Raw genomic sequence first — 72089 nt, forward strand, 5'->3', positions numbered from 1 at the left:
TCAAAGTTGTTGCTGCAAGAGGAAAAACTCAATGTTAGCTACTTCTAGTGCTTGTAAAGGGTTTCAAATGAAGTCAGTGAAAGCACAGAAATGTTACAAAATATTTGAAGCAAAACTGTAGCACTGTATTCAAGTTGTGAGAGAGAAGACTTTCAGGAGATAACAAGAAGGCTAAAAATAAAAGACTAGCTCTATTTCATCCTTTTGGGTTTTCAAATCCTGGATTTGGAAATGTGAGCAGTTTAAAAATTTTTTAAAAATCACAGCTTAGATATGAATATTCTTGTGAATATGTACCAGAAAACTGCTGTCCCTGTGATGCTGACTGTGCTGACAATGTTACCTTCTAATGCAAGATGCTAAAGGAAGTTTAACACTTGTTTGTTGTTGTTGGGATAAATTTAAAGAAAGAATTAATTATGATGTTTTATACTTTACAGAAGTTTAATGGTGATACCAAAGACACAGTAGAATATGCTACAGTTGATTTATTTTACCAGTCTTACTTTCTCAAGCCCTGCAAGGATCATGAAAATAAACAATTTACTTTTGTAAGATCGGTACAAAATCTGATCATTGTGAAAGCTTAAAAAATTTATATTTTGTTGTCATGTATTTTGTAAGTGTATCTACAACCTTTGTAGAGTCATGGGAATAAAGCACTGCTTTGGTGTGGAGTGCTGAAGACAACATCTTCACATATTCCCTTTCCTTTATGGTCTTTTCAACAAATTGCAACAAAAACAAACATATTAAAGATCTTCCTCTGCAGATAAGAGTGATGATTGCGTATAACTAACATATCTATCTGCTTGTTTTATGATTGTCTACCTTTACATCCCTACAGTTTAATTTTTAGGGTTAAGAATTCACTAAATAGAAGTTAGGTAGGACTCTACACATGTGCTTTGCAGCCAATATGATATCTTAAACTTCAGATCAAACTTTTCACTTTGTTTTTGTCTTCCACAAGATGAAAAAAATCTTTAGATTAAAGAGCTTCACAGAGACAAAGTGGACATGTAACAAGCAAAAGAAAGGCAAGACATAATTGCAACACATGGATGAAATTGCTGTTTTACTGGATGGGTGAGCAGCCAATTAAGGGCCTCTTGTGCTTTCAGTTTCCTTAGCAACACACTGTCAAACTGCTGAAAAGATCTAAAAAGCTGCAATTTCTGGGGCTCAGAAATTACAAGTGGAAATCTGTCAGGAGTCCTAAACAAGGGCTGACAACAAACTTTCACATGGTGCATGTTGTTTTGTTTTAAAAAATCAGTGTTTCACTCATTTATCTTTATCCATTAACAAAGCTAGGTAAACAAGGTAATCTTTTAAAAACACAAACCATCAACAGTATGTGAAGTTATTTCCTCAAGAGGAAACTTGAGTTTCAGGGCAGTTCTGCAAAACATTAACATTTCACCTCATGTTTCAGTCACTTAGACTAAATATTCTGTGCTACGCTGAGGATTATCCTCATCCATCATTCTGAGAAAAAAACACATTAGCTTATGTTTTTGACTTGTGATTCAGAATGAATTATTCAATGAGCAATTTATTACCGTGACGGGACCTGAGTCCCATCTGCAACTTCCTCTTCCCCATCTCTTAGGGCTTGGGAAAGCTCTCAGATTAATTGAATTGTGGTTTTAGAGGGTCCAAGTCTTCTATCTCCATCTCACTCCACTACAAATACAACCGCAACGATCTGCCGTGATTGGACTGGACATAAGCTGTGTTAGAGTGCTGCAGAGAAGAAATGCTCCAATTTGGCTAGAAGTTTGGTCACATGCAGCAGATGTGGACCAATGTAACATCATATCCAAGTAAATACGATTAATTTTAGTCAAGTTGAGTTAATAACAACACCTCAATGGAGGAAAAGGGTTGTTTTTACAGAGGTGAGCAGCCAGAATTGAGTCATTGACTAACAACCTTTAAGTCATATTTGATACATAAAACATTTTTAGAACAACTAAATGTAACACTATGCTATAAATTTCCACTATATGCCTGGAAAATACATAATACTGCCCCTTTCACTTTAGCTAGAATATCATAACCACCTTTATAGTAACTGTATCTCTTAAAGGTGTTGTAGGATTCTCTGAGCGAGCTAACACAAAGAAACCCCAGCTACGTCTTTTTCTAGTAATTTTAGTGGCATTGATTAAACTGGATGTGTTTAATGATATTAACACAGATCAACACACCATCCTAATATTTAAGCCTGTTAAGAATTGTAGAGGGCACAGCAAAACGTCCCGGCACACAAAGTAAAAAACGACTCTTCTTGCTGCCTGTCTCGGTCCCACTGTGGTAATGTCAGTCAGGTAAAATGGAAAATCTTTGAGAGTCAAATTTGATTTGGACTGACGAAGGTCACTGGAAAGACAAGCCAACTAATTCACAAAATAAAGATTGATTTTGATTGCTTAAAGTCATTTTCCAGCTCCAATTTCTTGCAATATTTCACAGCTGCCTGGGGATGATGCTGTGTTTGACTGAGCTTACAAACAATATTTGACAGCTCATTCCATGAGTGCAGATGACTGTCACCTTGAGGTTCACTAATGAAGCCAAAGCCTCAGATCCTGTAACTGTGAAACAGCAAGACGTTAAAGTCACATTAATGGGGTAATTCAACTTCTAAGCTAGTGCTATAACACAAAAAAACTACAAAGATGGAGTACTGCTTTTTCAGTGCCTCCTGTGTATATCTTTTAAGAAACAAACACTTTCTTGATTTGATTTTTAGAGTAAGTGGATCAATTTCACCTTCACCTAGCTTATTCTATTAAACTGTGAATATTATTATGCAATAAAAAGCAGCCTTTACTACTAATGGTGTGCTTTTGTGGACTGCATATCACTATTGATATCTGTCAAAATGACTGTGCCTCTTGATCTTTCTGTCAGTGTAAACAGTGGCCTGTGGTCCAGTCCCCATATGTTGAGCTTTATGAAACAGATGACGGGTGTTGAGAACAGATTTCCAAGGAGACTCTGAGGTCACGCATTGTTTTTGTCCGATCTTTCTTTAAAACAGAAAGAAAGTAAAAACAGATCTGCTTTTGACAGAAGTAGAGACAGTAGAAACATTGTAAATATTGTATTTCCACAACTACAATTTGTCAGCTTCAGTTCAATAAATAGTTTTATAAGAATGGTAAAAATGAGAACGTAGCTGTAAAAATTACTCTATTACCATTAAACTTAAAAAATAAACCTATTTTCAAAATGGGCACAAGTTAACTTAAATAATAATAATAATGATAACTTTCTGTGTTGCATAGTCAAGTTGGTAAATTACAGTGATAATATTCTCATTTCAGCTAAGCTGCTAATGCATTTTATTCCCCTCTGGGTTGATATTGCTATGATCTAAAATCAGCCCTTTATCCTCCTGTTAAAATGTAATTTAACTGCAGTTATAAAGTACATTCAGCTAATGCAGGCTGCTCTTTTTATAAAAAGTCATTTTGTAATATTCACTTTGTCTTTCTCAAGGAGGTAAATTCACAAAAGAGAGTTTACAGAGTAAATGGTAAATTAATAATAATAGTAATAATGTTCTGGGCTTCATAGTAATTCTGTTAAAGGAAAAAGAGAAATTAAAAATCTAGTGGACAGAAGTGAAAAAATGGAGAACATGACAAGACAAAAGCTGTGTTTGAACATTTTGTATAAACTGATGGACAAGGACAATAATCATATTCAAATTAAGGATTAAATTTACAGAGTCTCAAATAGACTTTCTAAATTTATCTATGTTGCTATCATCCTGAAAATGTTGAAACTGTATTTAGCCTCAAGTATGGCCCTTTTAGAGACAAAGGTTGTCTTTTTAAAAGTGCCCTTTTCCTGTGGACGTTTCATGCTAATTAACCCAACAAATTAAGTTTAAATGTCAAGTTAGTTTGAGTGGGCTAGTGGTATTTTGGCCTCATTGAGGATATTTTTAATTGGTGTGGTTGTTCTGCAACTTTTAGCATGTGGTAATGGTCTAAAACACAGGTGTCAAACTCCAGTCCTCGAGGGCCGCTGTCCTGCAACTTTTAGATGTGCCTCTGCTGCACCACACCTGAATAGAATAATTAGTCATTAGCAAGGCTCTGGAGAACTGATCTACACAAGGAGGAGGTAATTAAGCCATTTCATTCCAGTGTTTTGTACCTGTGGCACATCTAAAAACTGCAGGACAGCGGCCCTCGAGGACTGGAGTTTGACACCCCTGGTCTAAAATAAGGGTCTGATAATTTAGCTTGAACATTTGCAGGTTGGAGTTTGCAGCTTTAGTAGCAGTTCTTCGAATGCTGTGTCTTATCTGAAAATGTTCTGCTTAAAATAATAAATGTATGGGGGTTTGGTCAACAAATCCAAATCCACCAGAAGGTTTCAAACACTTGTTGAAGTTCTGTGATTGTTCTCTTTTCTGTGTTGTTTCAAATTGGTGGCAGCTGACACAGCAGAAACATAAAACAGGTAAGCTGTTTGAGCAATTCAATTAAAAACATGGAATTATACTTTTTGACAGTGTTGTAAAAATGTTTTCTTTCTCCCTCACAGACAAAATTTTAATATTGAAAAAAGATAACTTGATTAAACACACAAAGAGGCATTCAAATGATTTATATCAAACCAACAAGTTCCTGTGTAAGACAGGAATGACGTTCTTGTTAAATTATGATTAATACATGATTAACTACATTTTTTAGTTCCATTTCACAACCCAATCTTGACTCTGAGTTAATTGCGCTTTGTTTCACCTGTTGGACCCAAAGAAAAAACCCTTTGTTCTCATTTCTTATAGTCATGGAAATAATAGTCACACAGGTTCTATCTGTTTAGTTATCAGGAAAATCTTGTTTTTCTACAGAATTCCTGCCTTTGATCAAACAGAAAAACAAAAAACAAGCAGTACATTTAAATGCGCTTTCCAATCTAGCACTACAATTCATTTTCTCCTCCATGGTGTTTTGTCCCCTGCCTCCTCATTTTCTCCCCTGAGATGAGATGCAATACTTGGCTTTTTATAAAAGTCCAGCTGAGCTTTTCATTGTCGCTGACTTCTCAATTTTCTCCCAAAACCTCATGAAACCTAATCTAATTTTCTGTTCTGCAGACAGAGCGGTGCTGTGTCACTCACAGCCCCAATTTGACTTTTCATTTATGTAGGATCTCTGCCTTAGAAAAAAAAAAAGTCATGAAGCTGTCAAGTACCATATAAAAGAATATTGAAGGATGATAGAGAACAAATGGAGAAAGAATGTGACCATGATATAGCAGTTAGTAAGAAAATATTTAACATTTGCCTCAGTGTATTGAAATTTTATGCATTTTGCATTTGCATTTTGGATATTTAAACATAAATTAAATTCTAGAATTACTTGGAGAAATGTTGGAGAAACATTTTCAGTAAATATAAAATTAAATCAAGTCAAATTTAATTAACTTTGTGTTTGCCACTTATTGGTATTTATAGAAAAATATTGTAAAATGTATGCATAGTAAGGGTTAACAAGAATGAGAGCTGACAATTTAACTGGTCAATCAATTGAACTTTTTAAGTGTTTCCTTCCAGTTTTCTGACAGTCGCTGACACTCACAGTATTTAACATGAATCTCACTGAGGCAGGAGGAGATTTTCTGAGGCAGGATGATAAACTCTTCTTTAACTCGCCAGTTTATTTTATTAACAGCAGTGAGAGAAGAAAAGACAGAGATATAAAGCTTGAAAAATGATCCACAGACAAAGTTTTTAGTAACAGCTGATGACTTTTTCTTTTAATGTCCTATTGAAGCTGGTTGTCAGCAGTGCAGACATTTCTAAAACTAAAAGCTAAATCTTTGATGTTTGAGAAGTAATTCTGTTTCTAAATGATTTCAAGGAGTTTAACTTTGAGGAAAGCAATAAAAAGAAAAACCCTGATCAATATTTAAATTTTTGTTGGACCCCTGGACACCTTTCATTGGCCACCTTTCATCAGAGCATATTCCAAGTGTAAAGTGTTAAAAAGCAGATGTTTCTGCTCTTCTGTTGTCACATTGTGTCATGTATTTAAAAAAAATGTGTTTCGTCTAAATTTGTGGAAATGAAAGAGACTGTTTTTGGAACTTCAAATCCTATCACAGCTTTAAATCGTGTGTGCAGAAATTGATTAACTGCACGCTGTTCATAATTGAACAGGTAATTTGGGGTCGAAGGAGCGAAATTCATTAGTTTTAGCATGATGTCACTGTTCATTTTCATATGAATTATTAATTTTCATTTTAAGGGATCAAATCACTGTCTGTGAATAAAATTCTATAAAATCTCCCAGGTGATCAGATATATCAATAACTAAATTTATTAGGAATGAAGTCATTGCATCAGCTTTGCTTCCAGTTTCAAGTATCCAGCATCCTGATGTGAGATTAACTGATAGTATTATACGGTCAGATTGGCATCAAACTGTAGAAGTGGCACACACATGCAGCAAACATTGTAGTGTTTAATGAAGTTGAACGTTTTTGATATGCCAACAAATTCTGCAGCAGCCAGGTGAAATGTGTAAGCAAAAAAACCCAAATTTTTTAAAAATTATTTCTACGCTTAAAAAACTCAACTCAACTGAGATTGAGATTTTATTAAACTTTTATTGGCATTCATTTTATCTGTTTTACTGCTTTGTTTACTATGTTGATTTTTTCATTTCTTTACATTGTTGTATGTTTAGCTTTCTCATTTTGTTTGATATTTTCATTTGTCTTCTTTATATCTGAGGTTCAGCATTTTATCAACTGGGGCTGATGCTAAAGCACTTTATAAATAAAGCTATTGATGATGATGATGATGATGATGATACAGTATCAAACTTTTGTTAAGGTGATGTGGGGACAGTACTTTACTATGTTATTCTGTCTTTCTTAACGCAAAAACCGGATATAAAATCTACATTTTCTCATTTGTGGATTATTACCATATTACCGATTTCCCAGTCCATGTGATGGATTATTAGATGGATATATTGATAAAATGTATAAATGAAATGGATGGATGCCCAGGGATCGCACTCCGCTGCCCTAACAGGATTCGGCAGCTATAGATGATGGAGGACTGAAATCCATCACATGATCCTGTTCTGGTTTTATTTTTTTGGAAGTTCCAAACTTATTGCGGATGCATGACTTGTCTAAAAATAATATTTTTAGAGTCTAATAAGTTTGGGTCTCACATTTAGTATTAATGTTTTTAAAATTAAACCAATGATGCCACTTTTCCCCTACAAATGTCGTTTTTTGACATGAGAGGGTAGAGAAGGTTGATAGGACAGGACTGCTCGATCAATGTAAATCCCCCCCACATTGCGAGGTTACAGGGGTGCATCCATAAATCATCTGGAAAGACGGTGAACAGATTGAATTGTCACAACTCCGGCTGGAACAGACAAGGTGAATGAGAAAGGAATGAGCTCCTGTCTTCCTCTCTGGCATTCAGAACAGGGATAGACTGCCTTTAGAGAAATGTGGGCACAACAGAGTAATATATGTTTGGCTCATGTTTGGGTGGCAGGGAGGATTGAGCCGAGGCGTCATGGCGCTATATTAGAATTCGGTCTGGTTAAATTAGCTTTTTTTTTCAGGTTGCTGTTTAAGATGCAGGTCCTGAGTTTTGTCCTGCATATAGAAGGGAGGTTAATACAAAACGGTTCATTTGCAGGAATGTTAATAATCCAGTTTATGAGACCTGTGCAAATCATAGTCTGCTCATAAGTGACTCATAAAATGAAAAAAAATATGTTGGATTTAAAACCAGATCAAATGTTCTGAAACAGATTTTTTTTCTAGCAAGAAAACAAGAAGTTTATTTTAATGAACACCATGTTCCGAAGGTAAAAACCAGATACGTTCAACTTTGATTTCACGACTGAAGCTGTATGCACCGAAAAAGATTCAAATGTGGCTGAGGTCAGGAAGTAAATATGTTTTTAGAGAAAATTATCTCTGAGCAATTTTCAGCGAAACTGCTTTAATTTCCCTGAAATTAAACCAATTTCAATGTCCAAGGTCAGCAGAAACATGACCTTTTCCCCAAACAATTATGTATCAGTGCAATTGCATTTTATGAAATTCTGTGTTATCATTGTATTCTGACAAAAACTGTGAATTCATTCATGGAGAATGTTTTTCTGTATTATCTACATCTTAGCCTAACCAGTGATTCGATGGATGGATGGATGGATGGATGGATGGATGGATGGATGGATGGATGGATGGATGGATGGATGGATGGATGGATGGATGGATGGATGGATGGATGGATGGATGGATGGATGGATGGATGGATGGATGGATGGATAAGAATTTATTAGAAATTATAATTGTGCAGTACTTTGTGTTGGTCTTTCATATAAAATCCCAATAAAATGCATTAGTTTGTATATGAATAGGAAAAAGTGAACATTTCAAGACGTAGGAATATTTTGCAAGGTCTTTTATCAAACAAAACACAAGCCAGAATTTAACTTATTACATTTTTATGTTGTCGCCTTCTGTAAAAATATTGGTTCTGATGTACCTCCTCTTCTCCCATGGAGACAGCTTTCAGGCAAATAGAAATTCAACAACTAACAAATAAAGCGAGTACAGCACACTCAACGAAGAGCATTATCATGGCTCAGAGCAAATTGTTTGAATTACTGAGACAGCCTTTTGCCGCCGCCTTCACCTAACATTATCAATTTGCATATGAGTATGCACCATCTGTCTGTGGAGTTGCCCTTTCCAAATGCCATGAAAGGTCAGAAAGCAATAAGTCAAAGTGCCACCCTGCTTGGCAAGGAGGCTCCATTTCACATGCTCAGTTATGCACCGAAAATTGTAAACAGTAAACATAACTCAGAAATTGATCATGAATGAATCGTTATTTCATTCTGTGTTTTCCAGCCAGATTTCAGATCCCTGACCTGTGCAGCTCAGTGTGACCTGATATTTTAGATTTCATTACAAACAGAGCAGTAAAGCCATTGGCGGTGGCCATACATATATTGATGCTTCTTTAATATATTTTTTTTCCCACTGTATTTTAATCAATACACATTGAGTGGTTTTTTTGATGACTGAGACAGTCATCAAGTAGGAATTGCTTCGAGTTTAATGCCTCTGTGCTGGAAAACTCTCTGGAGGACTTTAATTCTAAAAATCAATAAACAAGGGCTCCTGGTAAACTGGTCATAGAAATAGTTCATGTGTCCCTAATTCACAAACATGTTTTCTTGACTTTTTTTTAACGTGCCACTTGTCTTATATTGAAGTACAAAGATAAACTGTTTCCAAGCTGTAAAAAAATTTTCAAAACAATTACTAAGGCCCCAGAAAACGTTTTGGCAGCCAGCTGGCAACGTTTTTTGGAAAAAAAATCCAACATATTTTTTTTTTCATTTTATGAGTCACTTATGAGCAGACTATGATTTGCACAGTTTTGTAAAATGTCACAAAACTACATTTTACATTTTATGTATTTATGTAGATTTATAAATATATATGTTTTTATAATATGAAGTATTTGGCTTTATCTGTCCAAAACTGATTATTTCTAGTAGTCACACAAAAGTTTAGCAAAAACGACATACTTTTGGAAAAGTAGGAGAGAAAATTTCTCTCAATCCCAAGTTGAAATGTAGACAGCATCAAATTGTTGCTATGGAGACTTGGTATCTTAATTCTTCGCATGGTGGTATTGATAAACTTAGGCCATCTTCCAGGCTTATCCATCTCATTTCCCAATCAAATTTAAAAACTTTCAAAATGTTTCTCTGGCTGCAGATGCTAGGATCCTGGTGTGTGGCTGTGATTTTGTGCTTAAATGGTTACAAAATCATCAGTCATGATCAGCCATTCCTGACAGACTCAAGCCATCAGCATCTTTGAGTGTTACTCAGTCCAGTTGGTGATTGTTGTCATGCTTGCTTTTGGTCCATGATTTGTTCCTTTTATCTCCAAAGATGAACTTCCTGTAGTTTTGGAGAATTTTTAGAGCTAACACCAAGATCAAAATCACACCTACGAATTTGTTAGAAGTGATTTATGTAGATGTTTTCCCTCTAATAAATAAATGTACCCAAATTTAAGGTTAAAAGCTTTTTATGTACAATATTGTCTGAGGCCCTGCAATGGAATGGCGACCAGGTGTCCAGGGTGTACCCAGCCTCTCGTCTGTTGACCGCTGGAGATAGGCATCAGCACCAACCTCACTAGGGACAAGGGCATATGATAATGGATGGATGGATCTTGTGTGAGCTTCTGCTGCTGCAATAAGCTACACTTAGTTTGAGATTTTTTTTTTTTTTTTTTTTACTATTGGTTGGTTGTGAGCTCAAGGCTAACCACTGTCTAAGCTAGAAAAGAAAACAAAAAACTTAAATGCTTCATCTGCAATGTGTTCAAATATATTTTCATGTCATTGTGACATTCAGTTTTTTTTCTTAAATTACTCTAATGTTCGAAAGGAAAAATATTTTTCATATTGACAAAGAACTATAAAGTCAAAATCAGCTGGTTTGTCAGTTTACTAAAAACATCAATTTTACTGTGAAATCTTTTCCCTCACATATTTGCTTTGCAAAGCCACCAGCCGAGCAAAAAACGTGTATTCCAGACTGAACATCATCCGTCTCATTCTACTGACCCACAACTTGAGTAGGTTGTGTTCCAGCCCTTCAGTGAAAACTGTATCATTATGTTCAGACAGTTTCGTACTTGAAATATTCCTCCTGAGCGAAGCGGACCTCCGTGTCCTTTCCCATTCTATGGCGAGTCAAACGTGGAGACAGTAGAGGAAATGTTCTGGTCCTTTTTGTGACAGGCAGAATAATTGGCTCCAGTCACAGTCTGTCCACTGGAAAAGCATCTGCTTTTCATACACTCTTCAGACACACTGGCAGAAGAGCAAGAACAGGTATGAAGAAGCAGAGCCCTGTGTGTGGGAGACAATGTGCCTAAGTGTATTTCAGTGATATTAGGCCTGAAGGCTTTGTTACACATCAAAACATTGGTGGCTATCAGGTAGTCTGGTCTGTGAGCAAATTTGTTCGCTGAAGGACATTTTGTGAATAAAAAAAGATGTGAGAAGTGAAAACCATAACTCTAAAGTCCAGATATGGTGGTTTTTACAGTAATCAGTGCTTGTCCATGTACTGAAGAGAATTCTTCTCTTCTGTTGGAACAAACGCTCAATGTCTAATCATTTCGTGAAAGTTTTGGATTTAAAGGACTGTTATCAGAGGAACCAGCACAGTCTTGTTTTGTCTAAATCTTTAAAAAAAAAAAAAAAACTTTCATGCAGCTACTTTTTTCTAAATAGGATCCCAACAAAATTCTTTCTAGAGCTCCACCACAGTCATGTCTGTCTGGAAGAAAAATTATGAGTCTGCTTAGCAGTTTCTCCCAGGTCTGAACAATGAACAATAAAAAATTAATATTAGACAATCGTAAATGTTTAATTTAATACTGGAATTGACACTTTCTTGTAGCGTAGTTAAGTTTCACTTTCGTTTTCTACAGGATCTGCTGCTCTAGTATGACACCTGGTGGTTGTTTGAAGTCACAACATATATTTAAGAAAGCAATCCAGCCAAAACAAAAAAGACCTGTCCACCTCCACTTCTCATGCCCAGTTCCACAATAAACAAACTTCAGCATGGATGGATGGAAAGATAGATATTATTCATTTTAAAAGTAATTGCACTTGGGTCTTCATCTTTCCAACCTGGAACAAGAACGGTTCAATAAATCATTAAAGTACACAATTATAAAGACAGCCATGCCCATGATGAATGGCTATAAACACATTCATGACCTTGTCCTGAATTACAGATAGATTAATTCCTAGGTAGGACATTGTTTTACAAACTAATGCATGCCTGATTTGATTTAATAAAGACTTTAAATTCTCTGACAATGACAGGATCATCTGCATACTTTATGATAGCTCTTTATAATAATCTTCTTCTCTTTAAATAGACTCTTTGGGCACGTTCCCATCCCTTTTCACTTTAATCATCTCAGTGATTGAATGTGTTAAAACACTTTTTTTTTCAAAATGTTAATGTCATAATCATTTCTTCTACCCACACAGAAGCTGGCAGAGTTTTTAGGCAGCAGTGATTTACTCATCAGTGAACATAGCTTCTCAGCACAGGCCATTTCCCAGAGTCTCCAGGGATGTCATATCGCTCAGCTTGTCGCTCCCGCTCCCAGATTGAGGTGTGGGGACAACTTTGAATACACTGAGAGACCACTTCACATCTTATTGCCTCTTAGAGACATTTCCCTGATGATAGCAGTACGAGAATCCTGTTAATGTTATGCTGCTCCATCATCTGCCACTTTTAAAGTCAGTCAGTGAACAATCTGCATTTCTTTCCTCTCAAGGGGAGGCACCAGGTTATTACATTCCTGCACACTGCCACCATCAAAAATACCCTTTAAAAAGTGTTTACTGGGTTAAGAAACATTTCAGGAAAAGATAAGATATCCAAATGCCTTTTGCTTTTTCATTCGTTCTTTTATGGTGTGACCTCTTACATTGTTTCCCTACATTAAGCCATCAGTTCAGCAAGATGAGGCAGTGTGAATACAAGAGCAAATATCACGTTTGGAAAATGACAGCAAAATTACGCTAGTATTCTGAAGCTCGGTTTTAAAATTGCTGCCTTCTGAAATAAATTCAAGGAAACAATCTGCCACAACAACCTCTTCTCTGACAGAGAAGCTTTTGTAACAATTTGTTGCCATTTTTTCAGGGAGGGTGTTCAGGGTATTGGATGTGGCTGAATTCAGGGAACTGTTTCAAACCAAAAGCACAAAAGTACGTAGTGTTCGTTATGAACTTTACTCTGTGCAACCGGATCATTTTAAATGAGATTGTCATAATTGGACAATATGGTTAATATCAAGGGGTTCTTTGTTTCATGAGAGACATCTGACTGACAAAAACAACTGGTGTGCGTCACGTGAAGCTCACTGGTGACTTATCTCAAAAAAAGTGTGTTTGACTCCATCTGTGATAAATTATAGTGCGTTTTCACTTGTTAGTGGGTCTAATGATAACTTTAAATGTTGTAGGGAAGATGTTCTCCTCTCTAACAACATGATACAGAGGAGAACAGCTGCTTGACAAACACACCTAACTGGCAATGATCTGAACAACTTACTGAAACGTTTTCCTCACTACACTAACTTTACTAGAAATACTATGCCGCGCTCATTACACTTGCACATAATAAATAGGATAGGGATAGGATAGGACTCCTATCTAGGAAGATGAGCACACACTTCCAAATTGCACATACCTGCTGAAGGAATATGTATGCGTCCTAGAGTTTGAACACAGTGACATGCAAATTTGAATTGTTCCAGGAAAAATGTGGCTCAATGAAGAGTGAAGCACCTTTATATATTTTTTTCTTATCTTACTCTGGTGAATAGTAATTTCACAACCATACAAAATGAATGGGTTCGGCAGAAAACCAATGTTGTCGGTAAAACTACTTATCTCTCAAGCTCAGTATTGTAGGGATGATAATTTGGACTTATTTTCCAGCTACAGGAACTAGAGACCTTGCAGTCACTAGTGGTCCATTTTCAGACCATCATTTCACAATAAACAAAACACATCTGCTTCCAGAGAATGTAGCTGTTTTCATGTTATCATCTGAAATTTTGCTGTAATTTGTGTACAGTTCTGCTGTTTCTTTGCTTTCTGTCAAACCACTCTGGCAGCCATTCGGCGTCTCCATCTTAATCTTACAGCTTGTAGTTTTAAGAGGTTTGTAACTACTTCCAGAAGTAGCAAGAAGTAATGCTCAACTTTGACCCCATCATTCTGTGTCGGGACTTTTTTTAGTCGATCATAAGGCTTAAAGAACATGTGTAAATGGTTCCAAGAGACTCTAGGGAACAGAAGGTTAATGAGAAAACCTTTTGAGTTGACTGTGAACTCAATGGAAGTTTTCTAGGATTCAATGTAGTCATTTGTATGACAGCTGAATCTTGGACTAAACTCATCAATACTCACTAAACACAGCAGCAAGTCTACAACAGCGTCTGAAAAAGAAAGCCAACATGGTCCAATGGGCCAATTAAACTTCAGACCTCAAAATGATTCAAATGCTGCGGTGACACTTTCAAGAGCTGTTCAGGAACACAACTTCAGTAAACTGGAATAGTGATTTTAGAGTAATACATACACCCCTCCAGATTATTCGTTTTATACAAGTTAGAATTCCTGAGAATGCCAAAAATATTACACAATCTTTAACAAAGAACTGTGCTGCTGCCCTTCTTTTCAAATTTATTAGTGAGCTTTTGTCTCCACCTTGTGATGTGCAAGTGGATTGCATTATGATTTAGTCCAGAATAAATGCTGTTCAGTTCAGTAGCCATATTGCGGCTGGAATAATAGAAAGTAATTCACAAAATGTGTTTAATTAAGTCCACGTTTAAAAAAATAATAATAAAAAAAATCAAGACTTGTAATATTAACTATGGCATAATGAGGCAAAACTTGAGGAAACTCTATCTATCTATCTATCTATCTATCTATCTATCTATCTATCTATCTATCTATCTATCTATCTATCTATCTATCTATCAACCAACTATAATATTGAAGCTTGATAAATAACTTAACTGTGAAATTTACCTACCGTAAATATTTAATTTCCTATCTGTGCTGCTGCTAATTAAAATGCCATCTGATCTAACTGTTTACAACGCCATATTCAACGCCTTTTCATAGTAGAAAACGGTTGAAAACTGATGTTTGTTACAGCAAATAAAAATATAGATCTTGTAAATTAAGCCCGCCTTCAGGAAAAAAGTTGGCCAATCACCGTCCAGGGCAAGAACTTCCGCCACACGGACGGAGCATGTTCCATTGTACCGAGCAGTTCTAAAACAGTGTCGCAGTTTTGGAGGTGTCAACTGTTAGAATTCCGTTAAAGTTGCTTTGATTGTGGTGACCAGCCGTCGCTACTTAGTGAAGAAATCAGATGAGGTCGTTGACGACAGAGTAACGGGCGACTGCAGGGACAGAGTGCGGTGGTTCTCACCGAAGGAATTCCATCCAGCTTCAGCAGCGGCTCTTCCACCTTCTTCCGCCGGTTAGCACCGCAGCTAAACAGCGTTAGCCGCGGTTTGTTTTAACTCCCGTGAATCCGATGAGTGGAATGTTTTTAACCCGGAGGCATCTCAGTTCGAGTCGGTCAGAAACACAGACGACGAAGGCTGTTAGCTCCGGGGTTAGCCGCTAAGCCGAGTTAGCTACTTGGCTAGCCAACTGTCGGGTCGCCTTGTATAAAAACAAACAAACAAACAAAAAAACAGCACAACGTGTAGTCAGGTACAAACGTTGTTCTGGTTAATATTTGTTGCTTGGACTTGAATTTCACCGCAACCGCGCAGAATGAATGGGTTCAGCACAGAAGAGGACAGCCACGACGGCCCGCCGGCTCCACCGTTTTACGGCCAGAGCTGCTGTCTGATCGAGGACGGGGAGCGCTGCGGCCGCTCGGCTGGAAACGCCTCCTTCAGCAAGAGAATTCAGAAGAGCATATCGCAGAAGAAGCTGAAGCTGGACATCGACAAGAGTGTAAGATCACTTTTTTTCTGAACGTTTACTGAAATTTCCGTTAAAAAAAGAAGTTTGGGACTCGAACTCCTCAGCTGTTGTCGATCTGCTGGTGTTTACGGAGTCCCGCATGTTGACTGCGACTTTAACCGTCAGGCGTTATGTAGGACAGCACTGTCGGCCCGCTTCATCTTCCAGCCGTCGCACTCTTTTCTAACACACCCCCTATTTTCTTTTTGTTGCTTAATCTCATTTTTGTGGTTAGTAAGCTTTTCTAAAGCTACCAAGGCTAAATTTAGCTGTTTTTCGAACACTACCGGGGAGTTTGTTGAAGAAGATTCTTAGTGATACTGAACAACTAAGGAATCAAGTTGGATCACAACTGGCAGACAGTTGCAATATAGGGTAAAACAATAGCTCTTATAATGTTCAAAGCAGGAAACTGTTTACTTCTAGGAAACATTCAACACGTTTAATGACCGAATAAAACGCCGTGTTGGTACTACAAAACACAAACATGAGTAACTTTGAAAACAACTAAGGTAACTTTTTAACTTGGAAATTGTACCCTTCCACTCAAGGGTGTAAATCTCATCTCATTGGGGGGGGACCAGAAACAGGGACATTTCTTAAGAGCAATTTTGGGGGGGTCGGCAAGGTTCCATTGAAATGTAATGTAAAATGTGGTTTAAAAACTTTTTAAACCACATTTTACATTACATTTCAATGGAATCTTGAAAGTCATTTTTGGTCCTGCAGCTTGAATGTGGTTTAAAAAGTTTTTAAACTTTTTAAAGTTTCAAGCTGCATTCAAGCTGCAGGACCAAAAATGACTAGTAATGCACATCAAACATGTTTTATTCTCAGAAAGCAGCCTGCAGAGAAGTCAAATAAAAATTCAAATGTTGCTTAGATACGAGTTTTGTTCAGTCTGACTGATGTAATCTCTGCTACACCTTTACAAAAGGTTAAAGTTCTAAATACAAAAGTTTTAATGAGTAATTCCTCTTAATAAAATTCCTCATAAACATTGATTTATTGAAATGGCTCCCAATACAAGTTATGGGCTATTTAAATAATAACTTAAGTTGCTTTATTTTTAAGCCTTTTTTAGTTTTGGCATGTCCTGGGTAACTGAGAACAAATAAGTAGATAGAAATTCATATCTGGGGAGTATCATCATTTAAAGGTAGCACTTAGGTAGCATTCTAGACTTTTCCAAGATTGGGGGTTCCAGACCCCCCAAGCCCCCCAGGATTTACGCCTATGCTTCCACTAGGCGGGTGGGACATGGGATGGGATTCTTACAAAATGCTAACCTTCAACTAAAACGCCTTACTTTCACACTCACTGTATTTTCACAAACACTAGTGTAATATTGTTGGTTTTATGTGTTGATCAGGAAGAGCAATTTCTTCATGCTGGAATGATTCAATATAAATATTTCCTCTGGATTTTTAAACAGAGTAATAAGTTGATATAAGTGGGTTAATTAGGTGGTTTATTTGCTAGGATATTTTCCTGCTGTCAGCTACACAATAGGTGTCAACCCATTGTTTTAAAACAGCAATAGCCTAATATTAGAGTAATATTTTTTTTGTGAATAAAAGTACTTTCGAAAAGGTGAGTTTTTCTGGAACTTCAGTGTTCTCAAAATCACGACTTTTTAAAATCTTTGCTATAGCATGATACCATAATCGTGGCAGACATATGCTTTCATTTCCAGTGGTTGAACTGGAGTTGTTTTCCTACCTTCCAGGTGCGGCATCTCTACATATGTGACTTTCACAAGAACTTCATCCAGAGCGTCCGCAACAAGAGAAAGAGGAAGACGAGTGATGATGGAGGGGAATCCCCTGACCACGATGTGGAAGTGCCTGAGGTAAGCTGGGTTAAAGCGGACTAGTCAACGCTGTCGCACCACCTGACGTGTGTAAATGTTGCTTCAAAAGTAAACTAGTTAATATTCTAAGATTTGATTCAACGCATATCTGTGGGACACCAGGTAGTTACCATTATGCATGTGATCTGAAGTAATGGAAACATTTAGATGCTGTGAATAACAGTATGTTTATTATTTAGTGCTTTAAAAATAAACTAGTTTCAGAGAGAGAAACTGCAGAATTTAAGTCCACAAAACACAAGGAAAACCTACTCAATAAGTTGCAATAACAAAATATTTTTCAGTCAAAGCAGATTATAATATATATACTCACATACAATGTAAATAAAATACACCTTTTATTTCTAGAATTTTCCTTGAAAATTCAGCCCAAAGTCAGAGTGTGTGATGCTCAGGGAAATTCCAAAAAAATAAACCAAAGAGCTCCGGCCCAGAAACTACACGTCTCAACATGTAAAAGTTCAAAACGTGACAGGAAAAGGTTGAACAAGAATGACTTGTTTGGAAGGGTTGAATGAGATCCAGCAAGATTTAGATTTGCAGAGTTTTATCTGACACATTTCTTTGGACAGATGAGACCAGCACAGAGGTGTTCAGTAGCAATTCACAGCATCATGTCAGGTGGCAACCAAACACCTCAAACCACAAGGCGGTGGAAGGGTGATGATTCCAGTTTGTTTGACGGCTGCACGACCAAAACACCTGAAGTCATGGGGATTTTCTTCACACGGTTTTTCTACATGTTTGTATTGTAAAACCAATTGTTCACTTCCTCAAAGTTGCCGTTGGTCAAAGAACAGATCAGAAGGCCGTCTTCTGCCTCTCGACGTAAAACGTTCTAGTTCTCATCACTGTGTTGGTGTTTTCAGGTGGATCTGTTCCAGCTGCAGGTGAACACGCTGAGACGCTACAAGCGACACTACAAGCTTCAGACCAGACCCGGTCTCAACAAAGCCCAGCTGGCAGAGGTAAACACACACACACACAGCGTTCTATCAATAGCAAGTTACACATCATCTTCTGTATTCAGTTGCAAACTCTTTTACAGACTGGTCAGATCCTTCAGTTTGTCTTAAATGTGTCTTGTTATTGTGTTTTTGAGTTTTGTCATGCATGGTAAAAGTTTTGTTTTGCTGTTGATTTAAAAAAAGAAAATGTATGCTGTGCTCAAACTCAGTTGGAACTGCATTAACACCTCCAAGTACTTTAAATTAATTTTCCGCAGAGTTCAGAAACTTGGTGTCAGTTTCAGTTAGTTATTGTTAGAAAACAGGCCTTCATTTATTCTGGACAGGTGAGCCATTTGTAGTAGTTTCTCACACAATTCAGCAGGGGGTGCTCTATATGTTTCTTTGTCCTACTCTCTGTTAGTGATGTGGAAATTACCGTAGACAAGTAAAAACAAGCTGCTTTATTTACAGGGTGTTGATATTTACGAGATGCGTATAAAATGTGTTTGAAATGGTTGGAGCCAAATGGTCATGTTCTCAATTCTGCATATCATTTTAGTCGCGTCCAAATGAGGTTCTCACACAGTTGCATTCAGTTTATGGGAGACAAAAAAAACAAAAAAAAACATGCATTGAACATTTTTTTTGACCCAAACAGTCTAGCAGCACTATTGTAACTTGAAATATTTCACGAGGTTTTATTTCTTAGTAAACAGTTTAGAACTGTTGTTGTCATATGTGTTGTCACTACAGTGTTTGAGCATAGACATAGATCCATGCTAACATACCACAAACTCTTTTGGTTAATTAATATACAATAGAGATATTGAGATGATTTTTAGCTGGGTCATAATGGGGAGAAATGATTCATCAGCCTTTTACTAACTACTTCCCGTTTTGAGCGGTGAAAATTGTTTACTCAAAACTATTTGCTGGGTCCAGAAGAAGTCTCCAAAACATTCTAGAACTGTAATAATAAAGTCAAATAAGGTCTCTTTGTTTTGCATCCTTAGCAGAAATTTAATAAGGCAAAGGAGAGGATTAAGTATTTACCGGAACAGATGGACATTTGTCATTTATTGTGAAAAATCTCTTACCGTGATAAGAATTTTTACTTATCTTTTTCATGATAAATACGCTATTGATGTTAAATAAAAATAAAAAAATGTTCAAAACAACAAATGTTCTCACTATTTTCTCCACTTTGGTTCCGTTAGCGTACCAATAAAAACGTACATTTTAAAATATGATTAAATGCAGTTACTGTGCAGATGGTGATATTAATCACTTTTTTAAAGGGACAGTATCATGTATTTTCCTGGCATATAGTCTCATTTCATACCACAATCAAGTAACTGTCACCGTCACTTGTAATAAAATGCTGTATATATTAAATATGACATAAAAAAATTTTACTTTACAATTTAACACCTTGAAATTGGGCCTCTGTCTCTTGAAAAACTGCTCCTCTTTCTGCCTATAACAGCATAACAACCCCTCCATTAACCATTTAACAATGTTTTTACCAGCGTTGCAGTGAGAAGTAGCTGATCTAATGAGCTCAGTAGATTTGCAGTTCCACCTGGTGTTTGCTAGTTGCTGCTGGCTAGTCTGAAGGTAGTGAGTGGGGGAATTGAAGGGGAGTACTGCTCTGAGGGGTGGAAGCTGCTCAGAGGAGGAGCTGCACCTCAAAGGTGGGGCTAGGTCCACCCAGGCGTTTTGCTCATTTGAATGGTTGCCACAGGAGTTTAGAGGACTTCTCAAACATTCATGAAAGAATTAAGGCAACACCCCAGGTATGTTTTGATGAGGAAATAACATAACAAGTTTTATATCTTTAGTTTTTACAAGATGTAAAACTAAAGAAAGTCGATTGTACACAATACTGGCCCTTTAAGTAAACGGTGTCTCAAAGAAGCTAATTTCAGATCAGGTTGTTTTTCAAGACAGTATTTGATGGTGGCACCATGAATGCTGTGCTATGCAGTCACTGTCCTGCTAAATGGGTTATTACCTAAAATTATTTTTTTTAATCTTCATGTCCTAAGTTTGTATGGCCCAACCCTTGAGATGATGTGATGTGACCCAGCTTGTTATATTTCTCCATTTAAATCAGACTCCAGGTCCAGCAGCGGTTTAGCTCGGGAACTTCACCTCGTATTACCACCTTTTTATTCACTTTTAGCCTCTTTCCTGTTTCCCCTCAGACCGTGAGTCGTCACTTCAGGAATATACCTGTGAACGAGAAGGAGACGCTCACCTACTTCATCTACATGGTGAAGAGCAGCAAGAGCCGCCTGGACCAGAAGGCCGACGCAGGCAAACCGCTGGACTAAGCTTCCCTCTGCCGTAACCCCAGCAACAGCTCCACACCAAACCTGGACACCACTATCAGCAGCAGCTCCCCTTCCCACTGTCGGACCAGAACCTTTGCCGTCCTGTCAGGACGTTAAACAGAACTGGAGGAGACGTGGAGGAACGACGAGTTTGCTTTCTCGCCGTCACTGAACTCTCCATAAAGTCTGTGGAGAAACAGGGCTCACTGCGGAGATTTACGTCGTAATACTGTAAAAAAAAAAAAAAAAAAAAAAAAAAAACAGTACAGCATCTGATTTGAAATAACTCAGCTGACTGAAATGTACAATATTGCTGCCTTAAGAGTTTAAAAAAGGAGAAACAAAAAACACTTTGTTGGTTATTATTTTTTCTTTTTTAGCTGGTGAATAGACTGTTAACACATTCAGAAGCAGGAGGCTGGAAGGGAAGAGGTTGAAACAAATGACATGTTTGAAAAAGGACACAGTCCAGGCTCAGGTTCGCTTTCCAACTCAAATCTAATCACATCATCGGAAATAATGTGTAAAATGAAATTTAAATACCTGAAACCAGTTCTGTTGGCCTGTTTTCAGATGGAATGTGACTGGATGGTGAGGAATGGTGCAGCGCTTTGAGCCTCTCTTTCCTCAGTAGAGCGTTTGTTTTGTGGGTACACACTGATTTATTTCTGTTCGATTTTCTTTTTAGTTCTGCTTTTATTCTACGTGTTGTTTGAAGATGCCTGCATATTTAACAATGAACCGAAACCTCCACCGGTATAAAATCAGAAATCGAAGGTTTTTTTTTTTTTATACTTCAGAGCAGAAGAATAGCAGGAAGATGTTGTCCAACTTTTTCTCCCAGTTTGTAAGAATTGATTACTGAGGAATGTTTGTCTTGATATCAGACTTACAGAAATTCTTAAAGTCTTCACATTTCATTTCCATCTGAAATAATAATGTGAAACGAGCAGTTTCCTTCTGATCTGGTTTGCGTTGCAGAAAGGGAAAGCAGGCCGGCTGAAGCCGTCATATTCTTCAGAACCATCGTCCTCCAGCTGTTCTTGTGGACTGAACTCACTTTAGGATTTCTGTTGCATTTTTCTTTGCTTTATTTTGTTTTCCGGTCTGTGGTACCTCCTCTTTTTTTTTTTTTTGTGCTTGTAGGTTTCTTAGTGTCATGTAGATAACATCCGTCTTTATTAACACACAGGTCATGCCTCGTTATACTGACTGTTGTATTAGAAAGAAAAGAGAAGAAAACATATTTAAGTATGACTGCGTACTGCTCTTAATATTATTAATAAATGTATTGTACAGGCAAAAGAGATGTTAGGTTTTTTGTTCAGGAGAACCTAAGGTTTTAGGAGATGGTTGTTCCACAACTTAACAACTGAGATACCAAACAAAGAAAATGGCTGAACCTTCCTGCACCTATTGCTGCACTCTACCACTCAGCTGAAAGGCTTTTAGACTTTTATATAATTATGTTTAAAAAATACAATAAAACATGGCTTTGGCAATTTACAAATAATTTTCTGTCATGAAAAACACTAAATAACCTTGAGTGTTCTAAAATTACAGTTGAGAGGCTACAGACTAAACTAGTTACCTAACTAGTGTTACCTTTCATACCAGTCCATGCCTTATTTTATGCCAATGAACAACTCATTTCTTGTCTGCGTACTTCACAGTTGTGCATTTATGTTGTTTTTGTCAAACCTTATCCATTTTTAAAAGCACCGCTCATCACAACGTCGGTCAAATTCAGGGTCCGCATCCTTCGAGTGTCGCACATTGCGTCACATCGATGCTCTCCAGATCCGATGATGGCTTCACCGAATGCGGCCAACTTTAATTTGTTCTTTTCGCTTAATTTGAGAGACGAGTCTGATGTATCCTTCTTAAACCATCGAGTTTCATTGTGGGTCGAACAGGAGATCATAGTTCATATAACGATAGCGGATGAAGCAGAAGACAGAATAGTTTTAAATATATATATATTAAATGGCGGTACAAAAATTACAAGCAAGATTTGGAGCTCCAGTTTTACCAGTTTGTGTTTAGCACCGTCTCGGTTGCTAGGCGATAGGACATTGAAAGAGGGGAGGGTGGGAAATCAAAATGTAAAGGCTAAGTCATCCAATTTCATAGTTGGTCACTTCTGGTTTTCTGGGTCAGTGAAGGACCCGGCCTACATCAGCCAAGTAGATCCAGCTTCTGAATTCGGACTTCTTCTCCTTTTGGTTTTGCTCTTTAGGGGTCGCCACAGTTCTTTTTTTCCCCATATGAATTTGGATACATATTTATATATTATCTGTAGATCCATTGGCATGTGTAACATGTGATCAAACCAAAATAGGTTTGAATAATATAAGCATTATTCCTTACATTCAACTTTAACTTGATTATTGAAAATCACTTGTCTGCTTTTAAAAAAAATGACCTAAAGGTCTGTAGGGAAAACTAAAATGAATAATTTTAGAAGCACATGAAGAAGTTTGTTTTTGTACTCGAGAAACCGCCAAGTTCTGAAAATTGACATTTCAGATCCCATCAAAAGTTATCTCTCTAAAGTTTACAGTGAAACAGAAGTTTGAATTCAAACCCAACACCAATCAGTCAGACCAATAGAGTTCAATTTAATCCAAAAGAAAAGTGCAACTCCTAACGATGAGATTCACGTCAACGTAATCCCTTATCCTGAGAAAGCATGAGGTGAAATGACTTTGTTTCATAGATATAAACTTTCAGAATCGTCTCGGTGTTTGGCAGAAGCACCTGGCTTGAGAGGATGGGAAGAAGATGAATATCTTTTTGCCTTTAGAGAAAACGATCTCGTATTTTATTTAAAATAACGCAGCAGAGAGAGTTTCTCAGAGCTGGTAGGATAGAGACTGTTCACAACCTCTTGAAAAAATAAAAAAATAAAATATCTGGAACGTTTCAGAGACATAAAACCACCACCAGGGGTCCCTGTTGGTCCCTCTGAAATAACAGGATTTATTTGAGCTTTTTAGAGTGTTTGGAAACTTTCTCAGTAAATACATGAGTGTTTATTTTCTGTAAAATAAATACAAAACTAAACCGGAACATCCAAAACGCTTTAAAATACTTTCAATATTTTCAGTTATTTAAAAGTGCCTTCCGAGACAAACATCTGAGAGATATAGAAGCCAAAATTAAATTGATCAAAGTGCAGAATAAATTGCCAGTGTGGCAGCTTTTTTTTTTTTTTTTTTTTTTTTTTTTTTTTACAAAAACATGGATTAAAAATAACATTTTCATTTTTGCATCTTCTTAAGAAAAAAAAATGCTCGAATCATCATGCGAGTTCTGGTCATAAACTTTAGTTTTTAGCCTTTGAAAAATAATTTCAGAGCTTATGAGTCCACATAAATGATGTAGTTTTGTTGCAGTAAAATCTGACGCTTAATATGAACAAAACCACTGGAGTTCCAAATATACTGTCATGAAATAATCCATTTATTTATGGAAACAAATATACCTTCACATCTAACACACATTTCCATTAACATTGCGCACAATAATAAACATTTTATTCCACGTTTTTTTTTTTTTTTTTTTTTTTTTTTTTACATTGACCGTTTTTACATGTCGGGAGTGAAAAGCTGCGTTCATGTCAGTGTCTCACTCTCGGTTGGTTTTTCTCCTCTACAGTGACATTTAAAGTACTGAGGTAGATTCAATTCATTCAACAACAACAACAAGAGTCTGCAGAGTTTCCACCGCTTGGTTATGACCGCGGATTCAGAGTCAGCATAAAGCTAGAACATGATGTCCTTTTAGTGCCGTCAAGTCAAAACGGAACTCGGTACTTAAATTAAGTCCAGGTTAAATTAGAAATTAAATAATCCTGAACAGTGAGAAGTCGCTGCGAAGCCGCTTTCTGCTTGTGTAATTTACAGGTGCGAGTAAAGAAAAGCGACAGTAAAACGTTATAAGTCTCTTAAACGATGAAAACGGTTTGTGATTGGTTAAACATTTTTCAACGGTAAAGATTACGAATCAATGAAAAAAAAAAAGTCTCAAATGTACCGCATTTCTTACCTTGTTATTATTGCAATAATCAACAGACATTAAAAAAAAGAAAGCTTTGCGCACTCTTTGCTCTGAGGGACAAAAACCAGGGAAGGCCAGAGAACACGGACAGATGTTTCTGCCAACATCTGCTTTGAAGTGAAGACCTAAAGAGAAACAATTAAAAAGCAAAAATACCACAAATATCTCTACCTTATTATTATTATTATTATTATTATTATTATTATTATTATTATTATTATTATTGTTGTTGTTGTTGTTATTATAGTGGGGTACACAGTAATGAGCAGCGCATCTGCAGCTCCTTCTATCCGCGTTGCCCTTTGATTTTCTCCCTTTTAGCGCATCACTGCGCATGCACAGCGGTGTGTTCGGCCTAAGTCGGTGTGTGTGTGTGTGTGTGTGGGTGTGTGTGTGTATGTGTGTCTTTTCTGAGGAGGTCACTGGTTGAGCTCCAGGGCCCAGACCTGCTGCGGCCACCCGGTCCGGCCCTTCACCTTCTTTTCGCCTCCAAAAGTCTCCTGCAGGCCGTCGGTCTGTGGGGGGCAAAAACAGCGCCATCATCATCATCATCATCATCATCATCATCATCATCATCATCATCATCATCATCATCGTCATCACCATCAGCTGCAGCAGCAGCGGCTGACTCATTTTAGAGCAGGTCTTCCTCTCTGATCAGTGTCATTTGGACTCTGCCAGCTCTCTGTCTGAATGTTTCAGTTCGGCCCACTTCGTGCCACGGAACCCATAGACTTGAATTTTGAACATATATCTGGACTCTGCTCCCTGATCAAGTATTTGCTAAATTCACACTGAAAAATCGACGTCACTTTCTATCTACATAACTTAAAAAAAATAAAAATAAAAGTTCGTGGATGCGTAAAGTTATCGGAGTTTATCAAATGATCAAACCAAGCCCAGGCTTCAGCGTCTGTCTTTTCTTAAATTTAGATCAAACTTAGTCAAATTTCAACCATGTTTATTTTCACTACTATTAAGTGGATTAAATTCTTAACACCCGATTTTTTTTTATAAAGAAATGGATAAGATAAAGTCGTTTTCCGTCTAAATGTGCACTCATAAAGACGTAGACATTTTTATAGGACGAATGATTATAAAATACACTGGACTCTAACCGAGGGAAATTTTGGTTTTGGCATTAACAAGTTGAAAGATACCGAAATAAAAACGTCATTTGATCCCTTAATGTGGTTGGAAGATGGCTGGGGTTGATTAAATGGGCTAACCAGGCTGTACGTGCTTTGTTTTGGCTAAATCTGGATTCAACCAATGGGGTGAAAGCACAATGTCGCGACTAAAGATTATGGAGTTCTGAAAGTGCCACAATTGAATAAACCATTAACACTGACTTGTTTAGCTTTTCTTTTAAAGTTTTAACTGCAACACATTGATTAGTAGCATTTTTGAATTTGTTGTGCAATTGGGGAATGATAATAAACAAAATTAATTAATTCATTCATTCATTCATTCACTCATAAATGAATTACTTAAATGTGTTATCAGGTATTTAAAAATGACCAAACACACAAATTATTTATTACGTTTGTAAGTAATTAAATATGTCACTAATGGAAAAAGTGGGCGGAGCCAATAATGTTATGCAGATCATCATAATTGGCCTGAACCGGACCTGATGCCAGTTATACGCTAAAAGATGCTTTATATCTGAATATATGGAGTTTGATGTGCACAATGTCAATTATTTATATTCAGCTACAATATGAATAGGATTTCTAGGGTATGATAAATATTTCCCAAATATATATTAATTGTTCAATAGTGATTAAATACTCTGCTTAATTAAATTTTTGTAACAAATCCTCCTCAAATATTAGATTAGAATTTCACTGAAGATGTCGGCCCTTTAACAAGTCAACTGTATCTGTCGTGTGTTGATGTCAATAACATCTCAGAACAGAAAGATGCCAGGTTTATATGGGTTTTAACAAATAAATCTACTGAATTAAAAAAAAAAAATTAAGAGCAGTCACTGAGTTAGTGGTTGAGAAAGTTTCTTTGTTGGAGCAAGAATTTAAGTTTCTATCCAGCTTTAACAGCTTTAGCAGCTTTAGCAGCTTTAGCAGCAGCGCCAAAACCAAGTCTGGACCTCCTGGCTCTGAGAGCTGCTGCTGTGACATTCTAGTTTTGATCATCAGGTATCACGTTTGCCAATTGTCTCAATAGAGATACGATGGAGAAAACAGAATATTTGTGAGAATGTAAGTATTTTAGTTAAAATGAGTTGGCAAATGACCTAATTAATTGAAGGGTTTTAATCAGTTACGCTGACATAGCGTCTGAATTATTGAGTCAAATCTACCAAAATAAAATTGATTTAAACAGTGAGACCAAATGCAATGATTGTTTGTTTCATCAGTGTACTTCAGCTCCTAACCTGTGTATTTGAAAGTTGCATATGTTCAGTTTTGTTTGCTGGTTCAGTGTTTTCCTGTTTAGAGTTGATGCAGCTCATCTTGTTCTAAATAATGCAAATGAAGCTTTTCCTCATCCCAGGCCCGTTAATAACGTCACAGTCTGACTAATAATAGCAACTTCAAGCAATATCTAATCAGGTTCTGTCAAGGTAGTTTGCAGCCATAACATGTGTGTGTTATGTAAAATAAAATAAAGCTCACAAGCTGTACAGCTTATTTGTGTTTATTCAGGCGTTTAATTTAGCTAAAAGTGAATCAGTAGAAGTGGATGTTTATGAAGAACTCTGATGTTGATCCAGCTCGTCATTTTTAGGAATTTGTTTAAAATAATCCCTAAAATTTCACTGATGGAATCGAGCAATGAGATTAAGTTGTTTTTTGTTTGTTTGTTTGTTTGTTTTTATTGTTGTTTTTTTTTTATTGGTATGGTTACTATAAGTGACACAAAAAAACCAATACTTTGACAGGTTTAAAATGCATTGTACATATGGTTTTTTTGTTCTCTTAAATTTTAAGTATTTAAAGCATAGCTTTTCAAATGATTTCCTAACGTTTTTAATTTAGATAAATTAATTCAGTGTGTCATAGTTTGCCTATGTTATTCGGAATTTTTGTGCGTAATTTCTAACAGTTGAAATCACAGACAAAAAAAACTTTAAACACAAAAAAAATGCTCCGTATTTCAGGAGATTTTCCAGTTTAGTCAGAGCGCTCTGTAAACATTTCCAGGCCTACAGATGTTTTCACTCTGACTCAGACTTACAGGCTGCGAAAATAAGTTACCGAAATACAGGGGAAAAATGCTTCGGATTGGGAATAATTTCCAAACTCATGACAATCCAAGAGGCTCCAGCAAACATAACTCACCAGCTCTCGTTTCCTTTTCAAATCCCGCGTTTCAAATTTCTTAATCTCGGCCTTAAAGCCCTCCGTCTCGCCGGAGTCTTTGGCCAGCACGTCCATCAGATACGCGATGTAACTGGTCGCCAGACGCAGAGTTTTGATTTTGGACAGTTTGGTGTCTGCGGGAACGTTGGGAATACACTCCCGGAGCTCCGCGAAAGCCGTGTTGATGCTCTCCGTTCTGCGGCGCTCCTTCTTCGGCCCGGACGCTCTCCTCTTCCCCATCCCCGGCTGGAGCCCCTCGAGCCGGCCGTCGTGCGCAGCTCCATGCGCGCCCAGCTCCGCGGACGGCGTGAAGGGCGCCTGGATCTGGAAGTCCGCGGGCACCTCCCCGTGGTTCACCACCCAGCTCTGGAAGTACGGCGCGTCCTGGTGGCACCGCTGGACGAACGGGAAAGGTTCGTGCATCAGGTGGTGGTGGTGGTGATGCTGGTAGCCCCCGATGAGGTTCATGCTGTGCCGGGAAGAAAATGCGCTCGTTCGCCTCCCCCCCTAAACCGTCTCTGCTCGGGGATCACCAGCGAGCAGAACTCATTCGAAACTTAGTCGAGGACTCTCCTAAATTCATTTACAAGCTTAAATCAACAAAGACTCGATTTATTTCACATGGTCCAAGATTCTTAAAAAGCTCAGCCTTAAAAAGTATTCCAGGGATGAAACGTCAGCGATGCGCCACGGTCCAGATGAAACCTCTTTTCACGAAGAGGACGCAGTGACCTGCAGGAGAAATTTGACCCAGCTGAAGGTGTGAGGCCCCAGGTTTATATGAGCTGGATGTGAGCGTGAGAAAGAGGCAACCAATGGAGGAAATGGGAGGAGAGTTTGGAGAGGTTTGGAAGAACATGGTGCCAGAATATCACGGCACCAGAACGCAGGGACCGAAACATCTGCCTCACTGGCATCAGGTTTACATGTACAGGCATAAGTTTGATTCCTTGCTTTTTTGTTTTTGTCATTGACGTTTTAATTCGGAGAGTTTTTGTGATTCTTCGCGCAAAGAATTTTACGAGCCATCCACATGGCTTGTAGATAGTAAAGGATGGCAGAGTTCTTTTTGTTTTCTTTCTTTTTTAATTTTTCTCTCTTTTCATACATAACAGAAGTTTTCTCAAAATATTAAGTTCTTATTACAATTTCTTCTTACAAGTTATTAGCACAATGACTATTATTGGCTTTTTTCTTTAAATGTAAGAATTTCCTGCATGGAGCTGATATATGAAGCAGCTTTAGTTTTATTTTGAAACAACACGCAATCATTTTATGACAATAATCGGTTTATTTATCTTTTTATTTATTTTATTTATTTATTTATTTATTTGTACATTAAATTCTCTATTTATTTATTTCCATTCATTTCTTCACTTATTTTACCCAAGTCTTTTCACATTTAAAACAAACTTTGCTGTGTATGTTTTCACATATCAACGTGTCTGGAGTCCATTTTACGTGTATTTTTTAAAAAGTAAAAAAAAAATAAAAAAAATCTTAAAATGTATATTTCACATTATATCGCATGTGCTCAGTTTAATGTACTTCAAAAATAAAATTCATATTGTTTTCTGCTTGTTTTTAGACCATGTTTCATACATTCATTTCTTTGCTTCACTACTTTCAGTAAAAGCGGAAACGTTTTAAAAGGTCACATAACGATCATATTTTTGATCGAAATTCCTCATTGATCAATATTTTCCATGTCACAAAACCCGCTTTCATGTAGTCATAAAAAATTTGGTTACAGAAACAGTTATTATTATTATTATTATTATTATTATTATTATTATTATTATTATTATTATTATTATTATTATTATTATTATTATTAATAATAATAATTCTGTTTTTGAGCCTGACTCGGCCTGCGACTTTATCTCGCCCCGGCTGCCCTCGCACCTTAAACACATCATCTTATCGCCATCGCCCCCCAAAAAACATTATCCCATTACATTACGTGACCTTGACGCTATTTGGGAACCATTTACGGCGGCGTCTTATCTAAATACAGCCATAAATCAGGAGGTGTCACCCTGCTGCTGGGGCACAAGTAACTATTCCATAAAAGCTCTCCTGGCCTCTGCGCACTGTTTACAGCGCGCCCTGTTTGCGCATATTTTACCGTTCCAATAAATAATCCGCCCGCCCCCCTGTTGGAGAGGCCTGCGCGGAGATCATCTCAGGTTTTTAATCTCTCAAATGCCAAAAAGCTCGGCGTCTTCTTCTGCGTTTCTAACACCAAACCTGTAAACGTATGAGAACCAGAATCGGTTCGATTAGCCCAGATTAAGTTCACGGACAAGGAATTTGACTTCGGAATTCCCCAGAGCATACAGATTTTAAGAATAAATATATATATGAAGGAGAAAAATAGAGAATAAAAGATGCATAATTTCGAGTTTGCATAATTTCAGGCTTTTGGGGCCAAAGGCCTGAAGTAAAGCAGACCGGTCCAGTTCACTAATCTAATCAGAAACCCTTTAAGGTGTTTTACAGTTGTTTGTATTTTCTTTTTTTCTTCTTTTTAATAAGAAAATGACTCAGAATGAGATCTACATAAAAGAGGTTAAACATGCAGGCAGAATACAATTTCCAAAAATGAAACGTAAACAAAAAAATATTCATTTATATATCTACAACTCACATTAAAGATTTTTTGCAACTTTCATTCAATGCAGTTTTCAAATTTTTCTTTCTTTTTTGAAAGTTTAGCAACCCTGTTGTATACATCTCTGATTTTAAATTAAAAATTTCTCATTAAATGCAGCTTGACAAGCTAAAATGAACATGTGATCTTTTTTTTTTTTTAAATTTGGTGCTTTTTGAGTTGCATGAACCAAAAGCTGTTGCGTCGTGGGTACACCCCTGCATGACACACGTGCATACTTTAATGAAGACATCCCATCTTCTCCTGACCGCTTTGCATGTTACCTTCCCTGTCAGTGTGAAGAAGCCCATGCAGCCCCCAGAAAGCAAATCTGACACTGTTGATTAAGACGTCCACTATGCAGGGATGAAATACAACCCTGCCTTTATGCACCCAGCCCCCTCTTCATCTCTCTGCATCACTTTCTCTCTTTCTTTTCCTGCCTAAATTCTTCCTTCCTGTCCATCTCTGACTAGAGCTTTTCCTCTGTCTTTGTTTTCTTCCCGTTTGCTCGCTATCAGTGCAGGTGCTGAAAGACCTGGGCAGCTGTAATAGGCTCTTCATGCTTTCTATGCTTTCAGGCCCAACATGAACCACTCGTCCTACGGCCTGCAGGCTGCTGCTCTGCCAGGGGAATCATCCAAAATAGGTCACAGAGAGCCATCTTGGCTCTGTTCTGGATTCTCCTCATAACTGTTTGTGTCATTGCGTGGATTTTTCAATAGACACTGCTTCCCCTCCTCTTCAGAGTGCTTACCCTCAAGTCCACATTTCCAAACAAATATTCTCCCTCTCTGATTCACGGTCGGCATGAAAAACGGTGCAAAGCTCCCTCTGTCTCGACTGAGTATGGTGCCGCGACTCTTTAATATGTCCAACTCTGTTGTGCGTCGAAGCAAACCAGCAGAGCTAATTAAAACGTCAATACTTCAGTTGGACATGTTGCCTTCCTTCTAGTCTTGGGGAATGTGGACAGACTGGGGTTTGGGATGGCAGGCATGGCAGCTGCAGAACAACCACAAGGGTTCAGAGGTTTCAAGGGTTCCTCAATGATCCAGAAGCTAATGGAAGAGGAACTAAGAGTGAGTGGGAAACACAAAAAACATCATTTTTAAAATGCTCACCGTTCTTCTTAAATAAAAGGCTGGCTGGTGTGGTGAAAGCAACCTGTTAGACCTTCATATGACCACATCAGTGTTGAAAACTGTAAAGTCACTACTGACATTAAGCAAAACTCCCCAATTATATAAAACCAAAGAACAACAAGAATGAAAGACCATAAACAAGCAGCACCATGTGTTTTCCAGCTACATACTACCATTTTATAACACTATCATAGTTACTATCAAGTAACTATGTTACATTTAGTGGTTATGAAAATACGGTCTATGTCAAATATGACTTAAAATAAATTTGACCTTGTAACTCAATGCCTTGAAACTGGGCCTTTGTCACTTTAAAAACTCCTGCTCTTTCTGAAACTCCGCCTTCAGGAACTCATCACAACATGGCTCCTCTATTAACCCTTTAACAAAGTTGCACTGAGAAGTAGCTCCTAATGAGCTCAGCAGATAAGCAGTTCCACCAGGTGTTTGCTAACTGCTGCTGGCTAGTCTGAAGGAGCAGAGTGGGGGGAGTGGCGGTAGAGGGGTACTCTGTGAGGTGGAAACTCAGAAGCTTGGAAACTGCTGCAAAGCACAGCTGAATGGTTGTCATGGGAGACGAAAGTATTTCTCAAACATGTATGAAAGAATCAAGGCAATGCTCCAGGTATGTTTTTGAACAGGGAGTTACATTATAACATGATGTAAAGCTCAAACAAGTTCATTTTTCATAATACTGCCCCTTTCACAGTGCACATCAAGAATATCAAAAAACTAATAAATTGAGCTCAAAATTGTAAATGCAGGGTCAAACATTTAACCATTGATTTGGTTAAACTTTCACATGAAGCTCCAGTTGTGTCTTTGTGTCAACCATCAAACACAAAATGTTCGCCTGAAATGGAAGGAAGTTGATTAGCATTTCGGAAGGATCCAGAAGTCACAAAGTTTCAGAAACACCATCAAAAGGAACATTTCTGGAACTCCAGGTGTCTCTGTCCACAAAAAACAACTGAAGCATCATGTCTGGAGAGAATTTGCTTTGTCAGATGAGGTAAAGATGGAATTACACACAAGATGTTCAAACGGTAATGAGTGACTTTCAAACCTAAGAACACTACCAACTATCAAGCATGGAGGTGAAAGTATTATGCTGTGGGTCTGGCTTGCTAGTTGTTGGGATGGTCTTCTCGGAATTGAAAGTTTTTCATTTTTTTCTCCAAATGTGTTTTGGCCAAACACTCCAATTTTAGTTCCACCAGACCTGATGACACATCCTTGCATGTATTTGCAAACAGTAAATGCATGTAAATGTGTTTTTTTCGGCCCACAGCGTAGAATGACACGCTCAGATCATCCAGCATCTTCTCAATATGGCTCCTTCAGGCATCTAGAAATCGTATCCAAGAATGAACCAGAGTTGATTAAATCTACAGCTCACTTCCTTAAATCTTGACTGATTCCTTCAGACTATTTTTGCTATGATGTCAAACAGGGACACTTCAGTTTCTTCTGTAAGCATCAGTCCGGTGGTTTAGACAAAATCCATAATATCTTCAATATTGTTCACCTGAATCTTATTTGGATTTATTATAGTTCTATGTAAGTTTATGTACAGATTCATGTAGACAGAAATTGCAGCTCTGATTCTAGACTAACAGATCCCCTAGTCACAGGAAATTCAGTCCAAGTCAGGGTCATTCACGGTCTCCAACCATCTGCTTACTTCCCTAACATCAAAACTGATCAAACCCACGTCTGCACAGAAGCTTCCACTGAGCCTCTGTTCATAACCATGGGCTAAAACTAAGACTGCTTTGTAGAAATGTTTCTCATTTAACATAAAAAAGAGTTTTGCATCCTCCTTCTTATGTCATACTGATGATGGTGATATTATGTACGTAGTTAAATATTGCTCTTTATTTCTCACAGACATCGGACACTGAGACTCTATTGCAGTATGTGAACTTTTTACCCATCATTGTGTTTTATACTCTTTGGTTAACTGGCCTTCGTTGTCCACTCTTCCAGATTTAATCATTGGTTTTCTACCTCTGTGCTTTGCTTCGTTTGCCGACAACCTCCACTTCCAGATTTCTATTAGTGTTTCTGCTTGGATAAAACTAAAACCTCAAGATTAAATCAGCGGAAGGATTTAAAGATATTTTAACAACAACAACAACTGTTCCTGTTTTTATTGTTTTATTGACATTGTTTTCTGTCAATCATTTTGTTATAACATATTGTTATCTAGTGTGTTTGTTTGAAAGGAGACCTGATGTCTCAATGAGCACTTCCTATATATATATATATATATATATATATGTATATATATTTATATATATAAAGAGCAAATAAAAAACAAACCAAACAGAACTGGTTGCATCATGCAGGTCCGGTGTCTCCTGTGCTGTCTGCCCATATCAGCTTCAGTCTGAAGAGTTGAGATAAAGCCCCTGCTGGAATCCTTCTCTGATCTGAATGAAGCTTTCGTGTTATCGTCTAAACTGAGTCATTCACACAAAAGTGAGACACACAAATACTTGTATATATGCCTTTTTAGTTACAATTTGGAATATTAAGCATTGTTCAAATTGTTTTTTGTTGTGGTATAGATAAGTAAAACTTTCTCCACTGAGACAAATCTCGTGATGCTGCCCAAAAATGAAGCTTAAGCATTCCAATCCCTCAACAGGCGGAGAGACTGGAAATGTCCCGATGTAGTTTGAAATGTTTCAAATTCTTATCTATATCCACTTTAAATTACAAGTCAAATGATAATTAGCTCCACTTTATTATTTCTCCAGGGTTCTGCACTGGGTCCCTTATATTTTTTTTGATTGCATGATACGTCTTCTGCATATTTTGATAACTTATTACTAATATGAAGACAGTTTTGGAAAGTCTTAGTCCTTTATTCCCTTCCATCACTGATAAGTGACTGTCGTCTCCACACGCGTCTGTTCGCTGGTCGTTTGCGTTTCAGATCTCCAAAAACTCTCCTCTAAACTGGGGCAATTCTGCCCGTCCTCAGCCAATAAAGATAAGAGCAGGAAGGCTGGAATGTGGAGCAGGGAGGTGACAGTGATGAGCTGAAGGGACACAAAGCTTTCTGAAATGGCTTCTTCTTCTTTTTTTAAGTCGAATAATCTTTTAAACTTTGTAATAAGCTAATAATTACTTTTGCAAATGAATAAAATCCCTTGGATAAGTATTTATTGAAATGTAAAGTGGATTTTGCAATAGACTAAAACAAAAACAACTACTTAGTTATGATTCCACAAAGCATCACTTTGTGGAACCATGTTTCTAATATATTTTGCAACCACATTTGCACATCTAGAGACTGAAATCTCTGCCAGTTCTTTAAGAAATTGCTTAAGCTCACTGAAAGTGGATTGATTTACATCACCGTGCCACTACCATGTTTACAGGTGAAGAAAGACCAAAAAGTTCCGTTTTAGTCCAATGTTCTGTCTTGACTGGAACAAATATTTTTACAATGTGCCCCACATTACTGCAAATTGCAAGAATTTCTTCAGGCCACCCTTCCATAAAGTCCATATTTGTAGATCACCAGGTTAATACATGGCGACCACTTTAACCAAGGGTCTCTGCAGCTCCTCCAGAGCTGCCAAGGGACTCTTGGCAACTTTTCTTTTAACGCTCTCTTTCTGTACTTATGAAATTATTTTAAAACATGAGTATTCTGCTTTCAAAAATATGCTGTACTTTGTGTTGTTCCACAGTCTAAAATACATCAAAGTAATGTGACAAAATATGATGAAGTTCATAGTGTATGAATATTTTTGCAAGATAGTGTAGCTTGTCATTTACAGTCTGAAGCTGCATTCTTCAGCAAAAATGAAAAAAAAAAATAATAACCACAAAGACATGAACAAGAATCACATTAGAAACTGTGAAATGAACTATTTAACCTACTAACAGCTATTTGAAAAAACAACAACGAAGTTTAATTGAACAGAATCTTAGTAGATCTTTTTTTGTGCATTTAGCATATCAAAATAAATTAGTTTGTTCATGTTTGTAGAAAGAAAATGATGAAGTTTTCCAAGACGAGTTTTCATAAAGTAGGCTATCTTTTTCACTCCATATCATATTCTAAAGTATTACTCTTCTGTTTCATACATAAATAGATATCAATACTACAATTATATGTCAGAAAAGTAACATAATCATAGGATACAATATGCAATGAAATACAAATCAACATTATGCAAAGTTGTTTTTGTGCATAATTGCTGTTTTGCCTTTACAAATCTTTATCCAAAACCTCTGAAATGAAAAGTGTTTTTTTTATCTTTTTACTTGATGACCCTCCTCTATACCGGCAGACCACCGGCTGGATGGACTCTCTTGCTTTGACTGCGGTAGAATTAACAGAGAGGGGACTGCTCTGTGTCAGGCGACCCCAAAGGGTTTCAGCAGGCCTGACAGTCAAAACACCAGCAAAAAAGGTTTGACCCTGACAAATCCCGAGGTGGAGACGGGTTCAGGGACCCACTTTTCTGAAATCCAGCCGAGTCGCTCCAGTTTTCCAGTCAGACTGAAAATGAAACATGATTTCATGAGGTTGAAATAGTTTGTCTCGTGTAATTCCTGCACCACGCAAGCCGAAGACTGGATTTCTTAATCATGTTTTGTTATTTTGTCCGTTTACATCGTACTTCAGGACTACTTCTGATTTCATAAAACCAGCAAATTCACAAAAATTCTGAGGAAATAAATGCTTGACATATTGCGTAGGGTAACACTCCAGTTGTATTGGGGTCATTGTGCCTGTGAGCCTAATTGCCCCACAGGCTCCTAATGGTGAAGGCAGCTAGTTAAAGTCCCTGCTTGTCCATTCATACACTCCGCTTCACTCTCCTGCTCATTAAAACAGCGAATAGGCCACAGATGTCGAGTCAGCCATTAGTTTCTACCTGGAAGGGGGCTTTGGGTGGGAGAGGTGACATTAAGGAAGTTAAACATCAGGCCAAGAGCTTCGTTTCCTCTGTTGAGGCCACCCAGGATAGAAATGTCTGGGTCTGATGTGCGGCTGGGTTTTTTTGAAGGTAGTACCAGCTGTAAGGTTGAGAAACATTGTCTTCAAATAGGATAGTGGTTTTTTTGGAGTTTTTTTTTTTTTTAAGTTTTATGATCTGAAGATTCTGCTGGTTTTGTTTTTACAGTTAATAGAAAACAAGCAAATCATTCAAACCTGGTTCTTTTTCAAGACATTTACCTCTGCTCGGCAAAGAGCTGGAAAATCATTGAATTTTCAAGGTGTTAGGAATTCTTGGTAGGTTTGATGAGCCAGTTTTGTGTTAATTAGACCATATGTTAAGATCAGTGAAGAGGATATGCTTTTCCACACATTCATGCTATTATTTCAAGCCAAATCCACCTTTGACACATATGACAAAAAGACAGTTCCAGTTAAAGTCTCAGTAGAGTTTTAGCAAACACCACAAGTTTGCGTTTGTGGTGGTAGAACAGAAAAGGCTTTTTCATGTCTTCAAGACAACCAGTTGTTACCTACAGCCTAAAATGACAACCTTAAGATTCTGACTTTTCACCACTCTTCTTGAACAGCTTTGGAGACAGTTTAATTATTGCTCCAACAGTAAATATGAAAAGTTGTTTTTTTTTTTTTTGGATAACAGACTCTTAACTGAAATTATTTTAAAAATTTGTTCAAATGTTATTGTTTTTCTTATTACTTTAGGTTTAAATTTTTGTCCTCTTACTCTTGGCTAAACCAAGTCTTATTTTCATAGCTCTTTCAGGAAGATCTTGAATCAAAGACCTTTGATTCAAGATCTTGAATCAAAAAGATCAAAGTTTGCTCTGGAACAACATGTCCAAAGATTCAAGCTTGTATAGTTTTCATATTCACAGACCTTCTTTGGAAAACACCGACTTCCTTCTATAATTTGTCTGCTAATGACCATTTAATTACTCATGTGCAGTCTTGGTAATTTAGAGTTCAGTAAACAGTACTCTAAGTCTGCAAACACCAGGGTTTACCTTCTGTGATTAAAGATGGTGTCCATCTCCAGTATTCGTGCAACTTGTATGTTTGGGGAACAAATTCAGAGAACCCAGAAAAATTCGATTTTGATTCACGTAAGCAGATCATTTTGACCCCAAAACACAAAAGTATCCCCTTATTACTAAGCTTTAATTAATCCACTAAGTACAATGAATTTTTGAAGAATACAATTTATTTATGAGTTGCAACTCCGTTTAATTTCCCTCTGGAATCAGCAAAGTATTTTTTAATTAAAAAAAAAGTAAAACCAAATTTTCTTACTCTATAAGTTATTGTCCCAGCTTAATTAGTTGCTGAATTCTTGAGTGTTTCCCTAGAAGAAAAGATATAAGATATAAAATAAACACAGATCTTAATCTATAATAGGCCTACACCTTCTATGTTTTTAGTCTAACAGCATATCTAATAAAACTGCTCTTTAAATGGGTATATGCTGTTGTTTAACTGCAACTCTCCTTTGGTTCCAGTGCTGTTTGGACAGATTTCACTTGGTTTGCCTCCTATCTATAAAGATCCGTAAATAGCCACTAAGTTCTGAGTCCCAGCTAACATCAGGCCTCATGATAGTGTCAGATCGCCTTGTGGAATGCAACGACAAGCTCTGACTCTCAGATTGGATGCTTATCACGTCAGCGTGAGCTCTGATTGGATGCTTATAAAAAAAAGCTTGTTGTTGGGTGCCAGAATGACCTTTACAGTATCAGCCGTGGGAATGCCATGCAGGGACTGGACTTTCCCTAATGTTCTTTAACACCTTTAGGGTTAATCTCTAGACCCTTAAAAAGAGCCTGTTTTCTGACGTCATTAAGAATGTTTCTGTTGCTATGATAGACTGATGTGTAGTCTGTACAGTTGTAGCTTCAAATATAGTTTTTATACTTCAGCAAATGTAGCTCCCAGAGTCTTCCACAAAACTTTCCTGATACTTTTAACCTTTGTTAGGACATTTTAGGCATTAATACGTAAATTAATGTTTGATTCCATGTCTGTAAAGCCTGGACAATCTGCAGTTACACTTGATGGAAGAAAATTAGCTCAATTTTCTGTCATTCTTACACTGAGGAGTTTTCAAGCTTATCAGATTTGGAGTTCTGCATCTTTTTAACATATAAACTGTTGTGTTGCAAAGCAGAGGAACTGTAAAGTTGCCAGATCCAGTGTTGTGCAAGATCACCATCAATAAAAAGTAGTTTTGAGTTAAGGTTTGAACTAAAACCATCCATCCATCCATCCATCCATCCATCCATCCATTCATTCATTCATTCATTCATTCATTCATTCATTCATTCATTCATTCATTTTCTAACACCCTTGTCCCGTAGAGGGGTCAGGAGGTGCTGGTGCCTATCTCCAGCTAACGTTCCGGGCGAGAGGTGTGGTCCACTATTGTCTGGAAACCTCTAAGAAGGATTTTAACCCCGCCCCTCCTCCCAGCCTCCAGGTTGTGCGTTACGGCCCTGCGTTTGGTGTCAGAGCACAGAGCTCCTCCTGCGGCTCCACAGTTCAGATGGCTGCTGCACAGATTTATGACACTTGTCTTAATATTAATAATTATAATGGTGTTAAGTTGCACAACTTTACGGACTCGTTCATTTGTGGCTATTTTCACGTTTTTTGCGCTGTTCACATTAGTCTCGATGTTTCCAATGTTCTGGATAGCTCGACGTAATTGACAGGTAATATATTAACTTGACATTAACAAAGACACAGCGGGACGGATCATTTATGATGGACAGGGAGAGCCTGACTAAAACTAATTGGAGGTCAGACACATTCTGGGGTTTCTGTCTGCTTATTTCCAAGCCCAAATGAGCAACGTCACGTTCAAAAACGAGCCCAAAAAGCTCAACCTGCGACTCATTAAATTTGCTAGCGACTTAAAAAAGAAAAAAAGCCCACAGCCGCTTATAATAATCAGACTTGGTGACAGAAACTCAAAGTAGTTCCTGTTTTTCTACCAACAAAATGCGCATCTCCCTCTTCCCTCCATTGTTTATGTTTCTATCGCTGCTGATACTGTCGCATAGAAACGGCGATCACTGGACTAGACGTGTAGAGGAAATAAAATTAAATTCTAAAAGAAAATAGTAACGCACAGTAACGAAAATGATTTTAATAATTAACTGTAGTCTGACTACTGGATATGAAATAGCAACACGTTAGATTACTTGTTACTGAAAAAAGTGGTCCATCAACAAGACTGCCAATCACGTCTTGTTGATGTGGTAAGCCAGTAGCAGGCCTTCAGCTAACCACCATTAGCTCATTGTGTCGATCAATCATGTCTTGTCTTCACCTCAATTTGTTATTTTTATTTTTTGTTTGCTTTATTCAACTGAAAGTTTACGAAACAACCAAGTAAATTAGCAATATAGAATTTATCCTGAAAATTAATTGAGGGAAAGCTAAACTCACTAAATATTAGCTCTGCTACTGGCAGATTAGACCACTGGTCTTTGTTGTAGTAGAGTCATAATCTCACACAGAAATAATGTTAATCCTGGTAATCTTTGATTAGGAGATTGCTGCTAAGCAATGAAATTGCCACAGAAATGTATTTTGAGAATTTTAAACATTTAATAACAGTGTTGCATAAGAATAGAAAAAAAACAGCAAAATGTGTTGCAAAAATGAGGATATAACTACAAAACATGTAAGTGTCTTAAAATAATTAAGAACGTTTTTTGATTATTGTAGTGGATAAATATCAATTAGCTGAGTTTCATAAACTTCTTAAGTTCTAAAAATAACATCAGTAGCAAACTACAAGACTCAGCCCTGAATTCTGCTGATGATGCTGTTTTGTTTTGGATGTAAAACTGGGCATAAGCCTATTAATTTAGTACCTAAACAGAAAGTATCAAGTATCAGGTCAGTTATCATTTTACAGTGTTACTAATTTAGTCAAAATCCTGCTAAAATGAACTCTATTTTTATATTCCAACTACATGTTTTTCTGCCTTCAAATGTGAAAAAGAAGTTTATACAAGAAAGTTGAGTCTGTGCTTTTGGGTGTTTTACCATCAGTTACAAAAGAAAACACTTTAAAAACTAATCAGGGTAAAGGTAATTATTGCTACTATGAATTACACTGCCGACAGAAATGACCTGTGAATTGCATGGCTGGGACATAAATCTGGTCATAAGTGCTTTGTGGCTGCCCAGGTCAGTCCTCCTGTGGGAAACGGGAGATGAGAGGCTCCAGGTCAAGCTGGGCTAAGCCCTGCTGGTGCCAGTGGAACCCCAGTTTTCCCTGAAAGACCCTGAAACTACACTGACATCACACCCGGGTCAAAGGAGGCCGAAGAAAATGGCTATTTGTGTCACAGAAGAGGTAATGAAAGAGGAAGTTCTCATTACCAATTTGATCAGCCCAAGTTAAATTGATGTCATCACGGACTTCTTTGGTACAAACAAAACAGAAACGTATATTTTAAAGGGCAATCAAATACTTAGTGATGGAGTCATGTTTCTGAAAAAAAAAAAAAAATTGCTCAAGTCCAAAATGAGATAAACTGTTTCCTGTGATAAGAAACAGCGACAATCAGAACATTTTCATTGGATGTTTTAAAGGAAAATTATTGAAAATATTTTTAAAATCCTCTAAATAAAACAGAGTAACTTTTCTAAATCAAATAAAAGTGATTAAATATTAGAAGGACATGGGTGGAAATATTATTTATTACTAAGATTCTAACAATCAGAAATACTTATGCTGAAAAGCTCTGATTATTTTTAGTAATCTAAGTGCCAAAAGAATAGATCAATGTTTGTCTCACAGGAGCAGAAACTAAAATCAAAGGAAATGTGACAAACTGATCGGTTTTAAATAAAGCCTGTGTCTCACCTGCAGTTCAGCTGTACTTGCTCAATGTCCATTCAGTTTTAACAATTTTAAATTAGTTTCTCTTTGAAACTCACTGGCCAACCTTCGTATTCACAACATTCAAATTACAGCAAAATGCAACCTCTCTTAGTTTTTGGACAGAAAATGCCCATTAGGTTTTTCATTCAGTTCTTTGTTGGATAATGTAAGAAGGAAGTTCACGTTCTGCCGGGAAAAGGTTTAATTATCTAGCTTTTGCAGTGATCGCTGTGTTTACCATGAAGCCACATATTGTTTCAGCAATTTCCAATAAAGCATTTTAAAAATGTCATAAAATATCTCCATCTTCCATCTCTGTATATTGGATTCTTTAGACTCACCTGTAAAGCCATAAATTTGTTCTCCCTTCCATATTTGTAAGACATAGTGACCCTCTTTGTACCCTCCCAACTACTGAGGTCCAAGTAGTTCCTCCTCACTGTCCTCAGGTCAGAGCTGGTCATCTATCTTCTGTCAAAGCCTTTCAGGGAATTATCCTCTCATTATTGCTGGGTATGTGCAGTGCCAGTTACAGGTTTAAATACACACATCATGGCCATTATTGCATTTGAAAAGTTGGATTACATTTCAAAGAACGTTAATGAATTACAAAACCAAATGTAATGAATTTATGTTGGATTTTCTCTAATATATACATGTACATGTAATGCACAGGTCTATATGCAGGTTTCTTTGTTTAGTTTACTGAGAATCAACACACTTTATGTAACCATCACTAAGCTATTTTGTACAGTATAGGCATAATTCTGTCTGGACATTTCGCTCTTCTGAGCTGAATTGATGGGGACATTTAACTTGACCAATGTCCTTGTATAAACCTGTCTTTCAAGCCTAGTCAAAATTTTAATTGATTTGGGCTCTAACTCTAAAGATAAACGGTTTTGATGTGTTTTGTGTCCAACTTTCAAGTGTCTATCATCTGCACCACTAACAGTGAAACAACCCTAAAGCATAATGTGATGACAGTTATTACAGTGTTCTACGCTTTGAAAATCTTCCTATGGCACATTCAGTTCCTGTTTGGTCCTTGTGACCAAACAGCTGTATCTTTGTTTTGTCTGAACAGTCATTAGCTACAAAATATTTTTCCATTACATATTTTTATTTGATATGTTTATTTAAGAATCCGCATTAGTCTCTATTATAGTAGAGACTATTCTCCCTGGGGTCCACAACAAGCATTACCATAAAAATCCTTTACAAACATTACAAAAAATACATAATGGAGTTCCTTAAGACACAGACAAAAATAAATTAAACACAAAATTCAAATCAACTTCTTCAACAACTTGCAAACATTACGAAAAGACATGACAAAATTGCTTACCACACAAACTATTTCAATCAGAACTAAATTAAAAACAAAGATAAATGCAACAAACAGTGACAAACTTTAAATATAAATTTAAACTTTTCATTCCGCTAATAAAAACACCATTTCACATTTGCGGCATTTCCAGTAAATAAGAAACACAATTCAAATCACACTTAAATCAGTTTGCTCACACAATAGACGTGAAGCACCATGATCAACTACTTCCTGTCCTCTACCTCTTCATGGTTTGTGGCAGTGGAAACATCTGGTTGTTGATCATGTGACTCGTGCTAGCCAATAGTGTGTCAAGCAGCATTGCACCAATACATTTCAGCTAAGTGTTAGCCTGCTTTTCAGCACTAAAAATGTATGGTTATCAGTTCGATTAAAGGAAAACCACATAATTCAAATGAAATCAACTAGTTCTACCGGGAAGAGTGTTGAAAATCATTCAAGAAACCTACTGTTAGCTAGAAGAATTGTTTTGTCTCTGTAACTGTAAATTTACCAAAATAACAATGCATATATATTTGAGCATCTATATATGAGCCTGACTCTTTATGGTGTAGAAAAAATCCACAGTAAATACCAGTGTATGCCCCGGATTGTTGTTTTTAAAAATCATTGCAGTTGTTTGTTGTATAATGATTCCAACACTTCAAATGCATCAAAAAAAGATCCAGATTAAAATGAATTTCAGATTGGTACTTTTCTTTTTAAAGTATAGTTGTTTACAACTAGAAAAAGACAATAACTTCAAAGAGAGTGAAAACATACAAATGAGTGCATACAACCACAAGGATATGTAAAGCAAGCAGATGAAAACAAGAAGTACAAAAATGTAAAACTAAATGCTTTGAATTTGACATTAAATGACCACAAAGAGACACAAAACAATCAAATAGAGACAACAAGAAGATGCAAAATGACCACAAACAAACATGAAACCGGAAATTATAAAACCCAGGGACAAATGAAGGGTTCTGTTTGTCACAGTGATCATCAAATCATTTTTTCCCTGTCAGATGTGTAGCTTACAAAGAGGAACAATATGACTTCATGTGACGAGTCGACATTGAATTAAACTTTTATATAAACCTGTTGCAGTGATAGATTTCCTGATTGAGCCTGAAGGACCAAACATGATTCAGTCTGGTCAAACAGAACTGCATGCTGGGTTTTTGGGAGCTCGGCCCGAGGCGCGATTCAGCCGCCTCTTTACCATTTTCCCATTCCCCGGCTTTTCCGTGTCGACTTCGCTCGGCAGCTTCGTTCCTGAGGAAAAACAGACGCCTGTTCTGCCGCCGTCGCTTCCCCTCCTCCTCCTGGGCCGGCTTTCTCTTCCACCCCCCCTCTTACCCCTTGGGCTTTTTTTTATGGCAGGGCTTGTAACATATGACCTCTGCCATGCATTAGACTGCATGTACACAACCAAACATTGCAAAATAAAACAAGGCCACACTGATAAAACACACAAACAGGTTTGGGATGTATATGCTGTTACTCAGACCTTTCTGTGAAATCAGTCCAGCTCTTGAAACCCTTCCAGTTTTTACCAGTGATAACAGCATTTTGATTTATCCCCTGTGAAACACATCTGTACCCTAATCCGATCAAACAGCACAGCCGCAGAGAGTAAGAAATCATTTTTGCCGCGTGCAGACTTTCATTGGGCTCCATTCTTATTCCGCTTGGGCTTTTTCGTCTGCATGACTTCCTCTGTGCATCGTCGGGCTCGCCTTTGGATTATGAGTAATGACAAGCTGTAATTTGGAATACACATTTACCTCATTTGCATGAGAAGCGCATGCTGCTGAGCTGAAACGCATTAAAGCATTGGTTATTCCCAATCTAAATAATGAGGGCAGAATTATGAACGCTGCTGGGAAGTGAGGGAGCAGCTCATTACGGCGGAGCAGCTTCTTGTTAAGTTGCGGCGTCCACCGTCTCTCCCTGCGTACCACTCCCAGGTGAGTGACGTCAGTGTTTTGTTCCAGCTGCCATTTTGAATCCTGAGAAGTCCCATCAATGAAACCACCAACGTGACGACGGTGGTTTTCTCATTTGAATGAGAAAATGACTACATCCATAACGAGATCCCTGGTTTCAAAACTGATCACAGAAACATGAGAACTTAAGCAGCAATCTGTGTATTATAGATATTTGCTGTTTTTTCTGGCAAATTTATTGAAATTCCGTCAACCTTTTCAAATTTGGTCACTTTACAACCTCAAACTTAAGATTTTGTTTGACAGACCAATACAAACTGGTGTATAATTGTGAAATTGAACGATTTATAGTTGGAGTTTAAAATTACAGATCAAAGCAGGGGTGTGTCTTTATCAACTTTGCAGATCTGAAAGTTTGGCTCATTCTTATTTGCAAAATCATTCAAGCTCATTGACTGGTTGATGCCTGTTTTTAAGTTACAGCTGCCCAACTTTATGAAGGTCTGGACTTTTTACTGAACCACCATAGCAGATGAATAAACTGTGATCTGAACCATTGCAGCTCTTCCTTCCTTTATGTTTGGGATTGTCCTGGTGGAAGTTAAATTTTCGTCCCAGTCTCAAGCGTTTTAAGCCTCTAGTTTCCTTATTGTATTGCTATGTGTTTTACTAGATCCATCTTCCCACTGACACTGACCGGCCTCTCTTGTCTCTGCGGACAAAAAGCATTTCCCACAATAGCATGCTGCCACCATGCTTCATTGTGTATGGTGTATTCATTGTGATATGTAGTGCTAGTTTTCCATCGCACACAGTGATGTGAATTAAAGTCAAAACTAATTTTAGTAAATTAAGCTTAAGTTTGTGCTACCTAGTGTTGGTCAGTCACAAAAATCCCAATAAAATATGTTAAGGTTTGTAGTTGGAATATGGAAAATGTCAGTTCCTCCAGTTAGTCCATTCATGGTTTGTAAATTCAGCAATTTTCACCAATCATTGTAACTTCTCCATAAATTTGGCTAGACTCCTTAACGTTTTCTGTATTTTCTTCTTCTCTGACCAATCGCTGCAACTTGGCTGAATTTTGACCAATAACCTTAGCCCTCTTGAGACTTAATTTCCTGTTATTTTATTTACTGAAATTTGTATAAAAGATGATATTTCAAGAAGGTGCTTGAACATGTTATTTGCACAAACAATATTAGTTATGTTAAAATTGCCTCTCTTTTTGGTTAAGGTTATGTGCTTTATTGTAAGACTATGTTATCCCAAAAAGAAGGCATATACAAATTCACAACTTTGATGGCAACCTTTTGAAAACAATTCTGTAAAAAATCAGTAATTTTATGTTACAACATAAAAAAAAAGACATGGCAACATATTTGAGGGACTAAAATGTGAAAACAATGGGGTGATGGATGAAAATGTATGAATACTTTTTTCAGGGTATTGTACATGTCAAATACTGTACTATAGAATGCATGGATACATGCACGGCATAATTTGCAATTATGAGTTTTTATTGCACCACAAACAAGTAACCCTACAAAGCAACAGCTAAACATTTGGAGCCAAACATCTAAACTATAACCTGTAATCCAAGATAACTTAGGCTGTAACTTTTACTTTTGCTGTTTAGCAATCCAGATTATCTTTGTAGTTAGTCACAAATATCATCTGGATTGTTGAAAGATAGAAAGCAGTTTTGACTTGGCAAAACATACAAAAACTGTGAAAGAAAATCTCAGAAAAGAGTTTAAATAGGACATAACTTACAAGTAACATTTGAGTAAGAAATAGGAGCTTGTTTTAAGTCAATAATTCCATAATACTGATGACAAAATACTACTTCCACTGCCAAATTACTTCACATATAACAAAACTTTTTCCCTGAAGTGAAATAATCTGCAAATGGAACTAACGCTTTTCTATCAATAGTTAGGAATTACTGACTCAAAACAAGCTGCTGAAATGTTACTTGTAAGTTTTGTCTTATTTCAAGTGTACTAATATATTTGAACTGGAAACTAGACAAAAGTATTTAGTAATATTATGTGCTTTGCAGTGTAACAACCTTTTGTTTGAGCTTATAAAATGTACGTTCAAATAAAATGATGGTAGGGTTGTCAGAATCATGTGACAAGAATGAACAATAAAGTTCAACCTGAAGACAAATGAGTGTCAGAATCTTAAAGTCTGGTCTCCAAGTTTAACCTCAGATTCCATCTGAAAGTAAAAAAAACAACATCATAAATGCCCCATCTTAATTCCAGCACAAGCAACTTCTCTGACGCATATTTTTATTGTTCTAACGTGAATCAACAGCCTGCAGGGGGTTCTTGACTACACTCTGACGTGAATTTCTCTGGGCCTCAGTTAACCTGAAGTGAACAAGGGCTGAAAGTTTGATTACATCTTTAAATGAATCCCTTCCCTGGTTCTGACATGAATAATCCAACACAGAGCATATAGTTTGACTGAAAGAGCTGCTGTTAGGATGTGTGGACATTTCTAATCTACAGTAGTCTGCTACACTTTAGAAACTAAACCCAGCTCTTACTCTCTTCTTTCAACATCAACGAGAGAAATTTATGCTCTACCTCCAGGACAACACTTTTAAAGCATATATATATATATAAAAAATCTATTTCCTTAGCTCACTTTGGCTAGAAGGCCTTAGCAACTTTGTCTGTGTGTATGGCATCATGAAGAAAATTTTGGGATCAGGATATTGATCCAAAACACAAGGCTTAATAAATGCAGAGATGGTTCACCAAATACAAAATCTCCTTTTAAAATGAAGACTGTTATCCATCAATCAAGCTTATTTATATATCACAATTCAGCAACAGGTTCAAAGTGCTTTACATTGTGAAAACATGAAAAAGAGATAGGAATCGTTTTGTGTCCTATTCACAAAAGATGAATGCATAGTTGTGTTTAAATATATTCAAATTAATGGTTTACCTTAAAATATTTCCAAGAATCATTTGGCTGCTGCACTGCAAAAACATTAAATCTTATCAAGTATTTTTGTTTTTCTAACACAGATATCTTAGAACATTTGAAATAAGACAAGTAACTTTTCAGCAAGATATAGCAGATTATTTTAAGTCAATAATTCTATGATATTGATTTAAAAAGTTTTTGCCATATAGTACATGTTCCATTGGCAGATTTTTCCACTTATACCAAAATTTTTTCCATGTTACAAGTTTAAAAATCTGCCAGTAGAAGTATTACTCTTTCATCAATAATAAGGAATTATTAACTTAAAACAATGTCATATATGTTGCTGAAAAGTTGCTTTTAAATGAGTACTGTAGACAAAGATATTTGCACTAGAAAAAAAACAAACAAACTTGGTGTTTTTGTGGTGTGTGGAACAACAGGGGTACCAGTGAATGTGGAGGCTGCTGTACTGTATATTTGAAGAAAACATAAGCATTGACGTGATCTGCATTTATAAATGTATGAAAATAGTCTAGAGGTATAATAACATAATGGTATATGTCTGCCACCCAGACCAGAGTGCCCTTGCACGCCCCTCTGCAGCCCTGTTGTTCTCATGAAGGCCCAAGCTCCCGAGGCCCCCGACAGACACACACGTGTAATTGGAAGCGTCTGGCGTTGCGTGTCAGCCTACGACCTCAGTGCTTCTGTCTACACGTACAGAGAGATTCCGACCTGTACACACACTTAAAGTCGAGTCACAGTATATCATGACCCCCACGCCACAGGTTTGGTTTTACACTGATCTATTGGCTGCGAGAGACCGTGGGAGAGGGGAGTGGATGCCTGTCTGCCCACAGGACTCATCTACATGTGGTTTTAAAGTAGTGAAAGAGCAAAAAAAAAAAAAAAATGGTACAAAACCTTAGACATACGAATTATGTTGGCTTGACATGAATGACATCAGGATGCACCGAAACACTGGAGAAAGCAAAGGCGGGAGCTGCACATGGACTTTCGTCCACCTGTTTATTTTTAGTCGCATTGATACCTGCAGCAATGTCTTTACAGGTCTATCAAAAAAATCAATCAGAAAGCTGCAGCTTATCCAGAATGCTGCTGCTCGCATTCTCACTAAAACCAGGAAGTTAGAGCTCACCAACCTGGTTCTAAAGTCCTTCCACTGGCTTTCAAATACTGTTGCTAGTTTACAAATCAAGGAACAGCTCAGCATCACAATACATTAGAGATCTGCTGCTGTTGTATCAACTCAGGTCTTCTGGTTCTGGTCTGCTCTGCATCCCCAGAACCAAACATAGAGAAGCAGCATTCAACTTCTATACACCACAAATCTGGAATAAACTTCCAGAAAACTACAAAACAGCCGAAACACTGAGTTCCTTAAAATCAAGGCTAAATGTCCATGTGTAGAGTTGCTTGTGAACCATATTAAATGGAACACAGACCAACTTACTGGATGTGTATTGATGATTTTAATCATGAAATTTGACTAAATGCAATGTCTATAACTTTTTTCACAATTGGTGATTGTCTGATGTGTTTATGATGTTTTTTGTTTTCATCAAGCACATTGAATGTATTGTGAAAGGGTTAGTGTAGCCGAGGATGGTTTCAATAAATCGACCTTTGGGTTATGGGCTCAGCACGCTTCCTCTGCGCCACTCTGCTTTCGCCCCACATGCCGTGACCCGGATTCGAACCGGGGTTGCTGCGGCCACAACGCAGAGTACTAACCACTATACGGTCACGGCTTCTTACTTGAATGTCTCTCTTGTCAGCCACACTTAACAAACCTTTCCTCTGAAGATTTTGAGAAAAGAGAAAAGGAGTCCTTCGAGCCGGAGTTGAACCAGTGACCATCGGCTGAAATGTGCTATGCAAACAAAATTCATTGATTGATTGAGTGATTGATTAAACACATCAAGAATTAAATGATACTTCAGTAACAAATACTAGTGAATCTTAAAAGTTTCGGCTAAATAGGAAGCTGGGACTGCGGAGCAGCATTTCATAACCCAGATATTGTGTTTGTGTTGCATGATGTTGAGCTGAACGTTTCACAGACCATCATTTTAAGGTGAGCCAGAAAGTAAATGCTGCTTCCTTTCTGCTGCTGTGGCTTGTGCACTTAAAGAATTGTTGCCATAATGATGGACGGCATTCCTTTACTTTCTACACCATTACTTACCTAAATCACTGTACTTTACTATTTTTATCATTTTTAAAAGATATATTTGTTATTTTCTTATGTCTTGCTGTTACTTATGTGACACATAATGCTTTGAGCATGAGGACAACTCATGTGTAATACATACCAAACAGTCAGCAACACACATGTAAACAACAATGGAGGGAGGAGAGAGATTCTAGTTTTCCAGATGGATTGAACATCATCTTCCTGAAAGTCATCTTTTCTGAAGCCATAAAAATGCTATAAATAGGAGAGACTAAAGATCAACCAAAGCCACCTACAATGTTGTGAGAAAGGCGGCACTCTTGTATCAAACTGCAATCAGACCACCATGCTGGTGGTTGTTAAATAAAAGCCAAGGTCGGCAGAAGACACCCAGAATCACAACATTTATTCCTCCAGGTTACGTCCCGGTTATCTTCGGGGTAAATCGTCCAAGACAGAAGCAGTTCATAGCCAACGTGAGCGCATTTCACAAGAGATCATCTCACACCGCCTTGATACAGACGGGATTACACTTTGGCTAGAAGCCCAAACATCAGTTGGGATGCTACTAGCATGAGATTGCAAACGGGGAACCAAACAACACAAGACATCGGCAGAACCGGCCATAAATCCCATCCGGAGGTCAGTGAGATTGAGAAACAATGAGTGGCTGGAGTGAATGGCCAGATGTGCGGCGGTGCTGCTGAGGAGCAAGACAGATTTATGGCTGCTTCTTTAATGAGGTAACATCCTTTTCACTCATAAGACTTTTAAGAACTATTTCTTTGGCTCCCACATGCAAGAAAAAAAAGCAATACTGCTGGAGGTGAGGCAAAGATGCAGGAGGGAAAGAGGAGGGATGAGTGGGAAGAAAGCGAAGGCGTGAATGTAAAATTTAAAACTTCTAGTCTTTCTTACATCACTGAAACAGCTGGAAAGGCGTAGAGGGAGTTAAAGGGAGGGTAGAAAACTGGTGTAAAAGTAAAACAAACAAGGCGAAAAGATTTATAATATGTTTTATTTCCTGTTAATGGAATTATTTGGGGGGTTTTTCCCAGTGGGAAAAGACAAAATACATGTTTTGTAAAATATGCACATATTTTACATAACATAAACTGTAAAGACACGACCACTTGAGGATCTTTATTTGTGGCAATGCTGGATCACACACATCAAAGTGCTGTGACTAAACAATCTCAGGATCTGTTTCGCCTCTGCAGGATATTGGATGCAGTTAAAGGTTCTGCTGAACCCAACAGATCTCTGGAGAGCTGAGCAAACATTGCACATGTAATCAACATAAACAGCTAAAATGCTTTTAGATTCTACATTGTTTCTAAAGTTTAGGCCAAAACTGTTCAATCACCTGGCAGAAGTAGGTTTAAAAAAACCTTTTAACATTATCAACATGTTTCAATTGAGTGGAAGTAATATTAAGATTTTGTCTCTTTCAAGTGTTGATTTGATTGGCAATCTAATCAGGGTGATGGTAATGAGACCTTTGACCTTTTGGTTTTGATATTTTGGTGAACATAATGAGAGAATCTGACACCTGGATAAGAAGGATAGGTTTTCTAGATGTACTTTAAAAGGAAATGTTAGTATGATGTGCATTAGATTGTCCTGGTTGAATTCTGGTTTATTTTTTTAAATATTACTCATGAAACATTAGAATTTCAAAACAAAGATTATACATTCTGAATTGTTTTTTAATTCTAATTTACATGATTATAAACTAGACATACAATCGAAGTTAGATTTATACTTCCAAAAGTTCACAAAATACAAATTCTTTGAAGATGCCGTCTCATATAGACTTATGTTCACATGGAACTCCTTAAAAATATACTGGCGATACATCAGAAAAATGAATTTCAAACAGCTTCAAGAAGGTATTCACAAGAAAAACAGCTTTACTGAATGGTTCTTCTTAATGCTATATCTTCTTGTATTGATTGTGTATGTTTTTCCATATGTATACATAAGGAAGTGAATGAGAATGTTTTTTATTATGTTGTAATTGATTTGTTGTGATGTATGGCCTCTGTGTTGTTTTTGTCTTGTCGGCCTCAGGCTCTGGTCTTCCCATGTCTTATGCTGTTATGGACTGAAATGAAATTTTGTTGGGCTCCTGTTCAATAACAATAAAGAAGTTCTGATTCTGATTTGATTATACTGGTAGTTATTTTTGATTTTGAATTTATTATGATTCATGCATGTTGTGTATGCCTGGTCGTTTATGTTGAATACGTCGACCCCAGGATGGATGGATGGATGGATGGGTGGGTGGGTGGGTGGATGGATGGATGGATGGATGGATGGATGGATGGATGGATGGATGGATGGATGGATGGATAGACAGACAGACAGACAGACAGACAGACAGACAGACAGACAGACAGACAGGTAGGTAGGTAGGTAGGTAGGTAGGTAGGTAGGTAGGTAGGTAGGTAGGTAGGTAGATAGATAGATAGATAGATAGATAGATAGATAGATAGATAGATAGATAGATAGATAGATAGATAGATAGATAGATAGATAGATAGATAGATAGATAGATAGATAGATAGATAGATAGATAGATAGATAGATAGATAGATAGATAGATAGATAGATAGATAGATAGATAGATAGATAGATAGATAGATAGATAGATAGATAGATAGATAGATAGATAGATAGATAGATAGATAGATAGATAGATAGATAGATAGATAGAGGGAGCTGCAACTAATGGGGATCCCAGTAAAAGAATGAGAGAATCACTGGTGCCTCTGAGCTGATTTTCAAATCCCACCAGTGATGAGTTTTTCTTTATTTCTCACAAATTGAACCAAGTTTTCTCAGTAGTGGGGTTGGAGTTGTGGGAGCAAAACAGAAACTAACAATTTGTATTAAGTGACTGAACTGCTGGTAGGCAGACATCTGGGAATATTATGCCGGCCTGCGCTCATGGCTATGAAGCAGTTTTTGAATTCCTGAGCTGAGCTCTTCATCCTCTGTTTTACTTATTTATGGTTTGGCATAAAAAGAGTTATAGTAAACCATGAATGATTGCTCTTTATCTTTGTTTTAAAGAATACTATATGTGTCCAGCATGACTGACAGCTCTTTCATTTTTAAATCTGAAGCTGTTATGCCTCCCATGACACAGACAAGACCTGGAACCTCCTGACTCAGATCAGTTCAAATCAATATCACAGTCTGCAGTATTCAATGAAATAAAAGACAAGATCCAGTTAAATAATAAAGCAGAAACTCTGAAAATGTACCGGGTTGTTGTTTTGGTCCCACCCTTTTTGGTTAGTAGGCACTAGTGGGTAACCAGTACCACCACTCAGACAAACAGAAACTTAAAGATTTAGGCCTTAAATTAGCTACCACATAGCAAAAACACATTGTATTCAAATGTACAGTACAGTATTTCATATAGGAAATATGACAGTTTAAAGAGACGCCTCAGTTCTAGTGCAGAAGAAACATTCTGAACTGTATAAGAGAGTAAATCAGTGTGGGCTTTTCTCCGTCTGGGTTGACCTTCAGGTGACCGGCTATGCTCCTTGAACAGGTTTTATGAGCTATACAAAGGATTTTCATTACAGGTTTTGCATAAAATTATTCTTAGATGATGAGTCACAGGTAAGTCACAGTATATGCACTGTTCAACAACAAAACATTGTACAGTGCATATACTGTACAATGTACAGCCCAACCAATTGGGCTGGAGCTACACATGTGACCTTTTTTTTATTTACAAATGGGACTTTTTTGAAACAGCTCATTCTTCTCACACCAGAAAGCTTTAAGATATTGCCTAGAAAAAGATGGGTGTTTTTTAAACAATTGGGCTGTTTTCAGAATCAGTAGAAACATAAATAAAAGTAAAAACAAAACACTGTAAAATGTGAATTTTGTATAATAATTCACCTGTAAGAGAAACTTGTAAGCCACTAACTCCTGACGCTCTGGAGGGCACATTGGGTGACAGCATGTCACAATAAAATAAAATAATTAGGCAAGTGGCTATTTTCATTAAACATCAGCTACAGTGCTCTCGGTTAATCTAAACATATTAATAAACCTCAAACATGAATATTTAAGCAAGTAGAAGTGAGGTTTTGGGATTTTTAGAAGAATATGTACATGAGCACAATTATTGGACATAATTATTACGCAACTAAGTGAGAAACACATTTCCTCATGTTATTTTTTTATTTTAATCTGTTAAAGTCAAAATTATAAAGAACTTAAGTCTTTAAATCTATCCTTCTTGGAATCATAAAATATGCCTAAAAATTGTGATTTGATCAAAAATAACCACTTACCTAATTTTTGTAAGACAGGGTCCTGATAATAAAATAACTCATCTTTCAAATTGATTTGCCATTAATATTGAGACAGATCACTTTTATTTCATTAAACGGATGAAATGTTGGTACATTAATATAATGTAGAATAATGTTAGTTCCAACGGTGAAGTAAAAATTTGAAAAAATGTAAAAGACTTATTGACAAAAAGTCTGCTTCTATAGTTTTCTATTGTAATTGTTAATGAAATGCATGTAAAACACATTTATTACAATTGTACAGCCCTCCAGTTGTTATATGATCACAGTCTGACAAAACAAAGGCAGCTGTTTTCTCTACTAACTATGACATTAATGAACACACTCCTATTCCTGGGCTCAACTTTTATTCAATACAAAAAAATATGGATGGGCACCGCAACAGAATGCATCATATAAAACTGAAGGGCCTCAGTCTGTTTTTGCAAAGTCGGTGGGCGGCCATTTATGAGCTGTTAACATGAATAAAACAAGCTTTTAAAGCAGAGGAGGTAACAGAGGATTTGTGTGGCTGCACTTTGGGGTCTTTGGCCGAAAACACTGGCACAGATTGTATTAGCTCACTGAATGGCAGAGTCATCACCCACTAACTCCTTCCCTCATTATAGATCCACTCCTACTCCAGTTGAACGGCGCAGAAGGAAGCAGAGAGGATGAGAAAACAAGCCAGCAGTTTCATGAACGGGCACAAGAGCACTCCGTAAATAAATCTGAGAGGGAAAAAAACGCCAAGGTGAGCCAAACCCGCTGAAGCAAGCTTGACATGGAGTGACAAGTACCAAAATTGAATTTCCGTGCAAGTGATGTAATCCACCGGCCTGGGTCACAAGATGTTATTATCTTAATTTGAAGTTCATTAATCGTTGGTAGAGCGAGCCGATGACAAGGTTTCCACCTTGTCCCAGCTGCGCGGAGCTGCCAGCTGATTTAGGACGGCTCCTGCCTCGGTATGTAAACGATTTGCAGCAGGAATGTATAAGCAAGCCATAAAAATAGGATTTGGCCTGAGACACTCAAGACAGATCGTGCTGTAAAAAAGCACACCCCATCTCGACCGCAGTCTGGAGGGGTCTGTCGACCTGTTTTGGGGATGGGATGGTTGATTCGGACTGGTTTCCAGTTTGAATGCTGGAAATTACAAGCTCTCCCAATTAAAACATGTTTAACTTTTGATTCTCAGGGGAAAGCTTTCAAACACACATGTTTGCAGGTGTTCATGACAACAGGCTGTAAATATAATTTTTATCTTCTTCTGGTGTCAGTACACTTTGTAAGATAAAATATGACTTCCAATACTGACAACTGGAATTTTACATCTATTTAAAAATGAGCAGCATTTCATATTTCTGTATATTTTAAGTCTGATTGTAATTTCTGAGAAGTTTGACTGTGTTTACCACAAAATTAGCACTTTGATTTTTGCAAATTAATTATAGGTTCATGTTTTGTTAAGAACTCATCTCTTTTTATATTATGTTATGTTCTGAGAGATTCATACCAAAAATATAACCTTGGTTGAAAAAAAACTGTTCAAATCTAAATCTGCCAGTGATACATATTCTTGGGCTTAAATAGAGAAAATGACCTGAACTGGTCAGCTGTCTGTTTGGTCTGCATTTATGACCTGCACCCAGCACTGAAGAATGATTCATTTAATTTTTTATAACATGAGAAAATATAGTGAAATTCAAAAATGTGTGTAAAGATGGCGGTACTTAGAAACCTTGTATCGACCTAAAAGATTGTTAAAGAATGTTTCACAATTACTACCTTAGATGGTGCTACAATAGAGTCCAAAGGACAGATGTGAGCATTAAATCTGAGTCAGTATCTGTTTGCAAAGAGGGTTCACACATAATCCAGGGTGAAGCAAAGCACAGCAGCTTGTAGAGAAATATTGACAGCATGGAGTGAGGTTAGCACGGCAGCTTAACTTCTTTCACATCCATCAGCTGCAGCCATGCTTAAAACAGCTAAAGAAAAACCAGGAGACCCAAACGTAGACTTCATCGGTAATCCGCCTTCTCTTCATTTTCCAGCATCAGATATGACTGAAAATAACTAAACTTGAGGTTTGAATGATTAGAAATTTAACTGCAGGTAAGATCCCCAAGGGTCAACATTATGTCTGCAGGAGAATGTTTAAGAAACAGCGACTTAACTCTAATCTTAAACCAAACAAGCTAAAGCAAACTTTGGCCTCTCTCTCCATTTAACAGTAAAACTTGCCTGTCACTGTCTTCTCTAGCATGTTTCAGCGTCAGAGCTGACACAGAAACCTGTCGCACAAGGTGAGGAATATGATGCACTCATATGCAGAGGAAAGTCAACTTTGTCAGCTTTTTCTCTGAAAATGATTTTTGTGTAACACACACATGCAATAGAGTCTCTGTGTGAGTTTCTAATGACATTAAAAGTATTTTATTTCCATTTTTTTTTCTTTTGTCCTTCTGCAAGGGGTTAAATTTGCTAACTGTACAATGAATCAGCTTTATATAAATATATTTTAAAAGAACAAAATTTCCCTTTTTAATTTTTGCCAATTTCTCTAATTTTATTCTTTAAAATTCCTTGAACAAATCTACGACATTTAATTTTCAAAGAGATCATTTGTGTGCTTCTTTTACAGAGACATAATAGAAACATTTGAATGATATTGATTATGCAGCATGCAGGACTACTGGCAACAAAAGAGTAGTCCTGCATGCTGAATCCTAAAGGACGTGCATGATGCCTCGGCCATCACACGCCGCTCCTGGTGTGTTTTCACACAGTGAGCATATCAAACAGACTCTAACCAAACCAAACTCAGCCCCAAACCACCAAGACGGCAAACCTGAAAATAAACTGCTGTGTTTTGGTGTAACAGTGATGGCTTTACTTTAACCGCTGTCTGTGTCTTTTCACATGGATTAAAATGTTTTGGAAAAAAAAGAAAGAAAAAAGAAAGCCTTAATAGATCTACGACATCTTTGTAGTCTTTGTAGTGATTAAGGCTGATGTCCAAAGGAGACTTGAGCCTTCTGGGTTGTTGTTGGGCATCATAATTAGGTTTTATTTGAGTTTAAGGAAACTTTGTCAGAGTTGATTTTTCCAACTCAATAAAGAATCCCAAGCAATTTAATTTAATTTAGTTCATAAAGTGCTGTCCCCAGGCATTTCACAAACAAGTCATTTCAATTCAATCATACAAACATCACAATTTATCCCAGTTATCACACGGTACCATCAGTTCAGTTTATTACTCAAGTTTTAAAAGTTTTTTAACGAAACTCAGTAGATTGTAATGAGCCATTTGCAACATTCACTTCTCCTGAACATTGTGTCATTGACTTCACAGCAATCTCTCATACTGAGAATGCATGTGGCGACAGATTAGAGGAGACACTCCTGTTCAACAGGAAGAGACCTCTGGCAGAACCAGAACCTGGTTCAGTACATTTGACCATCTGCAACAGGCGACTGGGAGTTTGAGAAGACGAAGGAGATTCACGAAAATCAAACAGAAGAACCGATCTTTCTGCGTAAATAGAAAGTAAAAGGTTAACTATACCTGGTGTCTGGTTCTTACTAAAAATGTGTCATTTATTTGTATCTTAGTAAGCGACAATTAAAAATATTTGTTGAATAAGTGTCTGTAAAATGTTGAACCTGTGTGGACTAGAAAATTATTTATTTTGCAAAATTTGTTGACGATTCTGCAGTGAAAAAAAAGTTTCCCAAAAAAGTTCCCCAGACATAATACCCACAGATTTAAATGCCTGTTGTTGTTTTTTTGTGACGACTGCAAAGAAGGCACACCGTGTTTGTTTTTGCACTGAAGATTCTTTACAGTTCTACTGAAGGACAAAAATCCATCACTTAACTATGTCATGGCATTGATGTGTACTTCAGTTAATATAGGAACATGACTGAGAAGATCGAGAACAAAATCACAGCCACATTTATTTTACATTCACAAAAAAAAAAATGTGACAAGTGCTAATGTTTGGTTTTACGATTATTTATTTCTCGTATCATCTGTGCATTATCCTGGCTTCAGGGTCTGAGTCTGTTTTTATGTTTCATCTCCTAATAATAAAACTGAAGCAGCTGCAAATTGTATTTTTATGACACTAAAAAGTTGCTCCTTTTTTTTTTTGGTTGCACATGACAGGAAGGTCAGTTTTACTCAAAATATAATATTTTTCAAGATTTTTTCCATCTGCAATAATTGGCTGAGGATTAGTTTTACAGGGAGACAGGAAACATGGGGGGAGATAAGAGGAGGTCGTGGCCAAGTGGCTTGCTTCCCTGTTCTTCCTCAGACTTTCAAAAGTGAAAGTGCAGTGAAAAGAGTCGCTGACATATCTGGTACCAGTTTGGGTGGTCGTGGTTCTTATTCAAAAGCAAATCTTCAATTAGACCTTATAAAAATTCAATCTGAGCACCCTGGATAGATTCTTTTGAGCAGAAACACTTTTTCATCTGAACTTAGGCTTCAAAATGACAGTAAATGTGCTGCCATCTATTCACAAAATGAGAATATCTTATGGATAAAATGAGAACATTTCATGGACAGTTGTTTAATCTTTTTATGCTGTGGTGTAATTGTCCTTAATGCAAGAGGGCAAAAATGTAATTAAAAGTGATTATAAACTCAGAAAAATTGCATCTGTTTGGATATGTAAAAATATATATATATTCTCCCTGCATATCAATCAATAAATTGTTTGGTTTCTGTCAGTTCTGTATAGATACAAGAGAGAACAAAGCAAATTTCTCTTTTATATTCACCAATAATTAAATTTTACTTAATTGTCGCTGTAGGAGCCATGGTTTAATATTTAACAAACTTTGGCTCTATATGCTTTATGAAATATAGAACATATAGTTCATAAATACTATTTATGAAATATAAATAGGATATTTCCTATTTATATTTGCATCCTATTTGATGACTGCTATGAATATAGCCAAGTTCTACGAACAAATTATGCAATTTGTCCAGGAGAAAAATGTAGAAAAACCGGAGGTTGTATTATTTTTTTTTCTCAGTCTGTCAGCTTAACGTTTAACAGACTCGTTGCCAAGTGCATCAGGAATTAACACAAAAAAAACACAAAAAAGTAAAAACACTAACAGAACACTTTGTCTGTTGCAGATTTATGTTTTTGAATTTTCGTTTTGCGATCATTAGGAAGTGATCGGCTGAACACTAGCGGTGGATGATTAGCTAATTTAAACACCTGCTCTCCTGACTATCTGTCAGAAAATATATGTGGGTCGCCTTATTTTTGTGTTAATTGAACCGAAATACTCCACACTGTGCAGCAAGAGTACATGTTAAGGTGATAAAAGTTAAGCTGGCATAACTAACCTACTCTCCACTTTCTTTATTTTAATTAAAGCTTTTTACTGACCTGTGAAATGTGATCCCTTTGGACCTTGTTATCTTGCTGTTGCAGTGTTGACAATTAACATCGAAACTTTGCGTCCCTTTTTCAGATTCTTTGCTTGATTGTGTCATTTCCCCGACCACTAATATTCCTGACTCAATTTAGGAAAAGTCATAAAATTTCAAGTTGGAAAAAGATGGTTTAGGGTATTTTTTCTACAGGTAAACATGCTAGTGGGTCACTTTTGACCCGCAAGACAACGCAAGGCTTTTAAAAAGCATTACCTGGCTGTTAATGATTGAATACAGCTTGCAGCTGCTGCCAGTTACTGTCCACACAGAGATGCAGACACATAAAGAAAAAAAAGTGTAGGAAATATTGGTGGGGACTGTCCCCTTCATGCCAGAGTGGGTGGGGACATGTCCACACCAGTCCTTCAGAAAGTTATGCCTATGATTTGCTGTGCTTGTGATTTGCTGCTCACAAGCTGCATCTCCATGACAAATGTGTGTAAAACTTTGTGAATATTTTGCTAATATAAAAAACCCCACAATTTTCCAATTTCGTTGTTTCCATTAAATAAAAAATGCAACTAAGAAAACACGTGAATAAGTTTGTTCACACCATAAATTGTTACAAAACATGCATAGACATCACACTCCAACTACTTCCTGTTGTCTTCTTTGTGGTTTGCGCGAGTAGTAACATCTGGTTGTTGATCATGTCACTCATGCAAAAAGGTGCTTCTCTTGCAGTTTTGAGAAATACATCTATTTCTCAAAAGAGATGTATTTTGAGCAATAAATCTCAAAATATGAGAGATGGAAAACCCTCGTCATCCTACGCAAAAACACTTGACTGAAAAACTTGAGCTTTTTTCAAAATTGCAGTGATTTTCATAATGCCAAATTGTGCAATTTTATGGTCAATGAAAATGCAGCTTTAAATTCTCTCCATCCAATCATTGGTCCATTTTGTCTCCACACCACGATTATGCATTACTTCTTGACGTGATGTAAAATACCAACAAAATACATCAAATATTATGGAGACAATGTTTCTAAAGAACTTGCACATAACAGTTACACAATCTGACTTTTTAAACTCCTTTTCCAGTTTCACATTTTCTTGAACATTTAGTCATAAAAACCGGGATGCACCATTCGTCACATCAGTCTTGACAGGTGAGAGCGTTCCTGTTTTGCATCATGTCTGAAGGGGTTAAATAACCACACGTCCCACGATGGGATGTGTCTTTAATTGCATCACGCAGCCACCAGCACCTCCAGTTCAAACAGCTCGAGCCGGCTGAGTCAGCTGCAGCTCTCGGCCACATCAGCTGAGCTTCTGCCGCGACCTGCTGCAGCTTCAAAGCTCCTGCTGGTCTGGATCACGCCACAACCAGTTACAGTGGTGGAGAGCAGACCGCCGCCAAACAAAGGAAGCTTTGCTTTAATGTTATCAGGGGCCGATCGACGCGGTAATGATGCTGCGCTGGCCTGGCCGACGGACAATGGCCTCCTGGCTCTCTAATACAACTATCCGCCATTACAGAGCCGCTTTTATTACGTTTCCAGCTCCAGAGGAGCCCATTCATCTTCACATTGAATGATTGCTTGTGCTGTTTTCTGAACATCAAGATAAATGTGCTTGTGCAACTCTGGCATTAGGAAAGGGGTCGATGAGGCCTGCATATGTTTCAGCATTTTCCACAGTGTTCAAAAAGAGCATAAAGTAGATTATCTAATGCGATAGAAGTGTAGAATTTACACTTGACTAGATTCATTTGTTGTTGTTTTTTTGTTTGTTTCATTATTTTAAAAAAGCATAGAAAAACCCCATAAATGATAGAAAGATATAAGAAATAAGACTTTTTAACAGCTTAACAAAATACAGTTCTTATAATTAATATTATCTATTTGTTTATTTTTTATTAAACCAAAATTTGTTTATAGATTTGTTTTAATAGGTTTTATTTAATCGTTTCTGCAAAACAGCTTCCAGAAACCTGCCAAAGTAGAAAGTTATTCTAACAAACTCCCAGGTGGTATTTGAACTTCTTTGCAATAAACATAAAGAATATTTTGACAACGTCTCCCGTAGAAATATGATTTGCTGTCAAAAAATCAAGTTAGAGTTTGAGTGAAATATATATGACTACATATTGCATCTCTCAGTTGTACGTCATTTATTGTAAGAATTGGATTTGTTTTGTGGCCACAAATAACAGTGAGCTTATTAATGTCATCTCAGACTTTTCTGCTGTGTCTGTTTTCTGTCAGATTCCAGGATTGTTTCTGTTTAGCCATACAAAATGTTAACAATTACAATAATAGAGTTTTCAACCTAAGAATTCCCTATGAATATTTTTGAAGTGCACCTTTTGGTAAATCCAGACTCTGGTTGCTTTGTTCTGGTAAAATCTCAGTCTGTTGGAGCTGATCTATTAGACATTATTAACCCTTTCTGATGTGAATCTGCAGAATATGTCTTTTTGTACAAAAAAAAAGTTTTTGACATACCTTTATCTAATTATTGCAATATAATAATAAGCTAACATCAAGAAATAAAATGAAATAAGAATGTAGAAAATATTCCAATAACATTTAAAAAATTTGTAAAAAGTAAAATATAACAAAAAAACATTGAGTACAAAGAAAGCTTTTAAGTATATGTTCAGTATTTTAGTGAAATTTTTATTTTGTTTTGATTTCTTTCCAACTAAGGAACAAAATCTAATAAAATTGCAGAAAACATTCATCAGAATTTGGGGGAAAAAACTTATGATTTTTTTTTTTTTTTTTTTTTTTTTTAGTGTTTGGCCATGTATTTTTCCCTCAAACATTTTAAAATAATTAATCCTGGCTTCTTTATTTAAAGTGACTTGCAGATGCCTTTAACATTATTATCAGACTCAATAAAATAAATTAAAATAAAACAACAAAATTTAAAAATGCACTGAGACATTCCAGGATTTGCAAAACAAAACAAAATTAAATAAAAGATCTTTAGTAAAAATGTAACATAAAATATTTATAGGCTCCACAGAGAATTTCAAATTATTTTCTCGTTAATCTTTATTGGTTTCTCTTTATAACAAGATCATATAGAGTCATAGTTTTACAATTAATCCTAACAAATGTGGCATTACCTGTGTGCGTTCCTTAACACTAGTAGGAAACACATAAACCTGCACCCTGGTTTGTGTCAGTTACAGTCCAGCGGGCAGCAGAAACAAGCAGGACACATCCTCATCCTCTGCCTGCGCCGCAGCAGGGAAAGTGTTCCCAATCTGTGTAACGCTGACAGTTATGGCTCTTTATCCGTCTGCTCCCACCATAAACACTTTATCAGGACCAAAGCAGTCTCTCTGGACATTCCTGCGCTCCATCTTTGTGCAGCTCGCTGTGTCTTGTTTATTTGAAACGGAGCTGTAAAAAGATGTTCTGGACCGGGCCGGCGCGGGGTCAGACTGCTGCCGGGACTTTGATGAGCCACTGTAACTGCAGAGCGCCCTCATCAGCATCCTCCCCACCCAAACCCACCCAAGCCCAGCCATCCACAGCCAAAGACCCCCTGAAACCATCCAAAAAGCTCGAACAGGAGGCTTTGATGTGGCCTGCTGTTTCTGTCTGCGTCAGGGCTTATCGTTCTTCGTCTCTCCTTTCTCAAAATGCGTCATGTTTTTGGAATAAAAGATTTTGGTGTAAAAGTCATTCTCTCACCTTTTTTTTTGTCTTTTATTGAATAAAAAAGATTAAGAATTTAAACTAAACACACAATTTTTTCCATCTCTCTGTCGTTTCTTCTTCTCTTTTTTTCTTCTTCTACTCCTCTCAGTGCAGCCAGACTCCCTGATAAGGATGATGGATGGGGCAGAACTCTGGCTCCAGCCAAGCCCAGCAGCTTCCTGGGAGCTCAGAGATACTGAGGGGGGCTTGGGGAGGCGGGTGGGAGTGTGGTGCTGAGGAGGGGGCGTGGATAGGTTTTGGCCGGTGCAGTCCAAAAGCAAACGACGACAAAATAAAAACCTGACCATTTTCAAAATGTCTACAAAGTAAAATTGATCGGTAAAAGGAGAATTTAATGATCTGATAAGACAAATGTTCGCCGTTTCCTTCAGAAACTATTAGAAAGAATAAAATCTACAAAGTTTCACTGTAAAATACTGTAGCAACATCTGGCAAACAGTAAGAAGTGAAGAAAATTTGCAATTTGTAAAATGTTGATTAAAAATTATCCATAATAATGAAATGTTGTGAATTAATTATGAAGACATGAGAAAACCTGCAACATAGCAACAATATGATTTTTTTCATATGCGAAAAATGAGAAATTAAGTGATTTCTAATAATGTATTCAATTCAATTGATTTATTCAGCTCCAGTTCACAACAAATGTCATTTTATAAAAAACATTCAATTCAGTCATTACATTCGAATTGATCCTGTACAATTAGGATCAATTAACTAATTGATCCTAATTGTATAGCCCTAATTGAGCTCAATGAATTATTCACAGTAGTTTAAGGTCATATTAATTTCTATTGATTTTCTAATGAGTTTAGACTAAGCATGATTTTTGTCACTTGTTGAGAAATGAATCATAACAAACAGTTGAAAATTATGAAGAAATTTAGACAGGCTTTGGGCTTCAACTGTTTTATTATTTAGAATCACTGTATGATCCCTACAGTTGTTGTGGCAGCAGCTGTGTTTCCATTGACTTTATAATTGTGCAATTTCACGTTTCAAAATGTGTGATTTTACCTGTGGTGTTTCCACAGTTGAGAAGTTGTGCTTTCTTTCAACATTAGCAGAATATCGACAAAGTTTTACACACATTTGTAATGGAAATGCAATTGTATTGTCTACAATACTTCTGCTGTGTCTGAGATAAATCCATCCATCCGTCCATCCGTCCATCCTTCCATCCATCCATTTATTTTCTTCCACTTATCCAGGACTGAATCACAGGGAGAACAGTTCCCAGGTCAGAATATACAGTATATAAATAGTTCCACCAGTGTTTTCCTGGTCTTCCTCTGAATCTCTTTCCAGCGGAACAAGGCTGGAAAACCTCCTGTGTCCTTTTGACACAGAGGAGCAAAGGTTCTAATTTAACATCTGCCTAACCAACAACGTACATCTGTTGGTTGTTATCCATAACTTGACTTTAAATACATTAATTAAAGGTTGTAAATGTTGTGTCACGTCTATCTTAACTTGGATTCATAATAGTCTTTAAAAGTCTTAAATTTGATATTTGGTATACTGTATTTGTCCAGAATGACTTCTTAATCAGATTTTAATTGTATTTGAACAGGCTTGATGTTTTGGCTGATTTTTTATTTTCTTCAGATTCATAAATGATCAACTTTATAGCTGGTTATGTTGGACTTGAGGCACGTAAACAAAAAAGTTACTAAGAAGAATAAATCCTGGTGTACCGGAGATAAAGCTTTACAGAAGTTCAGAGGGATTCAGCTCTTTTCCTTTAACATCTTTTCAAGTCAGAGAGAAAATAAACAAGCTGCTCCATTCATCAGATTATGATAGATGCTACATTTCATTGGCACTCTTTACCTCGATTGAAGGAAAGTTATTATGTTGTTTTCACTTTTACTAAGTGAATTATTAACAATAAAAACATCACTTAAACTGGTTTCATTGCAGTGCTTTCATTATTTCTGGTCACAAACTGTTGAAAAACTGCCTTTAGGGAAGCCATTTTTCTCCAGGGAAACAGAAAGCGAAGGTGATTGTAAAATGTTTTAAAAGTTAATGCTTTCTAGAGCTGCATATGGCAGCAGCTTCCAAAACAGAAAGCATGGACAGACAGCGTATTTCATATTTTTTTATTGCATATTTAATTCATTAAGTCAACATGGTGGGTTCCGTCAGGTCATGCTCCATGTTTGTGGGGATGAAACGGAACGGCCACCCTATTAAGGGTCGGTCTATCTCTTGCTAGAACTGTGGATTGTAACCTTAAGGTTGTGCAAGAAAACTGCGATTACGGTAATGATTTGTTTGGGTTTTTGGAGAAAACCTTGCCAAAAAAAAGTTGGGTGAATATCAAATATTTCAAAAAATATAATAAACTGAACCCTGTTTACATCCTGGGTGAAGACCTTTTTGTTATGCACCGGACCAGATAAGGTTTCCCACAAGAGCGCTTTGCTTAAAAATGTTCCACAGCTCTATCTGGAGCAGCGGGATTAAGGCTGAGAGATGACTGCGATACAATCGGAGACAGTGACGGGGACAGCAGCCGAGAGGTTGCCAACACTGACCTTAAACCGACCGGTGAAGCCATGGGACAGCTTTTATTTCCCAGAATTCCCCCATAAGGTGTGCACTCATGGCTCGCTGTGATGATTTAGGGCTGTTTATTGCCGCTCACTTAAACATTTACTTTCCAGCACAAGGTGAAGCCGAGGAGAAAAATGTCTTTGCGCTGGACTCAATGTCTGGAGGATTTAACACCATCCATCCATTCCAACCACTACCACAACACCGCTGACGTTTACAAGGCACAAGACTGGGAAAGTTGCTTGAAGAAATCATGGGATGAGGGCTTGGCCGAGTGCCTGGGAGACCAAAGACAGGTTGGTGTATTTGGAAAGTCGCTCACGGAAGTAGGCAGCGTTGCTACATGGTGTCTTGGCAGCAGCCTCGGCGTTTCACTGCAACAAGTTGTTTTGATTCAGTTCCTCTTTTTAATGAGACATAATCCTTTACTGTAACACGGCTGGAAGGAGATCCAAAGGCCCCTGCTGGGTGACTTATTATCAGTTTATGTTCCAGGCCAGAAAGTAAATAAATGAACTTTCCTCCACGTGTTCTGAACCTTCACCCTGTTACGTTCCTCTGCTGAAATTCCCTTCCTCTGCTTGGGCCATTTTGAAGTTCCTTATGTCCCTTTTTTTTATTTTGTCACCTTGCTTCCTCCTCCATTTGTTTTTTTTTTCCATCTTTGAAATTCATTGAAAACTTTTTTAGTAGAGGTCTTCTATATGGAAAGTGCCTTGCATTATTGAAGTATGATTTCTTACAAACTGTTGAAATCTTAAAGATTCCGGGTGACTTTTTTATCTTTAGTTCTCTCCACAGACTTTCAATTACATGCAAGTCAGATAATCAACTGGCTTATAGTAACTAAGTTTAATTTCCTTTGAGTTTTACTGGCTGTGTATTCTGATCATTGTTTGTCTGATAAATTCATCCTCTTTTTATCTATAGCTTCTCATGAAGAATGTCCTGGTGCATTTCTCTGTTTATTATTTGTTCAGCTATATAAGCTGAGAGAGCTTTCTCCAAGATCTGATCCTACCACATTATGTTCTCAGTTTTTGGACATAGAAATGTATCAAAATGCATGTACTCTAAAAACACACATGCTCAATAGCTTTCTTCCCTGCTGTGTTTTGGTTTTCTTTGGCTTCCCAAATGCAAGCTATTACATTTACTGCTCACAGCTAATGTAGTCACTGGTGGTTGAGACAATCAAACTACAGTCCTCTCTAAGTGCATCTTGAGGGCATTTGCAGCTGTGTTGGTTGGAGCGATCTGATTATGGTCTAGTTTAGAGTACACACTGGACTGTAATTGATGGACTAATACATTAATACGTACATTCGTCCTTCTGTGTGTGTGTGTGTGTGTGTGTGTGGGCGTGTGTGCGTGAGAGAACAGTGACAGACATGGCGTCTGCTGACAGCCCTGCTCGGCCTTATCTGCCCTGCAGGAGCGACATTAGAGAACCATGGGGTGGGAGGGTACCAGGGTGATGGAGAGGCATATGTGTGTGTGTGTTTCTCTTTTCGACACACACTCTTAACAGTCTACTTCACTTTTATTTTTCCTCTTGGGATGTTGAGAAACTATCTGACTCTTGAACTCTTCACTGCTCATTGTTTTTCTTTAAACCATCAGTTGTCTGAGCAGCTCTAGGATTAATCAATATTACACAAAATATACAGTAATGCCGCTTAATTTTAATCTAGGACAATTTTAGAAATTACAAATAATTTCAATATTAATTATTATCTATAAAAAACACCTGAAGTTAAACGAGTAGTATTATGTGTTTCCCAGGCACATAGTGCCATATACGTATGTATATATTTGAACTATGACTTAAGCTAATTTTGACTTTGCAATTTAATGCCTTGAAATTCTGAAACTCATCACAACATGGCTCTTCTATTAACCCTTTAACGTCTTTACCAGTGTTTCACTGAGAAATAGTTCATATAATGAGCTCAACAGATACACAGTTACACCAGGTGTTTGCTAATTGCTGCTAGCTAGTCTGATGGGAGCTGAGTGGGAGTGTCACAGGGGTCGGGTGTTCTCTTCAGTGGAAGCTCAGAGGCTTGGAAACTGCAGCTCCTAGAAGCAGCTGAGTTTCGAAGGTGGGACTAGGTCCACCCAGATATTTTGCACAGTTGAATGGTTGCCATGGAGATTAAAGGATTTCTCAAACATGCATGACACATTCAAGGCAAAACTCCAGGTATGTTTTTGATGAAGGAATGAGATTAAACATGATTTAAAATTAAAAAATAGTATATTTTACATATTACTGCCCCTTCAAAACCAGCAATACAGATTAGTCAGCTACTGCTAATCAAAGGCACTAATGAATCGATCAACTAACTGGAGCACACAAGTAGCCTTTGACAAAGTTGTTAAGATAGAAAAACATTGGCAAGGGGCTTAGAGAAGCAATTGTTAATAAGAAAAGAGTTTTTGTGTAATGTAAATACATGTAGTAACCTCAGCATTGAGTCACATGTGAGTTCTATATTGATATTCTGACTTGAGGATTGTCGAAAGACACTTTACAACGCATTTGTAATAACAATTGCTTAGATTGTGTAGTGACAAAAACAGGTGCTCCACAGGGATGTGTGTTATCTCTTGTTATTTTCAGATCATAAAAATTCTTCCCCTTTATAAAATATGCTGATGATGGTTCTGCTAGCTTGTCTGCAGACTGTTAACCCCACCTACTTTCATTGTGCCACTATTGGCATCTATTGGCTTAAGAGCAGCTCTCTTAACCTAAATGTTAGTAAAATAAAATAGATGCGTCTGGCTGGGAGGCCAACCCAATAATTATAAACAATCAGGACGTGAAGCAGGTTACTAATTTTACATAGTATACAATTTGTGTAGTCATTATTACTCCTGTATATAAGTGTGTTTCCAGTTTTCCTCGGTTTATTGTCTTGTAGTCAAAAGACAAAAAAAGTAAAATGACATCAGCAAAATGCTGAGTGGGTGAAAATGTCAGCACAAAAATGTGAGCAACTAATGAAGTCACTATATGACTACTATGCTGTCTGTAGTTTTTTTTCTTCTTTGCCAGATAAAAATTATATTCCACCTGTAATTTTTCATCCAAAACTGTATTAATTTTATCGTTTCATTAAAGAAACATCAGCTGTTTTTCCCCCTTGACATGCAAATAATGAAAAATATAAGGTTTTTATTTTTAGAGTGTTGAATTACAGTAAAAACTTAAAGCGATCCTTGATTAGTTGTGACAATATACTTTATTTGAGAAGTATTTATTTTAGATGTAAAAACAATGCAAAAATAATACTTTAGGCTGTTTAGTTTTTATACATTTTAATAAAATATTGTCACAAGAAAGTCTCCATGTTGTTCACGCTACAATGCATTCTGGATAAATGACATCTATAGGTCTAACTGCTCCATTCAGCCAAAACAGCAATGAGTAACATTTTTAAGCCTTTCCAAATTGAACCTGAGCGCGCTGAAATCAATCGTAATGTAGAAATCACGACAAATAATGAAGATGAGGAGGACCAAACGGAGGAAGAGGACAGAGTTGGCCATGGGAACTGGTGTTTTGCTGCTACTGCTACCTTCAGCTTTTTAAACGAAACGATGAATGACACATACCTCTGGTCGGACCATGTGAGCAAGTACAGTAGTTCTGTAGTTCTGTGTCCAGTCCGGTAACAGCTGTTTATGGTCTGGTCTTTGTCCGGATGTAAACGTGGCAGCAGTAGTGCCGCAGACCTCCACTGGCATTTAAAAGAGCTTCCAGTCCTGTCTGTCTGATGTTTCTCCCAGTGTTTTTTGTTCCCTAGCCAGTGGCCGCAGGGTTTAGGCACTTTGTGGATAAAAACTGTTGGCCCGGCAATTATTTTCAACTTGCGAAGGTAATGATCACCTGTTAGAACTTTAGTCAGTTTTTCTCATACAAATGACTCAAGGTCTTCTGGAGAGAAATGTTGAGAGTACAAATGTAGGTCCTTCGGAAGTTGTGTTCGGCTCTGGCTCTCTCCCACTGCGCTCTTCTTTTTATATGTCTGTGAACAAAAATTACACCTGTCAAAAGTAATATGACAAATAACAACTCAGGTGAAGTTAGCCTTCCTGTATTTACTCTGTAGATTCCAGTACAGAACTGGAATCTACGTCATCAACCCAGCAGGTGAAAAAAATGGCGACTTCCATGGGTGAAAAATATAACAAAAGATGTACATTTTTTGAAGTAATTATGAGTTTTGGTGTATCACAAATAGCAATTCTTTAGTCAATTGGAAAATTACAACATATTTAGGCCAACATACTAATCCTGTATCCCTTTAAAGATTCATCCGTCATGCTGCCAAATGATGCAAAGCAAGAAAAATTTACTTTTCCCTCCAGGTTGAGGGAAATGTAGTTTGGAAGAAAAGAGTTTACGATTCCTTGCCCAAATGTGATGATATAAGGGTAGCTGATGTGAGACAGAGAAGAGACAAGGTGTGGAAAGAGGAGGAGGTACGTTGAAGAAAGGGGGAGTTGTGGGAAAAAAAGAGGGAGAAGACTTGTAATGGTCTTATCATATTTGACCCAAAATACCCTTCACCATAACTTCACACAACTTCATGAAGCTACAGAGAGTCTGCCTCTTTTGCAGTGGAACTAGAAGGTTTTAATCAATATAAAGGAATTACTGGCTTAAACCAAACTCCTAAATCTTGCTCAAATGTTACTTGTAAGATAGTTTTGTTTTATTTCAAGTGTATTAAGATGCAAACTAGACAAAGAAAATACTTGGCCAGATGTCATGTTTCTGCCATGATAGTGACAGCTTGTCTGAATTTTTATAAGAATCATTTTAAAAGTAAATTTTCTGCACATATTAGAAGTTTTATATATAGAACAATCACAAAAAAGAATCAAATAAGGAAGAAATAACATGCCATAAACGAAAAAACACCAACCTGCACTGGGACAAACTTACACAGTATAAAGGTGTAATGGGGAAACACAATTTCCCTTTATTAAACCGCAATATGTTGTTATTAAATGCATTTTATTAAGGAATATAATTTTAAATTGGCTATGACAATGTATTGAACTGTAAATCCAGAGAATAGATTAATAAAAAAAATCTGTGGTGTCAAAAGAGCCAAAAAAACATTTGCATTGCTGTTTTACGAATGTGGGTGAACAAAAATGCAGCATGAAGAATTTATTCAGCCTGGAAGGCAGAAAGGGAATTCCACCTGTACCTCATAAAGCAACATGACAGGACTGAATGTTTGAGAAATACACAATTACTTCATATTTGGGTCCATGCAAAAACTGATAGATATGCCATGAAGGTGTTTAATTGCTTTGAACACATTGGGCTCATCGCCAAACTGCCACAGAACCAGCTCAATCCACCAATAATGTGAGTTGCTATCAGGTATTGACAGTGATGGGAGTTTTGACCACAACAAACATGAGATTCCTTCCTTTGCCCCAATAAATCATAGTATTCTACTGTTCCATCTTCTTATCGCTCATCCAATGTTTACTTTTGTTTTTGAGAATGTTCAAAACAGGTTCCTTTACGTGGCATTGTAAAAACACTTCTTACCAAGGACTTTTGGTCTAGTTTTTAGTGCATACGTTTTTAGTAAACATGAAATAAGACAAAACTAAGCCAAAAGTAACTTGTCAGCACAATGTAGGAGCTTGTTTTAGATTATTTCATTTGTAATAAGATATTTTGCTTGTGTTAGTGAAAAAAATCTGCCA

At 37.1% G+C, this 72089-nt stretch overlaps 2 protein-coding genes and 1 non-coding gene across 3 annotated transcripts; 1 reads left to right on the plus strand and 2 right to left on the minus strand.

Annotated features, from left to right (window-relative positions):
- The first annotated feature begins 14891 nt into the window (after positions 1–14891).
- On the plus strand, positions 14892–22105 carry sap30l (sap30-like). The gene is made up of 4 exons (XM_032576977.1): positions 14892–15637; positions 17376–17498; positions 18389–18487; positions 20677–22105. The coding sequence occupies exons 1-4, from the start codon at positions 15452–15454 to the stop codon at positions 20803–20805; spliced, it is 537 nt and encodes a 178-aa protein (XP_032432868.1). The 5' UTR covers positions 14892–15451; the 3' UTR covers positions 20806–22105.
- Positions 22106–24247: 2142 nt separating this feature from the next.
- LOC116727962 (heart- and neural crest derivatives-expressed protein 1) lies at positions 24248–29171 on the minus strand. The gene is made up of 2 exons (XM_032575666.1): positions 28173–29171; positions 24248–25382 (listed from the first exon to the last, which is right to left on the minus strand). The coding sequence occupies exons 1-2, from the start codon at positions 28659–28661 to the stop codon at positions 25287–25289; spliced, it is 585 nt and encodes a 194-aa protein (XP_032431557.1). The 5' UTR covers positions 28662–29171; the 3' UTR covers positions 24248–25286.
- Positions 29172–49809: 20638 nt separating this feature from the next.
- On the minus strand, positions 49810–49881 carry trnah-gug (transfer RNA histidin (anticodon GUG)). The gene has a single exon. It is a non-coding gene; the product is annotated as a tRNA-His (tRNA).
- Between the last annotated feature and the right edge of the window lie 22208 nt (positions 49882–72089).

Source organism: Xiphophorus hellerii, chromosome 11 (assembly GCF_003331165.1).
Source record: "Xiphophorus hellerii strain 12219 chromosome 11, Xiphophorus_hellerii-4.1, whole genome shotgun sequence".
Classification (NCBI taxonomy): Eukaryota; Metazoa; Chordata; class Actinopteri; order Cyprinodontiformes; family Poeciliidae; genus Xiphophorus; species Xiphophorus hellerii.

What these genes read in the sequence shown, in the direction of transcription:
- sap30l (XM_032576977.1), top strand. Translation starts at nt 15,452, where the DNA reads ATGAATGGGTTCAGCACAGAAGAGGACAGCCACGACGGCCCGCCGGCT. An exon ending in AGCTGGACATCGACAAGAGT is followed by an intron (nt 15,638 to 17,375) that starts GTAAGATCACTT and finishes CCTACCTTCCAG; the next exon opens with GTGCGGCATCTCTACATATG. An exon ending in ACGATGTGGAAGTGCCTGAG is followed by an intron (nt 17,499 to 18,388) that starts GTAAGCTGGGTT and finishes TGGTGTTTTCAG; the next exon opens with GTGGATCTGTTCCAGCTGCA.
- LOC116727962 (XM_032575666.1), bottom strand. Translation starts at nt 28,661, where the DNA reads ATGAACCTCATCGGGGGCTACCAGCATCACCACCACCACCACCTGATG. An exon ending in TGAAAAGGAAACGAGAGCTG is followed by an intron (nt 25,383 to 28,172) that starts GTGAGTTATGTT and finishes TGCCCCCCACAG; the next exon opens with ACCGACGGCCTGCAGGAGAC.